The following is a 71,794-nucleotide window of genomic DNA, read 5'->3' on the forward strand; positions in this document are numbered from 1 at the left end:
CGATGTGAACTAGATTATTGACTCTAGTGCAAGTGGGAGACTGTTGGAAATATGCCCTAGAGGCAATAATAAATTGATTATTATTATATTTCCTTGTTCATGATAATCGTTTATTATCCATGCTAGAATTGTATTGATAGGAAACTCAGATACATGTGTGGATACATAGACAACACCATGTCCCTAGTAAGCCTCTAGTTGACTAGCTCGTTAATCAATAGATGGTTACGGTTTCCTGACCATGGACATTGGATGTCGTTGATAACGGGATCACATCATTAGGAGAATGATGTGATGGACAAGACCCAATCCTAAGCCTAGCACAAGATCATGTAGTTCGTATGCTAAAGCTTTTCTAATGTCAAGTATCATTTCCTTAGACCATGAGATTGTGCAACTCCCGGATACCGTAGGAGTGCTTTGGGTGTGCCAAACGTCACAACGTAACTGGGTGGCTATAAAGGTACACTACGGGTATCTCTGAAAGTGTCTGTTGGGTTGGCACGAATCGAGATTGGGATTTTGTCACTCCGTGTAAACGGAGAGGTATCTCTGGGCCCACTCGGTAGGACATCATCATAATGTGCACAATGTGACCAAGGGGTTGATCACGGGATGATGTGTTACGGAACGAGTAAAGAGACTTGCCGGTAACGAGATTGAACAAGGTATCGGTATACCGACGATCGAATCTCGGGCAAGTACCATACCGCTAGACAAAGGGAATTGTATACGGGATCGATTGAGTCCTTGACATCGTGGTTCATCCGATGAGATCATCGTGGAACATGTGGGAGCCAACATGGGTATCCAGATCCCGCTGTTGGTTATTGACCGGAGAACATCTCGGTCATGACTACATGTCTCCCGAACCCGTAGGGTCTACACACTTAAGGTTCGATGACGCTAGGGTTATAAAGGAAGTTTGTATGTGGTTACCGAATGTTGTTCGGAGTCCCGGATGAGATCCCGGACGTCACGAGGAGTTCCGGAATGGTCCGGAGGTAAAGATTTATATATAGGAAGTCCTGTTTCGGCCATCGGGACAAGTTTCGGGGTCATCGGTATTGTACCGGGACCACCGGAAGGGTCCCGGGGGCCCACCGGGTGGGGCCACCTGCCCCGGGGGGCCACATGGGCTGTAGGGGGTGCGCCTTGGCCTACATGGGCCAAGGGCACCAGCCCCTAGAGGCCCATGCGCCAAGATATAGGAAAAAGGGGAGAGTCCTAAAGGGGGAAGGCACCTCCGAGGTGCCTTGGGGAGGATGGACTCCTCCCCCCCTCTTAGCCGCACCCCTTCCTTGGAGGAGGGGGCAAGGCTGCGCCTCCCCCCTCTCCCCTGCCCCTATATATAGTGGAGGGGAGGGAGGGCATCCATACCTGAGCCCTTGGCGCCTCCCTCCCTCCCGTGACACCTCCTCCTCTCCCGTAGGTGCTTGGCGAAGCCCTGCAGGATTGCCATGCTCCTCCATCACCACCACGCCGTTGTGCTGCTGCTGGATGGAGTCTTCCTCAACCTCTCCCTCTCTCCTTGCTGGATCAAGGCGTGGGAGACATCGTCGAGCTGTACGTGTGTTGAACGTGGAGGTGCCGTCCGTTCGGCACTAGGATCATCGGTGATCTGAATCACGACGAGTACGACTCCATCAACCTCGTTCACTTGAACGCTTCCGCTTAGCAATCTACAAGGGTATGTAGATGCACTCTCCTTTCTACTCGTTGCTGGTCTCTCCATAGATAGATCTTGGTGATACGTAGGAAAATTTTTGAATTTCTGCTACGTTCCCCAACAGGGGCACCCCTTGTGGGATGGCCTGCCTCCCTCCTATGGCCCATATCTTCCCTCGGGGGGTTCCGGTAACCCCTCGGGGTTCCAGTAACCCCCCGGTACTCCGATATGTACCTGATACATTCCGAAACACTTCCAGTGTCCGAATACCATCGTCCAATATATCAATCTTTACCTCTCGACCATTTCGAGACTCCTCGTCATGTCCGTGATCTCATCCGGGACTCCGAACAATCTTCGGTCACCAAAAGACATAACTCATAATACAAATCATCATCGAACGTTAAGCGTGCGGACCCTACGGGTTTGAGAACTATGTAGACATGATCGATACATCTCTTTGGTCAATAACCAATAGCAGAACCTGGATGCTTATATTGGTCCCACATATTCTACGAAGATCTTTATCGGTCAAACCACAATGACAACATACGTCATTCCCTTTGTCATCGGTATGTTACTTGCCTGACATTCGATCGTCGGTATCTCCATACCTAGTTCAATATCATTACTGGCAAGTCTCTTTATTCGTTCCGTAATGCATCATCCCGCAACTAACTCATTAGTCACATTGCTTGCAAGGCATATTATGATGTGCATTACCGAGAGGGCCCAGAGATACCTCTTCGACACTCGAAGTGACAAATCCTAATCTCGATCTATGCCAACCCAACAAACACCTTTGGAGATACCTGTAGAGCATATTTATAATCACCCAGTTATGTTGTGACGTTTGATAACACACAAGGTATTCCTCCGATATTCGGGAGTTGCATAATCTCATAGTCAGAGGAATATGTATAAGTCATGAAGAAGCAATAACATTAGAACATAGCGATCACTGTGCTAAGCTAACGGATGGGTCTTGTCCATCACATCATTCTCCTAATGATGTGATCCCGTTCATCAAATGACAACACACGTCTATGGTTAGGAAACTTAATCATCTTTGATTAACGAGCTAGTCTAGTAGAGGCATACTAGGGACACTGTGTATTGTCTATGTATCCACACATGTATTAAGTTTCCGGTTAATACAATTCTAGTATGAATAATAAACATTTATCATGATATAAGGAAATATAAATAACAATTTTATTATTGCCTCTAGGGCATATTTCCTTCAAGTGGGGACAATGCTCCCAACCCCTTAACCGTTTCCTCCTGTTGTGCATTCCTCACTAGGGCTGGAAAAGCTTCAACACAAAAATGAAACAAGTATGGCGATAGTGGTCCCCCTGTTGGAGCCCCCTCGAAGGCAAGATACTGTTACAGCATCCTCATTCAGCTTCACTAAAACTCGCTGTCGTTACACACCTCATAATCATTGATATCCAAGCGTGAGAAAAACCAAAGTGAACTAACAATTGCTCAAGAAAATTTCATTCCGCTCTATCCTAGGCTTTTGTCATGTCAAGCTTTACTGTACACAATGGCTTATGAATCTCCGTGTAAGTCGTAGCCATTGTTAAAATTGCATTCATTTCGTCTTGAAACAAAATTCTCAACCTGGTGCAACAACTGATCCGCAACAGCCCATCCCACTGAAGCGAAAAGGTCTGCATATAAGTTGCAGCTAGTTGTCGCATATTCTCATCACCCCATCCTCGCTTGGCAAGGCGTGTACAGTATATTATGCGATGCTCAGTTCTTAAAGTACTTAGTATTCTGATCTTCTGATTTAAGTCAGTCGATGCGCGATCGTCGCCTGTACATAACTTCTTCTCGTTCGAAAATCTCGGAAAAAACTTACACTTTTGTTGGTGCGGGTAATAGCACTAACTATCTGTAGTCAGAACCACGTAAAAAAAACTATTTGTAATCACAAAGGAAAAATGCAGTCCATTCACACGTTTACGTGTGCCTCGACATTAAAAAAAAGCATATTCGGTGATGAATCTGATGATATCAACTGATCGAATCAGAAATGATGTACACCTAGTACTCCCAATCTCCCATACGAGACCGTCTCGCTGAAACTTGTGAAATGAATCCGTCGTCCCCGTACTGATCACAAGTCGGGGTGCCAAAGACCCATATGGATGAGGTCTAACATGAGGAGGATGAGCCGGAGTCCTCTTACCCGCCCGTCCAGCCGGCACCCGGCACCGTCGTCGTGGACATCTTCGACAACGAAGAGTAGCTAGGGTAGTATGTAGGATTACTTTTGCATGTTTTGTATGAATCTAGGGGATGAAATATGAGAGGCAGATGCAAAATGGCTAATTTAAGGCGTACCCGATCAATGCCTGCAGACGCGTCAGGGCACGTCCATGGACGTTTGAGGGGCGGATTTGCAAAGTCTGGCTATAGATGCTCTTACCAATCACGCTTGTTTTTGTGGTCGTTGAGCCCATCGATGCAGATGCACCTCAAACCATCCACATTTGTTGGGACCACCCTGTTTGAACCAAGGAAGCTATCCAATGTATCGGTCCGTGGTGAGGGATCCATATACTTTCTTTCGCTAATCAAAGACAAACATGAGGCTTTGCGTGCGTTCGGACAGCACACAAGTTCTGTTCTGACCGCCTGGTCTATCCAAACCCCCAGCCTCGCCCGCACGTGCTTCCAGCCCAAAACAATCGGCACCGCTTCAGAGCGTCAGTGCCCGCATTCATGCCTGGTCAAAGCGGACGTGACCACTCACTAGCGCCGGCACTAAAGCGGTGCGCCGGCCGAGAGAGCGCCGCCCGCATCGCTTCCCTGTGCAGGCGACTGCCACGCGTTGAAATGACACGATAGTCGTGCGTCTGTCTGTCTGCCGCCCACATTAATGTCACCTGGTTGCCGAGGCGGCTACTCTGGCGCCACCCGTCCGCCCCTCCGTCGACTACCATTGTTATATAAACTGTTGCACCGACCATAGTGAAAGTGCAACTAATCCCCGGATGGGTTTTGGTAATTATATGTCACCGAACTAATGCTTATTCAAAGATAAATTTCTTTCTTTTTGAAGTCCAGCAGGAGAACTGCTCCCTGGGTGTGGTATCGGGGCTGCCCTTCAACGTGGCCGCGCGTCCATGACTTCGAGCCTGAGGTGACGTTCGGCACGATAAAGATAAATTTCCGAAAAGTTTGATGTTGGCATGGTAATGACATGTGATTGTGGACCCTCAAAATGCTAAGGAAACACACTCAGAAAAGCTTGAAGGCTCTAAGTTTTGGTTAAGTGATGAAAGATCACAATGAGCCCATAGAAAAGGTAATACTATCAAAAGGGGATGAGATTTTGATCATGAGTCATTTGTTCAAGTGCTCGAGAATATTGCTCCAAAATATTAGAATAATGTCCTCTTTCCATTGGTGCGCTTAGGGTCGCTGGAGGGCGTGTGGAGGTGTGTCTTCTATGGATCTTCTTGGATCCGGTCAGTTTTGGTCTTCGGTGAATGTGTCTGGATTCGATCGGTCTTCGTGATATTTGAAGTATCTACATGCTCTTTTCAACATTTTCTTATTCGGTCGGCGTTTTCTGATCTACTGCAGCGGCTTTCCAGATGTTGTTTCTACAAGCTTCTGCGTTTAAACAAGTTTGCTCTATCGAGACGGAGGCTAGAGGTGGCATCGAGCTTTGCTCACGACGTGTCGTCGATGAATGCAGGAGGAAGAAGATTTCAGCCCCCCTAAGAAAGTGGATGTACTTTTTTCTATAAAGACTGTATTTGTACAGACTTCTGACGTTTAATATGGGGTTAATTGGATTCATGTCACTGCAACTTTCACGGGTTGACGACGCGAGTTGGTTCATCAAACTTTTATCCTACCAGATGCCCAGGCTATTCTCAATATTTCGTTACGGCAATGTGGTGATGAGCATTTTCTAGCATGGACACACGAGAAATCAGGCATATACACCGTTAAATCGGCGTACCGAGCTCTAGTGAATCAAAAAGAGCGTTTAGCTCGAGATAAAGGGCAGGTTACAGGATCTTCAGCGGGTCAAGAACAGTTATGGAAAGCTATTTGGTCTCTCAAAGTGGTTTCCAAAGTCAGAGTATTTTGGTGGCGAGTTATACGTGGTATTCTCCCCGACGAATGCACACTGAAATACAGACACATACGTGATGTGAGCTTGTGCAAAATAGGTCATGCCATGGATGAGGATCTGTACCATGCACTAATCAAGTGCTCGCATGCAAAGCGTTCTTGGAGAGAAGCAAGATCCCTGCTAGATATAAAACTCCCACGGATGCATCCTAGTACATGGGCGAAGGACATTTTATGTGAAGCAATGTTCACTGCTAGTGAGCGAGCATCCATAATTACTGTAATGTGGACTATATGGCATTCTCGTAACAGAATGACCCATGATAGAGATCCGATTGATCCAGCCACTTCGGTTCGGTTAACTAAAGAAGCCCTCGCGCTCCTGGATGTCCCTCGGCAACAACGTTCAGTTTTGCCGGGGTTTGGCTGGCGCCCTCCGGACATCGAGCAAGTGAAGATCAATACAGACGCAGCTATTGCCATGGATGATGATTCCGCCGGCGCCGGGGACGTCGCACGTTCTGCCAATGCACTCCTAGGTGTATGGTGTAAACCATATCCGGGAGTAACAGACCCAATGATCGCAGAAGCTTTGGCTCTTCGCGACGGTGCTATTTTCGCAAATCTACGGGGCTATACGCATGTGGTGATGGAGACCGATTGCTTGGAGGTAGTGAACCTCTGGAAAACTCGCCTCAACTCTCGCTCTGTTGTGGCACCTATCTTATCAGAAATAGAAGAGCTAGCTTTTAGTTTTACACTTTTTGTAATTCAGCATGTAAACAGGTCAACCAACAGTCCAGCGCATTTGTGTGCCAAACGAGCTTGCACATTAGCTGTGACTGAGAGTTGGCTTACTGAGACTCTCAGCTTCCTGATAAGCAGCCTCCTGGCTGATTGTTCAGAGAACGCTTTTGCGTAACAAACTCTCTAAATTCCTTGCAAAAAAAACTTTCACGGGTTGAAAAAATGCCATCACAAAAACCAAAGTTGGAAATATGCCACTATAATTTTCACATACATGTACATATGCTATTTTCAACAGTACCGAGCCATATACTACCTTTATTTGCTTGTAAATACCTTTATACGGCAACGGCCGGAGGCGCGTGCGACATGGCTGGAGGGTGGCATCGCGGATGGTGGCGCGCGCAACGTAGCTGCTGATTCCAGAGCTCCGGGCACTTGTCCATGGAGCCGCTGATCCCGGAGACGCCTTGACCTCGAGTTGATTCCGCCAGCCATCAACAACGTGCTGCCCGTCCGCAGGGCCGGCCCTGAGGGGGGGGCAGGGGGGGCGGCCGCCCCGGGCCCCCCAAATCCAGGGGGCCCCTCTGACCAGGTATGCGTATATACACAGCAAAAGGTCAGATCGCATCGTACGTTGCCATGTTTTCATCGTTGCGATCACACAAAGAAGGTAGCCGACGATCACACAAGCACGTTGTCATGTTTTCATCCTAGCGATCCATCCATCCCTCTAGCTGAGATACTGGGCTTGGCCCAATGCGTGGGCGGCATGACCAATGCTGTCGAGGCCCTAGGTAGCGCACAACGCCCTCTCCTTTTTCCGTCGTGGATGCCCATCGCCCGCCGCCGACGCCAAACTTCAGGACCAAATCTCGGCAAGCCATCGCAGCCGATGCTACGATGGCGGCGAGGGAGGAGGAGCACACAGGTACGCTGGTCTCCTAGCCCGATGGCTTCGCTCTTTGTTGATCGAATCTCAATCTCGTGGGATTGTATGGAGTTTCAGATTTCTCTCCTTCCTTGCTCTCGATGGAAAGAAATAGTCACCACGAGCAGGATTTAACTTTGGAGTTCAGAAATTAGGGTCATTGATGTTACTGTTCGATTTAGAGAAGTTATGAGTAGGGGATGATGTCTACTGATGCAGGATTAACCACTAAGTTACGTCAAATTCTGTATGAGACTTGCCTGTTCAATTAACTTGCTTATCAATTTTATGGTTTTGTAGTGGTTCTGCAAAATCACTTTTCTCAAAAACATTCAGATAGTTCTCTTTTAGAGAATTTCAACATATATCTCCAGGACAAAAGTTGATTATAGAAAATAATGCCTTTTGGATCTGGAGATGATATCTAGTAATATACTGAATCTTCTGCTCATCAGTCTTCTCATACAGTTTTTGACATTCAACTCATTATCCATGTTATTTCTAGAGCATAGAAGATGGTCCGAATGCTTCAAGAACAATTTCTTTTATCAAGGACATGTATAAGGAGGCACTGGATGTGTGTGAATGATGGCCGAGGTATGCTGCCTTATATCATAGTTATTGTCATACTGTAAGAAGCATGAATATCTTTTAAATGGTTATATAGTGAGTAGAAACGATGTGAGGTTTGTAAATTTCCTAGGGAGCTTAAATAGTTTAGTAACTTCAAAAATTATTGAATGAGATTTATATTGGTACCATAGTAAACATAATTGCATCTAGCAATGTTAGAGGTAAATTTTAAGGTAAAATACAAATTATTTGATTTTGGATGCATTTTACCGTATTTTTTATTTATAATATTGCACATATTCATATATTGAATATTATTATGATGTTTAAATCGAGGGCCCCTGATTCTAGTCTCGCCCCGGGCCCCAGAAAACTCAGGACCGGCCCTGCCCGTCCGCGCCCCATCATTGGCCTCGCGCTCCCCGACCGTGTCACTCATCGCCCGACCTGCCAGAGTTCCAGCCGCATCTCCGCCCCATCGAAGCTCCGGCCACACGACGAACTCGCCGCCTCTGCCCGTCAAGTTCACAATCCCCGACAAGCTCACCACCACGCCGGTCTCCGTCGCCCGGGACGAGCTCGCTCAGCTGCATTTGCCTCTGGACTGCGCCCAAGTCCCCGGCGCCGTCGTGTTCTTTGCACCACTACGAGTCTACGACCTCCGCCCGTCGAAGCTCGGGTGCGTGCGTTGCGTTTCCGGCCGGCGGCAGAATCGTTGTGTACGTGCGTGAGAGCCAATGAAGGCCAAGATCAATCTGTGTATGTGCGCAGCGCATCTCGCGGGTGGTAGCTGCGTGCAGGTTCGATCTGGAGTGGAAGTCAGCTTGCTAGTTGAAGTACTCGGCGGCTGGGCCAACAGAAATCCGGTTTTTCAATGTAACAGTTCGGTGGGCACATGGGTAGTATGGTCAGTACTGAAATACACATTGAAATACAAGTCTTTATCGATCCGTTATTCTATTATAAGTCAAGATAATGGCATATGTAAAAAAGAATGAGAACAGAGGGAAAGAAGCCCCCTGTCTTATTCTAATAGGAGAATGAGGAGACTCGAACCCAGGCCGGCGACAGCAACTTTTGTGCTGTCCGCCACTCCACCTAGGAGGGCTCCTCTATAATGGCATATGTAGACATATGGGAAAGTCGTAGTGGCATATTTCCAAATTTGATTTTTGTAATGGCATTTTTCCAACTTGCGAAAGTTAAAGTGGCATGAATCCAATTAACCCTTTAATATGTGGCCTTAGGGCATCTCCAACGGTGAACCACAAATTTCCTCATGCATTTATCCGCTGATAGGGGGGGCCAGTCCACGAACACGGATACGGAAGACTGACATCCAACGCTAGCCGCATATATTGCAAACTCTTTTTCAACAAACCGGATAAAATTCATGCAAAACTCGGCTGGATTTCATATAAACATGACGGACTTTGTACAAACCGGACGAAAACAATTACATTTTGGACGTATTTTCAACTAAAAACGAAACCAGACTAGTCTACGGCCGGTGCCGGTGGATATCCATTCCGGCGACTTGATACCCCCAACTAGCCTACTACCGACAATGGCAGGTCTCCAACGTCGTCCCCATGACTGGCAGCGGAGGTATATGCTTCAGTGCGAAGAACGGGTCGCTTCCTCACCGCTCATCGGAGTGGAACCGCCACCAGATGCTTCAGTCGGAGGGGAAGGATCCCTATGCAGCACAGACCAAGGTTGGTTCTTGGGTAAGGGGACGACGGTGGTCCGCGAGAGGGTAAGACACCGACTGTGTATGCCGGCGGTGCCTCGGTGGTGGCCTACATGGGATCCAAGCGGCGACGGCCTCCCGTGTTCTACTTTTCTCCGATGATGGCGACGGGGCGCGGACGTGCGGGCCGCCACCTGGTCGACATCTGCGCAGCCGACTTCTTTCTCTGCCTGCATGGCGTGGCTACGCACGCGTCGATGACGGATGACACGGTTGCAGGCACTGGAGGCGCGGTACGACGCGGTGTTGTCCACGGCAGCGATGATGCCCGTGCCGCCATGCTCCCGTCGTGCCAGCACGGAGCAACTTGCCACTCCTCCGCGAGCTGGCTTGGAGCGGTGAGTTGTTGAATCATGCGCCGGCTTGGGGCGGCAACTTATTCCATCGGGCTAGGTGAGAGAAGTGGAGCAATGAGCTGCCTCGCTCGTAACCGTCGGGCTTGACGGGCCACCCAGTCGGCTTTTATGCCGGAGGACTGTTCTTCCGACTCGTCAGATGTCATTGAAAAAGTGGACAAAATGGTGGAATGAGGAGATGGGGAGCAACGGAGTGGTGCGATTATTGCCCAGCGTTTGGCCTCGTTTAAATAGAGGGTGGATGGGAGTAGCTTGCCCAACATTGAGTTTAATGTTATCCCGCTCGTGAACGGACGTGTGTCTGGAGTAGGTTTTTCGGCTTCCACGCGGGTTTATTGGAGGCGTTTGAATGCGGCGAGGAGGCGTGTTCCGCCATACGTGCAGCGGGCGATGCCCTCGGCCGGCGCGCTGCTTCAATGGCAGAGGCAGTGAAAGATCGCGTTTGTCCTGAGCCGTCTTCAATGTGAAGCAACGTGATCTACAGCGGCATGATTGCGGGCAGTTAGTAACGGGCGGGAACAACGCACGGAAGGGGATGGTTTTTGGTGGGTCGAGGCGGTTCGGACTCTCGCAAATCTTTATCATGTTTGTTTTCGGTTTACGGAAGAAAATGCGTTAGAACCGCGCGATAAAGCGATATAGGACCCTGTTGATGTTAACATGAAATTGTGTTGTATGTAAAGGCTGTCACGTTTCCTTGTATAGTTCCTAGATTGTAGGATCTCAACAATCACGCCCGGGCCTGCGTGCCTATTCTTCTGGGCTTGCCATGTATGTATACTCCCTGTAACAGACGCTGTAACACGAGATCATCAATTCCATCGTTCAGCTTGGTATATCAGGAACGCCATGGCCAACGACCTGAGCTTTTCCTCCTCCGCCGCCACTCGTGCTGCCTCCTCGCCGAGCTCCCTCTCAGCCACCTCTTCCGGCACCTCCTCCGCCACTGCTCCGGCCACCTCTCCACCGTTCGTCTTCGGCACAACCCCCGCGGCCTTCAGCGGCTCCTCCGCCGCTTCTGGATCCACCTTTGCACCCCTCTTCTCCTCCACCACGCCGCTACCCCCAACATCACCGGCGCCCCCCTGCTCGCCACCCCATCTTCAACGACCACATCTCCAACCATATCAAATTCCTCTTGAACCCTGCTGAGCACAACTACCATAAGTGGAAATCATTCTTTCTCATGGTCCTCCTCCGCTACAGCGTCAGCTACCTCATCGAACACCCACCACCACCCAATGCCGACTCCCAGTATCTTGAGCTTGATACTCACGTCGCCCTGTGGATGTACTCTACCCTTGCCGACTCCATCGTCGATCAAGTGATCGGTGCCACCACCACCCACGCCCTCTGGACTCGCATTCAGAACTACTTTCTCGCCAACTGTGCTGTGCGCTACATGATCCTCAATCGCCAGTACCGGAACCTCAAACAGGGTGATCTCTCCGTCGATGAGTATTCCCGCCGCATGAAGCTGCTCACCGCCGGTCTCGCCGACATCGACCATGCCGTCACCGAGGTTGACCTCACCACCCAGTTCCTTCACGGTCTCGATCAGCGCCTCGACACCATCCGCGTCGTCCTGGGTGACACTGTCCCCTTGCCGCCGTTTGAGACGGTCTTCTCGCGGGTGAAGCTTGCCGAGGAGAACCTCGCCCAGCGCGCCTCCGAGGCCCCCGCCACGGTCCTCGCCGTTCACGGCATCGGCGGCCCCTCCGGTCCCTCCGGCTCCACCACCGGCGGCCCCGGGTCCCGTTCGGACGACAGGACGGATCTCCCCCAAGCGCGCGCCCCCGAGTGCGGCCAAGGACAGTCAAATGGACGCAGCAACAACCCTCGCCAGGGCGATGGCGGTGACCGCGGTCGCGGCCGCGGCCGCGGACGTGGACGTGGGCGTGGTGACCAGGGTGGCCGCGGCTCCGTCCCGCCCTACAACCCTTACCTCGGCTTCTTCGCTCCATACGGTATGGCCATCCCGCCTCCCCGCCCTGGCTAGACTCCTTCGAACTCTGCCTGCGTCCTTGGTCCACGTCCAGGCTCGCATGCACACGCCTACTCCATGCAGCACTCGGCCTACCCTGCACCGGCGCCATACCAGCAACCATCGTGGGATCATCTTGCCATGCTCCATGCCGCCTACAGTGCGCAAGGGTTCCCCGCCAATGGTTCCTCCCCCAACGACTGGTACCTCGACAGCAGCGCCTCCCATCACGTGACCGGCAACCCTGGTAACCTCAACCTCTCGAATTCTTCATTAAAGCATAATTTATCTAGCATTGTTGTAGGCAATGGTAGCCATATGCCCATTCATGCCACTGGATCCACCACTCTTGCCCCGTCTAATTTTTACTTACGTGATGTTCTTTTCTCCCCACATATCACTACTAGTCTCATATCTGTTCGTCAATTCACCAAAGAAAATTCTTGTTCAATTTAATTTTACCCTTTTGGCTTTCTTGTGAAGGATCTTCGCACTCGGAAGGTCATCCTGATCTCCGCTAGCTCCGGCGACCTCTACCCCTTTTTCGGCAATAACAAGGCTTGGCGCGCTGCCTTCACCACTACTGTCTCCGATGGCGATGTATGGCACCGGAGGCTTGGCCACCCTAGTGCTCAATCTTTTACTTCCATAGCACATGATTTTATTCTACCTTGCAATAAACCTCATATGCCGTGTGATGCGTGTCAACTTGGACGCCAACCCCGTCTCCCTTTTACTTCTTCTACTAGTCGCACATTTGCTCCCTTTGATTTAATTCATTGTGATTTATGGACCTCTCCGGTTGTGAGCTTCTCCGGTTACCAATACTACTTAGTTGTACTTGATGACTACTCACATTTTTCATGGACTTTTCCCTTGCGCCACAAATCAGACACATCCACCATTCTTCAACGTTTCTTTTCCTACGTTAAAACCCAATACAATGTAGTCATTAAGGCCCTACAATGCGATAATGGCAAAGAGTTCATCAATCATGACCTACGCTCCTTCTTCTCCACCAACGGCATCGTTTACCGTTTCTCTTGTCCCCACACTTCACCCCAGAACGGGAAGGCCGAGCGTCTTCTCCGTACCACCAACGACATCGTTCATACTTTACTTCTCCAAGCCAAGCTTACCCCTCCGTTTTGGGTTGAAGCGCTTCACACAGCCACCTACCTTCTCAATCGACGCCCCTCTCGAGCCATTCATGGTAACACACCTTACTTCCAATTGTATGGGCTCCACCCCACATATGATCATCTCCGCGTGTTTGGTTGCTTATGCTATCCCAACACTTATGCCACAACCCCACACAAGCTTGCACCACGATCTTCCCGTTGCATTTTTTTTGGGTTATCCCCTTGAGCACAAAGGCTACCGCTGTTACGGCCTCTCATCTCGTCGGGTCATAGTTTCACGACACGTTGTGTTTGATGAAATTGTTTCCCATACGAACCGACCACACCGTCCCTATCCACTCCACCTTCCGCAGAAAATCCAGGCCGCCTCTCAGATCCCCGCACGCCACCTACCTCGGCTGGACCCGCCCCCCACTCCCGCCCGCGTCGCCCGCCGCGCCACCAATCCAGTCGCGCGGCCCAACCGACCCCTCCACCCACCCCGCCGCGCGGCCCTCGCCTGCTGGCTCCGAGACTCCAGGGGGATCAGCCTCGGCCAATGCGCGGTCGCCCGCTAGCCCCGCCCGGGCGCAGTCCTCTCGGGATTCCGCGCCCACCGCCGCTGACACCGATCCTTCCTTGGATCCCGCGACATCCCCTTCGCATCGCGCGCCCACCTCCTCCAATCCCGTAACCAGCTCCACCGAAGCTTCCTCACAGTCTGTTTCACCAAATACACCTCCCCCACCTCTTCCACGCCATGCAGTCCAAATTGCACCACCAATTAATTCACATAAAATGCGGACTCGTGCCAAATCTGGATATTGCCTGCCTAAACGCTTGTTTCTTGCCAACGCCACACCTTCCGCCATTTCACCCATTCCACCCACTTATCGCTCCGCTCTCAAAGACCCAAATTGGCTACATGCAACACGTGATGAATTGAATGCTTTAATCCATAATTCGACTTGGTCTTTGGTTCCCAAACCTGCAGGTGTCAACGTGGTTATGGGCAAGTGGATCTTTCGGCACAAATTCAACACCGACGGTTCATTGGCACGGTACAAAGCTCGGTGGGTCGTTCGTGGTTTCACTCAAAAGGAGGGTGTGGACTATGATGAAACGTTTAGCCCCGTGGTCAAACCGGCAACCATTCGCATTGTCTTGAGCATTGCCACATCGAGCTCTTGGCCCATCCATCAACTTGACTCAAGAATGCCTTTCTTCGTGGGGACCTCAAGGAGACGGTCTATTGTGCTCAACCGTCTGGCTTCATTGATTCCTCTCACCCGGACCATGTTTGCCTCCTCCGTAAGTCTCTTTATGGCTTGAAACAGGCTCCTCGCACATGGTTTCATCGGTTTCAGTCTTTCTTATTGGCACTTGGCTTTCATGCATCCAAGAGTGATTCCTCACTCTTCATCTTGCACTGTGGCTCACCCATTGCATACTTACTAGTATTGTAGATGACATCATCCTCATTGCCAGCTCGCCCCAAACACTACACTTTGTCATCCACTCACTCAAAACCGAGTTCTCCATGACCGACTTAGGTGACCTTCACCACTTTCTTGGCATTAATGTTACGCCCAATGCTTCCGGTTTATTTTTGAGCCAACAACAGTACACTCTAGAGCTCTTAGACCGCGCCCACATGCTCAATTGTAAACCGATCTCCACTCCCATTGATACTTCTGCCAAACTATCTGCTAGCGCTGGCTCTCCACTAGCCAACCCTACCACATAACGTAGTCTCGCGGGTGCACTCCAATACCTCACATTGACCCGTCCAGACATTTCTTATGCGGTCCAGCAGATATGTCTCTTCATGCATGAGCCACGGGACTCCCACATGCAATTGATCAAACGAGTTCTTCAGTACTTACGAGGCACTTCTCATTTCGGGCTACAATTTTATAAGTCCTCCTCGCTTGATCTTATTGCCTATACGGATGCTGATTGGGCCGGTTGTCCTGACACGAGGAAGTCCACCTCCGGTTTTTGTGTCTTCCTTGGTCAAAACTTGATTTCATGGTCTTCCAAACGGCAGCCTACCGTGTCTCGATCTAGTGCGGAAGCCGAATATAGAGGAGTTGCCAATTGTGTGGCTGAGTCATGTTGGGTCCGCCAACTCCTCCATGAGCTACAACGCCCATCGTCTCGTGCCACGGTTGTGTACTGTGATAACATCAGCACGTCATACATCGCATCTAATCCGGTTCAGCATCAGCGCACCAAACATGTTGAGATTGATCTTCACTTCGTCCGAGATCGAGTAGCCCTTGGCGAAGCCCGTGTTCTTCATGTACCATCGAGCTCGCAGTTTGCAGATTTATTCACCAAGGGCCTACCCTCACATGTATTTCATGAGTTTCGTAGCAGTTTGAACGTCCTATCACATGGCGTACCAGCTGAGGGGGGGTGTTAACATGAAATTGTGTTGTATGTAAAGGCTGTCACGTTTCCTTGTATAGTTCCTAGATTGTAGGATCCCAACAATCACGCCCGGGCCTGCGTGCCTATTCTTCTGGGCTTGCCATGTATGTATACTCCCTGTAACAGACGCTGTAACACGAGATCATCAATTCCATAGTTCAGCTGTTGAATGGCTTCCGCGGCCCGGGCTGATGCGGAATGTTTTTGGGTCGGCGTTCGAGTTGACCTTAGGCCTTTTGGTGTTATTTTTAGAATTTCAGACTCATAGTTTTGAAAATGTTTCAAATCAGGCAAGATAGACGTGTGCATCCCTTCGAGAAGGAAATAATTGTTGTTGTTTTTCGGGGTGGAAATGACCATTCCTCGACGATGCACATTTTGGCAGTACGTCGTATCCCATGGAGCCCCCCTTCAATACGCAGCAGTGCGCATCAGCTGCCAGAATACTGTGTACCCAACCCACCCACCTGCTCGATCATTTCCTTCCTACTACGCGCTCCAGCTTTTGGAGTGCCGTTAGCTCGACCGGCGCCGGGGAGGGAGGGGTATGTACTACTACAACGTATGTGCGCTGTAGCGCAATGCAATGCAGGCATGCAGCGCAGTGCGGTTCATGGGGGACACCATGATCCCCGGGTGGAAACTCGGCGCCGCGTTTCTTTCTCCCATCGGACGCGAGTGATCCGACGGAGGGCGGAGGGCGCGCGGCCGGCACAGGGCAGGGGCGGAGGCGGTGGCCACGTGAGCGGAGTACGGCCAAACCACCTGCGTCTGCGTGCGTCCTACTATGGCAGAGGCAGGGAAGAAGAGGGCAGGTGGAGTGAATGCCGTGGCATCGATGGATCGGTCGCCCGTTGCCCTCTGCCGGTCGCCATCGGTCGTCGACGCCGGAAGCCAGCCGTAGGCGTGTGCCATTAATGGCAGTGGGGTGGGATCCTGCGAGGCGACGCGTGCGCCAGCGGGAAATGCTTTTGAAGCTCCGTTGCCATGTTTGGTGCGAATTTGGTTTCTTTACCTCCGTGTCAGATCAGAATGTTGGTTGATCTGAGATGAGTGAGAACCATCGATTGATTGTTGAGGTGGGCGAGCCAACTTCTTCGAATGTTTGTGATGTTCAGGTTATCTATATTGTATACTCTGCTATGGTAAATACAGCCCATTTACACGTCGCAAGCTTATTCAGTGATGAATCTAAAAGGGACTGTCTTGCTTGTGAGATCAATCCGTTGTTCCAGTAGCGATCAATGCGCGTTCTGAATGCAAGTTAATGACGCCCGGTGCATTGAGCCAGGGTTAATGGTGCACTGAGCGTAAAGTTAATGCCGCAGCGCTGCTGTTTCTCGTAATTTTCTCGTAATTTTGCATAATCAACGAAGGGGTGTCATGTCCTTAAAGACTCACCGCACGGCCCCTACATAAGTGCGCAGGGAGACACCGAATCAAGTCCGCAGGCCGCACCCCAGTACGATGTAGTTAAGCCCTGTAGTATCCTGCTGCATAAAGCTATCATTACCGCGACTGATTCCCTGTTAACGTCTGTGCACAGAGTGGCAGTTAGTATTAATTAAGCTCGCTGCTGCCAATGCCTTTTTGAGGATTCCGACACTGGTCGGCCGGCCGGCGGCGGTTAATTACCTCTGCACACAAAGCAAAATAAATGCTGCGGTAAGGCTGGTCATAGTGGGGAGTAACTTATACTAGTGTCATGCATATGACACTAATCTAAGTTACTACTTTCATAGTGCAAAGTAACATAGTAGCTTGTAGACTCATCTTGTCTTGAAAAACGCTATGTTACAGTAACATATTATGTTACCACTTCTCATTAACTACTAGGGTTTAGGGTTTAGGCAAAAATTTCTCGAAGTGCGTTATGTTACTTGCTAAGTTACTCCCACTATGACCAGATCGCTCGCGTGCTCGCAAAGGAATCGGAATTCAAAACGAGCAGTGAATGCTCTTCTCGTTTTGTCGTGCTGGAGTACAACCTAGGCCAGGGGATGCATCGCGGATCAGGGCACATTGGGCACGTGGGTGGAGCACGGCTGTTTCTTTCTTCCAGCGGAGAGTGGACGCACCCCGACTGGTGGTCACGCTGAAGAAAAGTTAACCTCAATTAGTGGCCAATACTACCGCTCTGCCAAAGGCCCATACTATTATTACTATGATGATTGACGCTGAAAGGCTGCTAGTAGGACACTGATGAGATCAACGTCTCGTGCGTGCAAATGCCGTGCTTATCTATCTGGACACATTCCTCGGCCGAGCAAAGATTTTACAGAAACGGGCAAGCTCACGTTTCACCTCGGCTCGCGCGATTCTGACGGGCTAGGCCGGGCAGTGCCGTCGGGCTAGCCCTACTAGAGTGAGTTAATGTGGTCAGGGCGCAGGTGAATGCAGGTCAAAGCTAGCCGTAGAGCCCGTGGCCGAGCCGCGATCCGTGGCCGGGTGATTTTGACCGTGATCGCGCTTGTTTTGGCGGTCGTTGTGCACATGGATGCGGATGCAATGAAGGGTGTGCCCGTGCCACTCCGGGCTACAAGGCCCGTCACATCGTTTCGTGCTGCTTACTTGTTGCGTGGTACTGCAGATTCCTCGGAAATTCCAGCCATCATTCTGGAGCATTTCAGCTAGCAGTGTCATGTCAAGAGCAGTAGCACAGTAACACCTCGAAAGTCCTATTCTGATCTCTCAAGCTCAAATACACCCTAATAAAGTAATAAACACTAAAATAGAAAAAATAGTAAAACAATTCAAAATTTTCTGAACTTTTTGGTAAGGGTTGACAAATGTTTTGTATGCTTGCTAAATTTCACCAATGACATTCGTGGAAGCGTGACAAAAAAAAGCAAAATCAACAGTCCAAAATATTTTCAAAAGTAGAATTTTTGGAACATCAATTTTGTTCTTTTCGCCACGAGTTCACGAATGTCATTTCGCGCTGAAATTTTGCAAGCATACAGAATATTTGTGAAAGTTTATAAAAAAAATCAGAATTTTGTAAATGTTTTTACCATTTATTCCGATTTTTCTATTCATCAGGGAGCATTTGAGCTCGGGAGCAGATACTCCACGTCCAGTGACACCTGAGTATCAGATGTTTCGAATAAACTTTTGAATGGAAAGAGAGAAAATTCTAACCACTTTTTTTTTCTTTTCTAACATGAAGTTTTGATAAGTTTCACCTTAGTTAACGGAAACTCTCTTTCATTCCTTATACGGTTATACCCCTTTTAATATTTGTCCATGTTCTGTGAGGTGGGCCCACCAACGAGCAGTGGCGATGCCAAATCAGGTGCAACTTTTCTCCCCATGCGCCAAAGCTGATCCACACCACACCCCGTCCAGATCTCTCTCTCTCTCTCTCTCTCTCTCTCTCTCTCTCTCTCTCTCTCTCTCTCTCTCTCTCTCTCCATGAGTTCAGAATTTGGAAACGAAAGACAACAGTGACAAATCGCTATCTCTCAGTCCTCCTTGTTGGCCCCATCCATAACAAAGGTCTGGATAGAAAATCAAACTTTCAAAAATCATTTATATTTATTGGTACACATTTGCGACGAACAAATATAGGAAAGAGTGAAATGGGAAATTGGAGCCCAGGATGACACATTACAAGCTACTTATCTCGACATGCCAACCTAGGTGGGACATTCACAAACTAGTTGCTTCAGTTTTCTCACTAGTCGAACATGGAAAAGACTTGATGGTTATAGTGGTATACGCCATTATCAAGAGCCGGGAAAGAAGTTCTGTTAAAAAAAGTCGCACATGAAATCCCAACATATGTAATGAGTTGGTTTCTGCTTCCCATTGGTGTTTGTGAAAAGATAAGAAGATACAATTTTCAAAATTCTGGTGGGGCATAGAAGATGGGAGAAGAAAACTACATTGGAGACCATGGAAGTGGCTATCCTCATCAGAGTTTCTAGGAGGCATGAGTTTCAGGAACATCTCAATTTTTAATCAAGCCATGCTGGGGAAGCAATGTTAGTGCCTTTTAACTGAAGCCAACTCTTTGTGTGCGTGTGTTAGTGTTGGCTGTGTGCATCTTTGTTATGCAGAGGCTGGGTGTGTACTCACTATAATTGTATCCCTCGATGCTATATCTTGAGTCAATAAAGAACACCCTTTGTCGAAAAAACTGAAGCCAACTCTTTGTGTGCTTGACTTTAAAAGGGTATATGCTATCCTGATGGTTTTTTTGGACTGCGAAGTGCCCGACATCATCTTCTTACACATAATGTAGTCTAATGTATGGGAAACAACTGACGCAAAACAGCCTACAGTGGGGTGTAGGAGACGGCAAACTATACATATATATGGGGACAATTGAATTCCATATGTGATTCTCGAAACTCTGCAACCAATGAGTGAAAATCAATTAGTGTGTTCCTTGATTACCGTGGGGGAACAACAATGGAACGAGTTAGACCTCCCCTAATGCAAAGGTGCTTAGATGAGGTGCTAAGTATATTAAATGCCTTAGCAACTCAAGTCCTCAATGCAAAGGTGCTAAGCGTCATGCATTTAATTCGTTGTAGACTCAGAATTATGCTTCCATCTAGGTACACGTGCTTAGCACCGTTTCTTCCTGGGGCATCATACTACTCTCTCTCTTCTTAACTAGTATGCCACATCATGTTTTTTGCTTAGTTGGCAACCTTAGCACCTGTACAACGTGGAGCATTGGGAAGGGCCTTAGTCATCAGAAATAAATTCCCAAAGGACACAATGGTGAAAATCCTGAGCATTCCTTTAAGCATAGAAGCTTCTAGATATTTTGCCTCATGGCCCCACACAAAGAATGGCATCTACCTTGTCAAATCTATAATCAGGTAGACCGATGAATTTCTAGAGAGAGCAAAGCGAAGATGGCAAAGGCTCGACATCCAAACAGAAACCATTGGAGGAAATTTTGGGCAATCTTGTTTCCTAATAAAATGAAAATAATATTATGGAGGCTGGCTTATGATTGTCTCCCCAGAGGCTATCAACTTCTGGTAAGATCGATACCTACTAGGTATAGTTGTTACTTTTGCAATAGGGAGGAAACTGTTGAACATTATTTTTTTGGCATTGTCACCATGTTAAAGAAATATTGGAAAGACTTTAAAAGGATTATGGAATTTGCGTGAAGCTGAAAAGCTTTACCCATATTAGGCAATGAATATTTTCGTGTATGATAAATGCTACTCCCTCCATTCCACAATGTAGTGCTTCCTCTATCCTCGTGCTTCAAGTTTGACCGTAAATTTAACTATCAAGACCGATCGCGGCGGGAGCAAAAATTATATCAGTGAATTCGTATTTGAAAGAAGTTTTCAATTATATATTTTTTTCTCCCGCCGCAGTTGGTCTCGTTGGTTAAATTTATGGTCAAAGTTGGACCTCGGAAAGCATGGGCGCACTATATTTTGAAATGGAGGGAGTACTGATTTTCATGCCATGATTTTTGTCGTGATAATTTAGCATATCTGGGAGCATGGAAATGCCTATCATAACGGTAAGGTCTTATTCATCCACTTCGTGTTGTGGGAAAGATCCAAGCCTGCATTGAGTTCATCAACTTGCATTTTTGCAGTTCGGCCAATTCCATCACACGCGAGTCTGTGAAGTCAAACTAAAATTGGTCTCCGTTGCCTGAAGGGTGGATGCTTGTCAACGTGGATGCAACAATCTTTTGGCAATCTAAAAGAGCGTGATTTGGCATGGTGATTCGTGGTCATTGGGGGATGGTGCAAGCGGCAAGCAGGGGCTACTTTGCTCGAATTCAAAATACTGAAGCTGCAGAAGCCGCGGCGCTACTTCAAGCCTTATTTCTTGCTGGAGACATGGTCATGCAAAGAATCATGGTGGCTTCTGACCACTTGTCACCGATCAACAAGATCAAAGAATCCAAATTGGACATGTCCCCCCCCCCCCTACAGGAGCAATAGTCCATGATATCAAGAACTAGACTGCGAAGTTTATATCTTGTGATTTTATCCATGTTAATCGTTCATGTAATGTGGCAGCTCACACTCTTGGTAAGTCGACAGGGTATGATGTTAGACCATGTTGATGTAAGGAGACTCATGATGTTACCTGTACCATTAGCTGTAATGAACAAGCTTATGTATGAATAAAAGGTTGCTGCCAATTACCTAAAAAACCAAAGGAACGACAGAACCAACACATATACCTACTTCAACAGCCATGCCGTTGCCAAAGCTTCCTCCAATGCCTACAACCGTCGCTTGGGCTCCCCCTTTCAAATTCCTAATTTTGGGGAAGAGGCGGAGGCGGGAGGACAAGTGTTGTGTGGTTCGATCACAGTCGCATAACCGGCTCGGGCTTCAGCACCCTGCCCTGTCGATTTGCTGACTATGAGCATCTCCAAGACATGATGTACAATGGGGCAAGTGCCCAAAAAACTGCGTTTTAGAGCATTTGCACCCCAAAACAGTGCTCCAACAGATGTTTTGTCTCCAAATCTTGATGCAATCTTTTTATGGCAGCCCAAGAAATTGCCCCCAAGTGCTCCAACAATACTGCAGCCACATGGCTGCCGCAAATTTAGGGCAGCGGGAACCACACGGGACTACAAGAAAAACAGCTATTTTACATCACTTTGTGCCAAAAACGTTGCTCCAACCGGTGATGTATATGCAAAAACACAGCTTGAAGTATTTTAGGGCACCACTTCTACATCATCTGCTGCAACAGGAAAATGTATGGGGTCTAAAATCTTCTTTTTCCTGCCTAATTTTTATTGGGTTCTCTATTTTGCATCATCTGTTGGACATGCCATAAGACATGTCGAGGAGAAATCCCTGACCATTTTGACATCATCATGTCAGCCTCACAAGAGAGCCCACCTTGCAGAACAAGGTTAAATGTAACAAATGCAAAGAGCAGGAGAAACTTTGCTAAATAAGGTAGTTCTGAAGAGTTTTGGATCCCCGGTGTACACCTAGATGAACTGTGATTTGTTAAAAAAATAGCAACAAAATACAAAAGAATGGGATGTTTCTGACAAACATAGATGAATGTTTCACCGGCATGCGATGGTCAAGGAGCTGGCGTAGCACTTTCTCATGGTCACTTATCCTCCTTGAGTGTATCTTTTAATTTTCGGGCGTGTTGTGCTGTTGCCCGCAGCTGGAACCTTTTTCTCCTCTCTTATGTACCTCTACAATTCTGGTGTGTGGACCTTCGGTTTCGGTTGTCTTTGTACCGTGGTTGCGGCTTTATCTATAAAGCAGGGCGTGAAGCCTTTTGCAATAATGTTTCACCTGCATGCGATGTTTCGTGAAGAAAAACATCTGTAATGTTCTGAGGAAAAAAAAAGCTTCAAGAAGACTATTCTTTGAAGCTTGAATTTTTTTTGCCCAGATGTCTACGAATGTCATTTCATCATGAAAATATACACGCTGGTAGAAAATTAAGCAATGTTTGTTGTAAAAAATAAAAAGGTTTTCAATGTTTTGCTACATTTTTGGATTTGTTTTTCATATCAGGAGTATTTGAGCTCTGTTAGGATGATACTTTCGAGTTTTGAATATTTTTCTTAAAATGGGATATAACTTTATCTTACGGGGGAGTTTATTCTAGAATAGAACTGACATAGTTAGATCAAGTCACGTTTGAGAGAAGAGAAAATCTTACCATCTTTATTGTTCTCTGAATCGAACTTGCAAAATGATCACACGTTTATTTCAGAACTAAAGCAGCACGCTTTGCTTAATGCGTCGGTATACCGTATACATACTGTTGGGTCGTCTAAAAAATGTTCGTGGTATCTACAAGAAAAGGCAATAAACATATACTCGTACTTCTGTAAAGCTAGCATGGAATCATCGGTCACAGATTTCACGGTGCTGCGTGCGCGGTGCGCCGCGCCATGGATCATTTGCCGAAGCTCATGTCGTAGGGCCTGTCGACCTCGAGCATGGGCGAGGGCGTCATCATCCAGTAGCCCGCCGGCGACCTCATCATCTCCATGGTGGCGGTGTCCGAGGAGGCGGCGTCCCTGTCCCCGTTGAGGTTCTTCCGGTCGAGGAACGCCGGCTTGGCGGGCGCCGGGATGGACTGGTCGGTCTTCATGGTGAGCATGCGCACCACCTCCGACATGGCCGGCCTCGAGTTCGGGTACGGCTGCACGCAGAGCAGCGCGATCTGGCACACCTGCATCACCTCCTTCTCCTCGAACCCCTCGCCGCCCTGCACCCTGCCGTCCACCAGCTCCAGGATCTTGGACTGCTCGTACAGCCTCCATGCCTGAATGTAAAAAACATAAAAAGTTCAGAGCAGAGTAGGAGGAGTGCGATTCTTCAGTCCGGTTCTTCAGAGAGTGGCAGTTCAGTGTACGTGTTCGGGCAGGTACTGCATTTCGTTGGGGAGGTTGAGGTCGGTGTTCTTCCGGCTGCTGATGATCTCCAGCACCAGCACGCCGAAGCTGTACGTGTCGGCCTTCACCGTGAGCTCCCCTCTGATGGCGTACTCCGGCGCCGTGTACCCCCTGACAAGTGACAACACCGTAGGAGCAGCGCGTCAAGAACCGTTTCGTCGTCAGGCGATCAGAGGTAGGTGACTCGACGGTGATGTTGATCACCGGTTGGCTAAGCTTACAGCGTGCCGGCGAAGGCGGTGCTGAGGTAGGTCTGGTCCTCGGGGAAGAAGCGGGCGAGGCCGAAGTCGCTGATCTTGGGCTGGAACTTGTCGTCGAGGAGGATGTTGCTGGCCTTGATGTCGCGGTGGACGATGCGCAGGTTGGACTCCTCGTGCAGGTACTGCAGGCCGCGGCCGATGCCGATGATGATCTGGTGCCGGGTGCGCCAGTCCAGGGACGGCGGCGTCGGCGCCGGCGCGTCGGCCGCCGCGAAGAGGATCTTGTCGAGGCTCTTGTTCTTCATGTACTCGTAGACGAGCAGGCGCTCCGTGCCCTCGGAGCAGCAGCCGACGAGGCGGACCAGGTTCTTGTGCTGGATGCTGGTGATCATGTTCACCTCCATGAAGAACTCCGACTCGCCCTGCCCCGACTTGCCCACGCTCAGCTGCTTCACCGCCACTTTCCGGCCGTCGTCCAGCTTCCCCTGCACAACATCAAAATTCAGAACACCTCTGTTCAGTTGTGCTACTACAAATTGAACTGAACACTATCTTGCTAAGATTGCTGGGATTGAAATGGAATTGTACCAGATAAACAGGGCCGAATCCTCCCCTCCCCAGCTGGTTTTTCTGGTGGAAATCCTTGGTGGCCTTCTTGAGCGTCACGTAGTCGAAGTAGGTGATGGTACGCAGGTTGCCGCTCATGTTGCCGCTGAAGTACTCCGGCACCTCTGTTGATTACGGGCACAAACATAATTGCATGGCTTAGCACACCATTTCTTATGAGACTTCTGGTTTCGTATTAATCTGCTGCATGATCAATTGAGAAATGGCAACACGTTCACCTGAAGGACATCTCCTGGGCCTGAGCAGTCTCCTCATGATGCCCGGTCCGAGGAACCTCCAGCAGATGCCGAGCAGGATGACGATGACTATGACGAGGGAGATGATCAGGATGAGGAAGATTGAACTGGTGTCTCGGGCTGCCATTGCTGCCGTCTGCCCGTCCCTGCATATTCGTATGCAGGCATATGCATCAACAATGTCAGAATCTGAAGTCTGAACATTGGTTTTCTTGAAGTAATTTTGCCAATTGTTGAACAGCAATCACAAATCAACTCGGCCCAGCCACGCTAACATAATGCTGGGGTGTAATTCGGAGTTGCAAAGGATGAACAAATACAGGCAAATCACAAGCTGACTTGTATCATACGAGTTTGGGCTTTCTAAAATTCAGAAAATGTTACTACTACTCTGCACAGTATATCCTAGCAAAGCTAGATCTTGCAGAGGAGCGAGGAGAGAATACGTCGTGCGTACCTCGGAGCTCAGATCCTTCGCGAACGACGACGAGCAGTCACCCTTGCCGGTCGCCTCCTCCGGAGCACTAGCAGCATGGACGCGCGCGCCTCTCTGTTCCGCACAACCAGTGAGCGCTCGGAAACGACGAGTGAGCGGGCGAGAGGGTGGAGGCTTCCGATGCGGAGGTGAAGGCGCGGTCCATCGGTGCCCCCGAGGAGCGGCTCGTGTCCCGTCCGATCCGCCCACGCGGGGCGCTGGCTGGCGCTGCCGGCCGTGCTAGCTAGCTGCTAACGGGCTGACGAAAGCGATCAGGGGCTGGAATAGACTATAGTTGATCGGCGACAGGAGGCGATGCGCGCCTGGGCGAAAGCGACCGGCGTTGTTAATTGCCGGGTTTTTGGCGTCCGGCCGGGATTGACTGGTTAAGTTAATCGCCCGAGGAATGTTTGGGGCGGGCGGCGAAGGCGACGAGGAGCTGTCGTTGGAAACGGACGGCCGGTGCCACTGACCGGAGAGGTTTCGTACAGTACGACGATACGACCGTGGCGCCGGCGGTGGCGGGGGAGCGTGCGTGCAGGGGCGACGGCGAATCCGCCAGTTAGCTTCGTTCCAGGCTGAAATATCCCCAACTCCCCGTCGTGGTTGCTTACTTCTTTCCCAATCAGCTATGGCTCCATTGGCCCGTTGGAGCTTTTCCTTTTGGCGGGATGGCGCCATTGGAGGTGACTTCTGTGAGCTTCTGTTTGTCGGCTGAAAGGAAAAAAATGGGAGCACCTATGCGTTTCAGCCGATAATAGTTGCTGATGATTGATAAATGCAAGAACTATATATGATCCTTAAAGTAGATGGACAACTTAAATTATATGCAGGAAATTGGGTCACAGACAACAAATGCATAGCCTGCCGCATATCAGGTATGTACAAAAAAAAAACTAAATATCAGTTTCAATTAAATAGCCGAGTGAAATAAGAATTTTCATACATGTGGAATGACGATTTGCACATGACAAGCTAGAAATGAGATAATCACACACTAAATTGATGCAACAGATATGCACAACAACTAATCTACAAAACAACTACTTAGATACAAGCATACCTTTGTATATGGAGCTACTGCAAAGCACAATGCTATCACAAGTACTTTCACAAATATATGCTAAATAAATATCAAAATATAGATAAACAAAACTAAAAAAATAATTCTACTATTGTTGTTTTGCAGGAACTATCAAAGGAACATTCAACTAAAACTAAAAAATGCATCTACGAAATCAGTGCAAATCAAATCAGAGAAATGAAGAGGCAGCAGACAATTTGAATTTTGAGTTCACAGAGAAACATCAGGAAGACAACACATATTCCTTAGCAGATACAACAGATTCCGGTAACTATAGTGCAACTGAAGATGACGAGGAGTTCCTTGAAGATATAACAGTTGAGTTAAATGGAACTACATCAGCAGAAACATCTTCACACCGAGAAAAATCAAAGCTCAACTGGGAATAACAGTAAAGCAAAGTCATCAAAAGCAGTAGAGAATGCAACATTTCCATTGCAAAAAATTGAAAGTGAAGAATGTAAAGAGATGAAGAAGAATTAGATGAAGATGACATTGCTAGTATATTGAGAATGAAAGTATACATAAAGCTCTTAGATGAAGTCAAGAAGCATATAGCAATCATGTGCAAATGTTGGGAATGACTTTTCAAAGTGAGAATGAAGCACACGGATTCTACAAGCATTTGCAAGTATAACGTGTTTTTCAGTCATTAAGCAAGCAAATTACCAATCGAGGGCCATAGGAAGTGACCACTCAGTCGCAAGAATAACTCTGAGGTACAACAAATCAGGCAAACAAAGAGAGCAAAAGAATAAAAAAAGCAGTGAGAACAAACCAACATATGTTGGGATTAAAAGCAGGGAATACAACAAAGACGGAAAAGTACCTGAAAACAAAGAAATGGAAAAAGGAAGAAGAAACTTAATAACAAGGACAGACTTCAGAGCTAAGATGATTGCTAGAAAATAGGGTCTAGACTATAACAGGAATCAGGTTAGACCACAACCTTGAGTTGAGTCCACCTTATGAAATGAGACTTGTAAGGTCGCACAAGTTCATGACATGAGATGAAAAATTAATGATAAGGACATGCAACTCAGTAAATATCCAAAACAGTAAGATTATGGCCATACTGTCATTCATGAGGGGACAACTTAAAGACCTAGCATACACATATAAACATGTCGGCAATGAAAGGACAAAGATAAGAAGAGAATTGGGCCTGAGTGACATGATGCATGTACAATAGTAATTTGAACATATAGAAGACCCCATGTTCTATTACAAAATTGATATGGATGAAAGTGGCAAGGTAAGAAACATATTTTGGGCAGACGGAACTGGAATTGGATATTACCAGCAATATGGAGATTGTGTGAGCTTTGATAGAACTTACAAGACAAACAAATATGAGTTGAACTTTGCTGCATTTGTATGCACTAATGGACATGGGGCAACTGCCTATTTGTGTACGCTATGATGTAGAATGAAAACATAGGAACATTCAAAGTGGTTGTTTGAGAATTTTTTGTTGTGCATGTCAGAAAAAATACCAAATTTAGTAATCACAGATTAGGATAAAGCGATGAAAGAAGTGGTTAAACAGATTTTCCCACTTGCAAATCACGGAAACTGTCTATTCCACATTGTAAGAAAGGCACAAGACAAAGTAAGCAAAGCATTTGCAACAAGATTATGCCTACATGCTGAATTTCATGACATCATAATAAATTATCAAATAGTTGCTGAAATTGAAACTAAATTGCCACAAATGATAGAGAAATATGAAGTGCAAGAAGTGAAGTATTTCAAAGCAATGTGGAAAATGAGGAGAAGAGTTGTACATGTGTACTACAAGATACAATTTTATCCATTAGTTCAAACAACTTGAAGAAGTGAAGGAACAAAATCAATGTTCAAAGCCAATGTAGGATCAACATTCAGTGCCATAAGATTCGTGACAAAATTCACCATAGTATCTAAAGCAATAGAGGAAATAAAAGGAAAAATGAGTCAATTACCAGAAACACAAACCCTACATGGTGGTCAGATTGGGCATTATAGAACGACAAGCAAGCAGACTATACAACTAAAGCATATTCTACAAGATTTGAGACGAACTGATGAAAACGACCAAATTCCACATGATTGAAATTGGAAGGTTCGGGGCATACAATTTATACAAGGCACCACTACATCCGCAATATGATTGCGATCCTAGAACCTTCCTAGTGTTGTTTGAGCCTGAAGAACAGAACATATGATGCATTTGTTGTAAACGTATGAAAGATGGCATGCTATGCTGCCATGTACTAATGGTACGACATGTTCTCAATATTGATAAATTACCTAACAAGTACTTCATTGACAAATGGAGACCTAAAGAGAAAAGAGTAAATCAATGCAAATATGAATCTACAAAAGCGGGATAATCAAGTACACAAACTAGGTTCTTACTGTTATCAAGAAGGTTGATAGAACTAGCATTAGAAGCTGCAAAGAATACATGGAGATATGATGTACTTGATGTAGAGATTGACATGATAGAAAAGTTTGTGTTGGCTATATCTTAAGATGAAGCTTCTGGAAAAATAAATAGCTCAATCTCAAGGTAAATATGAGGTACAATATGAAAGAACACAAATCCTTGATCCTGATTATATAAAACGTAAGAGAAGAACAAAGAAAACATAGATACAAAAAAGGATTAGTAGAACAAATAATATAAAAAACAATAGTTACTTGCTCAAGGTGTGGGCTAAAGGACACGATATACAGACACACACAAATATCAAGGAAGGGATTTAAACAGGTACAAGGAAAACAAGGAAAAACATACACTGAATTACTGTTGTTTACAAAATATTCATAATTTTTCATTCATGGGAGAAATTGCAAAAAAGGGGGTGAACAAGGACCTGAAGCAACCAACCAAACAAGAAAAGCCTAGGCAAAATAAGAATAAAGACAATCGATTGACACCTAAACCTTGAAGACAACTTCAGCAACATTACTAGGAAGTGAATACCAACAGTGAAAAGTATAACATAAGTAAAATGTTTTATCATTTCTTAATGATACTACAGTGTGATACTCATGCTTGTAACTAAGTTAAAGTACGATGCACTACTTTATTTTAAATGCACCAACATATTGTTTACATTAAGTTGAATAACACACCATGACCTGTTCAAGTCCAGTTTGCTGAGGCAATCTGTATGTTTTGTTCATGCACCGCTCAGCATAAAGGTCACCCAGGTTTGCCATGATTGCAGTCTACTTCCCAAGTTCAACTAGAAGTTTCATTTCCTCATGTCCCTTTTTGGCCGCTTCTTCCATCCTTTAATCCATCTACACAAGAATGTGAATATGTTTGGTTCAATGGTAAATTCTAGAACATATGGGATGCAAAAGTGCAAACATGGTACATTAATGTTTCTTGGGTACATGAAGTTGCATAAAAAAATAAAGTTTTCCGACCAGACAAATCAACAAGTGTGCAACAAGCTCAATACAATAAAGTGTTGTTTATTCACTTCACGTGAATTTTGGTCCCTAGAAACAGAGCTAAAAGACTATACATGGTACATGAAGGGGGAAGGGGGGTAAGGGAAGAGGCAGGAATGAGGGAGGATAGGGTAGGAAGGAGGGAGTAGTAAGGAGGGAGGAGGTCATGGCTCGGCGGTTGGGCGTCGCACCTTGCTGGTCCTATGCATGAGCTCGCGGCGCTTAGTTGCAAGAGGGAGGAATTCGAGGAGGGCAGTGAGGGAGGGAGGAGGTCGAGGCGGGGTGGCGAACGCGGGATGCGGCATGCTGCATGGCGATGGAGGGGCGCCAGCGACGCTGGGACGGCTAGGAAACCTAGCCGCCCGCTCGGGATGATGGGGATAGAACAGAGATTTTTACGGGTATGAGGCTCTCTCTCGTGGTGGACTACTTTGGCGTTTGATACATCTCCGTCGTATCTACTTTTTCAAACGCTTTTGCCCTTGTTTTGGACTCTAACTTGCATGATTTGAATGGAACTAACCCGGACTGACGCTGTTTTCAGCAGAATTGCCATGGTGTTATTTTTGTGCAGAAATAAAAGTTCTCCGAATGACCTGAAAATCAACGGAGATTATTTTTGGAATATATAAAAAATACTGGAAGAAAGATCCACGTCAGGGGGCCCACACCCTGTCCACGAGGGTGGGGGCGCGCCCTACCCCCTAGGCGCGCCCTCTGCCTCGTGGGCCCCCTAACGCTCCACCAACCTTAACTCCAACTCCATATATTAGTGTTCGGGGAGAAAAAAATCAGGGAGAAGAATTCATCGCGTTTTACGAACAGAGCCGCCACCAAGCCCTAAACTCTCTCGGGAGGGCTGATCTGGAGTCCGTTCGGGGCTCCGAAGAGGGGAATCCGTCGCCATCATCATCATCAACCTTCCTCCATCACCAATTTCCTGATGCTCACCGCCGTGCGTGAGTAATTCCATCGCAGGCTTGTTGGACGGTGATGGGTTGGATGAGATTTATCATGTAATTGAGTTAGTTTTGTTAGGATTTGATCCCTAGTATCTACTATGTTCTGGGATTGATGTTGCTATGACTTTGCTATGCCTAATGCTTGTCATTAGGGCCCGAGTGCCATGATTTCAGATCTGAACCTATTATGTTTTCATCAATATATGAGAGTTCTTGATCCTATCTTGCCTATAGTCACCTATTATGTGTTATGATCCGTTAACCCCGAAGTGACAATAATCGGGATACTTACCGGTGATGACCGTAGTTTGAGAAGTTCATGTATTCACTAAGTGTTAATGTTTTGGTCTGGTACTATATTAAAAGGAGGCCTTAATACCCCTTAGTTTCCAATAGGACCCCACTGCCACGGGAGGGTAGGACAAAAGATGGCATGCAAGTTCTTTTCCATAAGCACGTATGACTATATTCGGAATACATGCCTACATTACATTGATGAACTAGAGCTAGTTCTGTGTCACCCTATGTTATGACTGTTACATGATCGATCGCATTCGGCATAATTCTCCATCACCGATCCATTGCCTATGAGCTTTTCATATATGGTTCTTCGCTTATTTACTTTTCCGTTGCTGTTGTCACAATCACTACAAACCCAAAAATATTACTTTTGCTATCGTTACCACTACTATCATGTTACTTTGCTACTAAATACTTTGTTGTAGATATTAAGTTTCCAGGTGTGGTTGAATTGACAACTCAGCTGCTAATACTTGAGAATATTCTTTGGCTCCCCTTGTGTCGAATCAATAAATTTGGGTTGAATACTCTATCCTCGAAAACTGTTGCGATCCCCTATACTTGTGGGTTATCAGTGTTCGCTCAGGAGTAACAGTTTTCCACTTACAAGTGCAGAGGTGGGTCAATACCACACAACTTAGCTAAAACCGCCTTGCTGAAGCTGAGGGGGGTGTTCAGTTGCTCCGAAAATTGCACTACATAGAAGCTACAACTTTTGTAAATTCTCCTTCTTGTTTTCTCCCTTTGGCTAGCTTATAGCTTTTCAAAAAAGCAGAAGTTGGCTGCAAAATATCAACCAAATAGATCCTTAATTGCGGAGTATATTCTCTTTCTAGTTTCGTCAAAGCTGGTTTATACTCACAGATCCCCATGTCAAATTATACTATTGCGATAAAAATTAAGCCTATTTTTGAAAGGGTATTCCATTAATGGATGAGATCATCTACTATCTTGCTCACCATTTTTGGATGAGGTTTCGTATGATTCCACACAAAGTTTTCTATGCTAAACTTTTGTACTTATCGAAATTAATTGTATCATATTGTAGTTTCTAACAAAAAGTATAAAATAGTTGGAATAAGTATAAAATTATATTACTATCTATTATAGTTAAACATGTGAAAATATTGTTAAATAGTAGTTATAGTGTGGATTGTATACAATTGTAATGTATGTAATGAAACATTGTTTATGCTAAATTTTAAACTGCTCTCTGTAAGAAATTTTTCTTTAAATGTTACATAAATTACATATTGGTAAAAATTATATATTTATATGAATGTGCGTGTGTTCGTATATATTTCTAGCATCATTAAATATCATGGTAGATACTTCCAAATCTTACACCCTAGAAACTATCTTAATAATAGTTTACAATTTACTACCAGGTAAAAATGCAATCATACCATTAACCATGTTGCAATATTGATGTCACATACTTATAGGTTATGTAGGATCGAAAGTAGGTCTAGAGGGGGGTGATTAGACTACTTGACTAAATAAAAATCTAGCCTTTTCCCAATTTTAAGTCTTGGCAGATTATAGCCACTTAGCACAAGTCAAGCAATCAACCTACACATGCAATTCTAAGAGTGTAGCGGCAGAATGTAAAACATTGCATATGAAGGTAAAGGGAAGGGTTTGGAGAGAGCAAACACAATGAGACACGGAGATTTTTGGCGTGGTTCCGATAGGTGGTGCTATGGTACGTCCATATTGATGGAGACTTCAACCCACGAAGGATAACGGTTGCGCGAGTCCACAGAGGGCTCCACACACAAAGGGTCCACGAAGAAGCAACCTTGTTTATCCCACCATGGCCATCGCCCACGAAGGACTTGCCTCACATGGGTAGATCTTCACAAAGTAGGCAATCTCCTTGCCCTTAAAAACTCCTTGGTTCAACTCCACAATCTTGTCGGAGGCTCCCAAGCGACACCTAACCAGTCTAGGAGACACCACTCTCCAAAAGGTAATAGATGGTGTGCTGATGATGAATTCCTTGCTTTTGTCCTTCAAATGATAGTCTCCGCAACACTCAATTCTCTCTCGCAGATTTGGCTATGGTGGAAAGATGATTTGAGTGAAAAGCAACTTGGGAAAGGCTAGAGATCAAGATTCTTGTGGTTGGATCGGAATGTCTTAGTCTCAACACATGAGTAGGTGGTTCACTCTCGGAAAATGAGTACTGGAAGTGTAGGCACGTTCTGATGGCTCTCTCTTGAATAGAGAAGGGGGTGGAGGGGTATATATAGCCTCCACATGAAATCTAACCATTACACACATTTGACCCAACTCGGTGAGACCGATTCAGTTCAAAATGTGAACATTGGGATTCTCGGTGGGACCGACATGATCAACTTGGTGGGACCGATGTGCTAGGGTTAGGGCAAAACCTCATCTCGGTTTGACCAATTACATGAACTCGATGAGACCGATTCCAGTAATAAGTAAACACAGAGTTGGTCAGGCAAACTCGGTGGGACTGATCGCTCATTTCGGTGAGACCAAAATGTTACGAAGGGAAACAGAGAGTTTGCAATCCCATCTCGGTGAGACCGAACTGATTAGGGTTTCTGGCTATGTCTATGGCTATGTCAAAGGAACTCAGTGGCGCCGGATGGATCAAATCGGTGGGGCCGAGTTTGACTTTAGGTTTAGGACATATTGAGATTTGCGAAAGTGGTTGACGGCTTTGGAGCATATCACTAAGTCATTCCCTATGCCTCAGTCATAGATTCTATAAAGTATGCTATGCTGTGTACCAGACCTACTGTATATCTTAGCATGATTTTGGCAAGGGAGTACAATACTGATCTAGGAGTAGATCACTGGACATTGGTCAAAATTATCCTTAGAGGACTAAGGAAATATTTCTCGATTATGGAGGTGATAAAAGAGTTCGTCGTAAATAGTTATGTCGATGCAAGCTTTTTACACCGATCTAGATGACTCTAAGACTCGTTCTAGATACATATTGAAAGTGTGAGCAATTAGCTAGAGTAGCTCCGTGAAGAGTATTCACTACAAGAAATATGTCAACTTATGACCTTCTGTCAGTGACCCTCGAAGAATTGGTCATAAATTTATGACCATTTCAGACCAATTGGTCAAAAGCTGTTCGGGGGGCTCCAAACCCTAAACCATTGCGACCATTTTGGTCAGAAAGGTCGTAATTTCCTTACACGAAATGGTCATAAAGCAAACAGTGCTAGTCCGCTGCCTTATTTCTAGTTGTTAATGACCAATATAGATGGTCATAGCCTTGTAGATTGTGGTGGGTTGTGATGACTAGGCGCCATCTCATCAGTTTTGCCTATGTGTCATGTCCATGTGGCAGTTTTTGCCCTAGGTTGTGAAGCAACCTATATTTCTATCATTCCCAAAATTTCCAAAAAAATTGCATAAATTCTTTGGGGCATATCTTCATCAAATATGTAAAAATCCTTCCTTGCCTAGTTCAAAACTAATTCAACAATATTCATTTTCCTATTCTGTTCACAACAACACTTTATGAAGGAAGTGCTATTTATATATTCTTGATTGCCCTCGGAATTTTTGGGCACTCTTTCCTATCCAAATCATTACCGCATGACAAAATTCAGCTCCATTTGCCTAGCAAATCTTCCTCGGGAAATTTCCAAAGTTTTTGTCCACCTAGAAGCATTGTGAAGGAAGTACCTTTTTTATATCTCTAAATGACATGAAATTTATACAGTTCCTTCATATGCCCAAATTATCACCCTCCTCCAAATTGCAGCTCAGTCAAATCATCTATGTGAGCCCAGGTTCAATTTATATTTTATGGCCAAATTGGCACGTTGCAAAGCAAGTGTTATATAGACCCCTCCTATTACCCTCAAACTTTTCGGGCACTCTTCCATACCCAAATCATTGCCACATGGTAATATTCAGCTCAATTTTCCTAGTAAATCTTTCTCGGGAAATTTCCAAAGTTTCTACCTCGAGAGAAGCTTTGTGAAGTAAGTACTAGCTAGGCTTACCCAAATGATCTGAAAATTTACCAGCGCATGACCATACCTAAGTAACTTACCTACACCAATTTTGAGCTCATTTCATTCATCCAATCTCTCTCACTAGTTTTCCCAAGTTTCTGTCCATAGAAGAGCATTGTGAAGGAAGTACTACTTTGGCATGTCCAAATGGTATCAATTTTCTACAATGCTTTCCTATGCCCAAATAACCATCCTCCACAAAATTTCAGCTCACTCCATTCATTATTTTGAGCCCAGCTTCAACATTCATATTTTTGTCCAGCGTGGTACTTTGCAAAGCAAGTACCACCTAGGATCCTCCTTTTGAGCTAAAAATTTGTGAAGACATTCTCCTTAGTAGATGATCATCCTCAGCCAAAACTCACTCCCATTGGCCATGTGCATTTCCCGTACCGCTAATCAAACACTTGGCTGCTAATTCATGTTTGAGCATCGATCGGTCTCCTCGTGAGAATCTTATGTTGTAATTTTCTTCCTAGCACCAACCTGGGGAGTGCCCAACCCACTAGACATGCCTAGGCCGCCCAGAACACATGGCAACATTACGGTCACGCGGTGACCACGCGACGGGCATGCGAGTTTACGCGCTCTAGAGTTGGGGCCCTCGGCCACCGCCCAAACCTCGACGTATCGCCACCAAACCATGTATTTATGATTAAATAGGTCCTTATGTAACTAGAAATGATTTTTGGAAAAAATAAATAGCAAACTATGAGGCAGCTGCAGTTCAAATTTGACCCGCTTCCAACTGAATTGGCGGAAATTTGTCTTTTTCACGAGAGGTGGATCAAAAAATTTACACCCAACCATTTTGTCAATTGTGCATTAAATATGGCCTAGTATTTTATAAAAATGATTTGGTCCAATTTTGCAACAATTATTTGGTAGTTCCTTCACAAAAAAACCTCCTTTCGGGCACTCGAAAAATGGAAAATGGTTTTTTCGTCCAACGAAAATGAAAACTTCCTTAGACAACATTGTTTGCCATTCCAATATGCACTCTTGTGCACAATATGAGATCATTTGAACAAACTATGCCATGAATGTGGCCATAAGATTGATCATTTGGCTTGAAAGCCATTGATCTCCACACATGATAGCTCGTTTCTGAGAACACTTTTTTATAATAATTATCGTATTACAAGTTTGTTATTTTTCCTAGGAACTTGGCCACATATGATGACACAATGCGAAGGTTTCCCAATTTTTTGATTTTTTTGAATTTTTTATGCCCGTTTCAAAATGCGGTCAAAACGGCGGGAATGACCGTTCCTAGCTAGTGGTTGAATCTTGGAATTTTGTTGGTGTTTCTCTGATTAAATAGATACTTATGTACCTAGAAATGATTTTTGGAAAAAATAAATAGCAAACTATGAGGCAGCTGCAGTTCAAATTTGACCCGCTTCCAACTGAATCGGCGGAAATTTGTCTTTTTCACGAGAGGTGGATCAAAACTTTTTACACCCAACAATTTTCTCAATTGTGCATTAAATATGGCCTAGTATTTTATAAAATGATTTGGTCCAATTTTGCAACAATTATTTGGGAGTTCCTTCACAAAAAAACCTCCTTTCGGGCACTCGAAAAATGGAAAATGGTTTTTTCGTCCAACGAAAATGAAAACTTCCTTAGACAACATTGTTTGCCATTCCAATATGCACCCTTGTGCACAATATGAGATCATTTGAACAAACTATGCCATGAATGTGGCCATAAGATTGATCATTTGGCTTGAAAGCCATTGATCTCCACACATGATAGCTCGTTTCTGAGAACACTTTTTTAAAATAATTGCCGTATTACAAGTTTGTATTTTTCCTAGGAACTTGGCCACATATTATGGCACAATGCGAAGGTTTCCTAATTTTTTGATTTTTTTGAATTTTTTATGCCCGTTTCAAAATGCGGTCAAAACGGCGGGAATGGCCATTCCTAGCTAGTGGTTGAATCTTGGAATTTTTTTGGTGTTTCTCTGATTAAATAGATACTTATGTACCTAGAAATGATTTTTGGAAAAAATAAATAGCAAACTATGAGGCAGCTGCAGTTCAAATTTGACCCGCTTCCAACTGAATCGGCGGAAATTTGTCATTTTCATGAGAGGTGGATCAAAACTTTTTGCACCCAACCATTTGGTCAATTTTGCATTAAATATGGCCTAGTATTGTATAAAAATGATTTGGTCCAATTTTGCAACAATTATTTGGGAGGTCCTTCACAAAAAACCTCCTTTTGGGCACTCGAAAAATGGAAAATGGTTTTTTCGTACAAAGAAAATGAAAACTTCCTTAGGCAACATTGTTTGCCATTCCAATATGCACCCTTGTGCACAATATGAGATCATTTGAACAAACTATGCCATGAATGTGGCCATAAGATTGATCATTTGGCTTGAAAGCCATTGATCTCCATACATGATAGCTCGTTTCTGAGAACACTTTTTTAAAATAATTGCCGTATTACAAGTTTGTTATTTTTCCTGGGAACTTGGCCACATATAATGACACAATGCGAAGGTTTCCCAATTTTTTGATTTTTTTTAAAATTTTATGCCCGTTTCAAAATGCGGTCAAAACGGTGGGAATGACCGTTCCTAGCTAGTGGTTGAATCTTGGAATTTTGTTGGTGTTTCTCTGATTAAATAGATACTTATGTACCTAGAAATGATTTTTGGAAAAAATAAAGAGCAAACTATAAGGCAGCTGCAGTTCAAATTTGACCCGCTTCCAACTGAATCGGCGGAAATTTGTCTTTTTCACGAGAGGTGGATCAAAACTTTTTGCACCCAACCATTTGGTCAATTTTGCATTAAATATGGCCTAGTATTTTATAAAAATGATTTGGTCCAATTTTGCAACAATTATTTGGGAGGTCCTTCACAAAAAACCTCCTTTTGGGCACTCGAAAAATGAAAAATGGTTTTTTCGTACAAAGAAAATGAAAACTTTCTTAGGCAACATTGTTTGCCATTCCAATATGCACCCTTGTGCACAATATGAGATCATTTGAACAAACTATGCCATGAATGTGGCCATAAGATTGATCATTTGGCTTGAAAGCCATTGATCTCCATACATGATAGCTCGTTTCTGAGAACACTTTTTTAAAATAATTGCCGTATTACAAGTTTGTTATTTTTCCTGGGAACTTGGCCACATATCATGACACAATGCGAAGGTTTCCCAATTTTTTGATTTTTTTTAAAAATTTTATGCCCGTTTCAAAATGCAGTCAAAACGGCGGGAATGACTGTTCCTAGCTAGTGGTTGAATCTTGGAATTTTTTGGTGTTTCTCCGATTAAATAGATACTTATGTACCTAGAAATGATTTTTGGAAAAAATAAAGAGCAAACTACAAGGCAGCTACAGTTCAAATTTGACCCACTTCCGGCTGAATCGGCGGAAATTTGTCTTTTTCACGAGAGGTGGATCAAATCTTTTTACACCCAACCATTTGGTTAATTGTGAATTAAATATGTACTAGTATTTTATAAAATTTATTTGGTACAATTTTGCAACAAATATATGGTAGGTCCTTCACAAAAAATCTCATTTTGGGCACTCAAAAAATGGAAATTGTTTTTTCACGAGAGGTGGATCAAAAGCTTTTGTCATGCAACTATTTGGTCAATTTTATATAAAATGTGGTCTACTATTTTAGAAAAAAATGGAGTGGTGCTATTTTGGAACAAACATTTGGTAGGTTCTTCACAAAAAAATCATTTATGCACTCGGAAAATAGAAAAAGATTTTTTTGTGCAATAAAAATTAAAGCTCTATTTGGCAACATTGTTTGCCATTTCAAGATGCACACTAATGCAAATACGAGATCATTTTGACAAACTATGCCATTGTTATGTTTTAAAAAAATCAGAGATTTGAGTCCAATTTTTTGAGATTCAAAAGCGAGACAACCGGCCAATGAGACGCGAGGAACCACCTTCACGCGGATCATCAAATTGGACGCAATATGAGCCGTCTATCGTGCATCCATCCAACGGTGGAGCCTCTCCCGAGTAACAAAAACCCTAACCCACCCACCCACCCTCCTCGATCCCCGCCGCCGCCACCCACCCACCCACTCCCGACCCACCCTCTCGGCCTCTCCCCCTCCCCTCGATCCCCTAGATCCGATCGAGGCATGCCCCGCCGCCACCCCCACCCACCCGCCGCCGATCCACCCTCGCGCTCGGTAGCGCCGCCCTCCTCCTTCTCTCTAGAGTCCATGGCCGGCACCGCAGCCTCGTCTCCATGGCTGCTCTGCAGCGCCTCCGACGACCGCGGCCGGAGCGCGACGGCGGCTCCGTTTCGAGCACTTGACGCCACGCTCCGCCGCGGCTCCTTCATCGTCCGACGCTCCTCCGGGCTCTGCATCTCGCCGACTTCCCCCTTCGTCACGGCCTCTCGTCCATGCTAGAGATAGCCACATCCTCGATGGTTGCTGCTGGACTCTACCCCTCCAAGTTGCCCGGACGCCTCCCCAACTCTCCCTCGTCCCCGACAAGGCCACGATGGCGGACCAGCACGGGTAGGTGCCCCTCGTCCCCGCTTGTTTTTCCCCTCCGATCTGATCGATCCGCACGGGTAGGATGTAGCTGACCCCCTCTCTCACTTCGCCTTGTGGATGCAGATCCGTCGAGGGATACACCATCGCCGGCCGCCGGTCCTTCGTGCCTTCCTGTTACTGAGTTTCCTCCGTGTGCTGTGCAGATGGCAGTGCCTTTGCTGAAGAAGGCGATCGTGAAGAAGGGGGTGAAGCACTTCAAGAGGGTGCACAACGACCGCTACATCGGCCTCAAGGTGAGACCCCTAGCTTGCTCGCTCTCGCTCTCGCCGTCGCTCGCCGGGCTTCTGTTCCAGAAACGCGCCAATTTCTAGATGGATTACCCTTGCGTTGTTCATGTGGGGTTCTGGCAGCTGTCCCGACCTCCTCTGCTAGCTCTCGATGCGTGGATCTGGTTTACATGTCGCGTTAGTTTAGCAGTGCATCTATGTAATCATCGCTACAAAGTTGGGCCTGGGTGCTGGTGTTTAGTGAGCACAGTAGGGGTTGGTTTAGTTTTTGTATGAACCTGTATATATTTTGTGTACACACCACTGATTCGTATGGTGCACTGTGAGGCTAGAAATTTCCTTTTAAGCTATGGTGTGTTTGTTCTTGAGAGCTAGTTGTGGAAAATCCCCCTTGCTGTATGGAATCCACTGAAAAAAATTCGAAATGGTTCGATATCCCACCACACACTAGTTGGGCCTAGTGATATTGATGAACTATAGTGTTTCATTGTTGATTCATATGGTGCACTGTGATGCTTGAAATTTTGTTTTTAAAGCTGTGGTGTGTTTGTTCATGAGAGTTCACTGTGTATGTTGCGTGCAGCCTTGTGAATCAAGTTATGCATGCCTACTGCATTTAGCATGACATAAAATAAAATTCCATGAAAGCTTATTACTACATCAGTGCTTGCTCCCAGTGTTTCCGTCTTGCAATTTATCCTGGTGTGCACTACACTCATGCGATATTTCTGGATAACAAAGTCAGATACCCTGGAATATTTGTATGATCGGATCTTGTTGGTTTCATCCATCTAATGATAATCTATGTATTTGGACAACCCATTTAGCTATAATTAGTTGCTGCACCACATGTCATCTTGCAGTTGGTGCTAATTCTAGTTACTTTGTTACAAAGGTTTATTCTTTTAGTCCTTCTTTATGTTTGTTTGCTTAACTAGTACTCGCCAAACTCGCCATAAAAGATTCAGTATGTCGATCATCTTACCACCACATATGCTTTTCTGTTTGTTATGAAAGTTTCGTCATTCTGATAATACACTGGATGCTTGGAGAATGGATGTGCCCTGTTTTTTTTCCTTTCTGTAGTTGCTGAAGTTGCAATGTATAGTGTTAACTAATTCTCCTGTTTTGCTACCTGATGAGTGCTTTCTTTGTAATATTTCACCTTCGTATGCATATTTGTTTTGTATTTTTTATAAATGATGATAGTTTGTGCAAGATGTTCACATGTTATTTTATTTTTTGAATAAATTCTCTTATGCCCTTGACTTAGATTGACCCAAAACAGCAGCATCCTTGATGCGTACTGACCTTCACCTTGTTCTTTCTCTCGCAGACTCGAAGGAGACTATACGCAAGGCACCTCCTCTTCGGTTGTGAGAGTGTCCAGGGGTTGTGGGTGCGACTAATGCCTATGTCTGTGGCCGCACTTGACACTGCCCTCTCTTTAAGGGCACATATCATTTTTTATAACTCTGCTATCTTTTCCCAAGTCTTTATTATCTTGCCTAGCCTTGTACTGATATGTATTGTTTGATGCTAATTACCCAAGTTAATGCATGATGTTAAGGATAACCTGAGAACACTTGCCCAAGTTTATAAGATATGCATGTGACAGTTCAAACCTGCTTTGCTGCTCTTTCAATGCTTTTGTTGTTGTATTGTGCTTCTCTAGTTGTCTAAATGCTTCTGCTGCTAGCCTGCTAGACTGCTACTAGCTTGAATAGGTGTGCACTTGTGCTGGTGGTGGTGATGCTTGTGTTGTTGCTGCTAATTAAATGCTTATACTCGCGCTGCTGTTGATTAAATTCTTATGTTGTTGTCGCATGCTTATGCTACTGATTCAATGCTTTAGAAATTGATTGAATTGAACCTGTTGTAATCCTTCATGTTATACTCGTATTTAATTTTTTAGGTTTCTATTTGATTTTTTAGTCTGTTATATACTGTTCATCTTCAATTTCTTCTGTAACCTGCTTGGAGCTTAGAATACAGAGCCCAACTAGTCTCATATACAACTAAGACAAATGATTCATGCTCAATTCTGTATATGTATGTATGACCAGTAAAGTTGGAAGGCCCAAATCTTAACGTTAATATGCTCAATTTTGTACCATATTCATGCTCATGCATCACCAGTTACTGCTTTTTTTGCTTGATCTATTTTGGCTCATAACCTAAGTATACCAAAACTGATTAAACGATTTCTCCAACTTGCCAAAATTGTCATAATTGTCTCCTGCCTTGTGATGTTAGTCTTTGTGCACTTACTAGTATTGTTAGTTGAATGGATGGTCGTGGTAGTAGAATAGGAATTTTTTTAGGTTAGTGTTATAGTGATGTTCATTTCATTACCTAAACTTTGTACCAATGTACCATGCAGGTATGTATAGATTACTATTGTAGAACAACATCAGGTTAATCTGTTGCATTCAAGTTGTTGGAAGTTTTGTTATGCCATGCTTAGTGTTTACTAAATTGGGGCATTTGGGCATGTATGTATAAATTTTAGCCTCTTGAAAGAATATTATTTACTTCCAGTGTATTACCCATATTGAGACTGAACATGTGGCTTTTCTTCTCATCTACAGGAGAGTTATGTGCTGATTTTTTTTGAAGAAGCTGGAAGTCCAAGTCAATGACTTGCTTTATGTGTTTGTTGTAATGATGTATTTTCTGGGAATTTGGATGTATTGTTGATCTGGCTGAGAATTTGGTGTATATTTGCTTGCTGAACTTACAAATTCTAGGATATATGTACAAATCCTTGGAATATTATTCTATGTTTACTTGAAATGTATTCTTGGATTGAAAGTGGTCAAAAAGAGAATATATTGTTGTAAATTGTATTTGAAATAAAGAGGTGTGGCCCAAATTAAAAACTGGCCGAAATGTCTACTGGACCAAATGAAAAACTGGTCGAAATGGCTACAGCCCAAAAAAATTGGATCGCAAAGAGGCCAGGGCCCAAAAAATGGATCGCAAAAAGGCCAAGGCCCCAAAATTAAATGCACTATAAAAATCGTGAGGCCCAAATTTAAAATGGACCGCAAAATGCCCAAAGCAATTGACCAAAATTGGCAGGAAAAAAAATCATAAATGGGCTGAATTAATGTGCTCGGCCCATGTAGAAAACCGAATTGGACCAGGCTGAATCTTGTGCCACATCAGCTTGCCACGCTGGATGCCTACGTGGCCTGGGGAGGTTGCTAGTGACCAAAACAGAACAATAGGCTTATTTTGGTCATAAATGTTTGCGACCATTCCAGAAGAAAGGTCGCTATAGTCAGTTTACGACGCCCAGCTTTTGACCTTATGTTTTTGGTCACAAAAAGGTCATAAATGGAAATTTGTGACCATTCAGTGACCAGTAGTGGTGGTCATAAGTTGACATATTTCTTGTAGTGATTGTAGACATAGAAATTTGCAAAATACATACGGATCTGTATGTTGCAGACCCGTAGACTAAACTTCTCTCACAAGCAAAACATGATCACTTTTTGGGTGTTAATCACACAACGATGTGAACTAGATTATTGACTCTAGTAAACCCTTTGGGTATTAGTCACATGGAGATGTGAATTAATCACATAAAGATGTGAACTATTGGTGTTAAATCACATGACGATGTGAACTAGATTATTGACTCTAGTGCAAGTGGGAGACTGAAGGAAATATGCCCTAGAGGCAATAATAAAGTTGTTGTTTATATTTCATTATATCATGATAAATGTTTATTATTCATGCTAGAATTGTATTAACCGGAACTTAGTACATGTGTGAATACATAGACAAACAGAGTGTCCCTAGTATGCCTCTACTTGACTAGCTCGTTGAATCAAAGATGGTTAAGATTCCTAGCCATGGACATGTGTTGTCATTTGATGAACAGATCACATCATTAGAGAATGATGTGATGGACAAGACCCATCCGTTAGCTTAGCATAATGATCGTTTAGTTTATTGCTATTGCTTTCTTCATGACTTATACATGTTCCTATGACTATGAGATTATGCAACTCCCGAATACCGGAGGAACACTTAGTGTAGTGTGCTATCAAATGTCACAACGTAACTAGGTGATTATAAAGATGCTCTACAGGTGTCTCCGATGGTGTTTGTTGGGTTGGCATAGATCGATATTACGATTTGTCACTCCGTGTATCGGAGATGTATCTCTGGGCCCTCTCAGTAATGCACATCACTATAAGCCTTGCAAGCATTGTAACTAATGAGTTAGTTGCGGGATGATGTATTACGAAACGAGTAAAGAGAGTTGCCGGTAACAAGATTGAACTAGGTATTGAGATACCGATGATCGAATCTCGGGCAAGTAACATACCGATGACAAAGGGAACAACGTATGTTGTTATGCGGTTTGACCGATAAAGATCTTCGTAGAATATGTAGGAGCCAATATGAGCATCTAGGTTCCGCTATTGGTTATTGACCAGAGATGAGTCTCGGTCATGTCTACATAGTTCTCGAACCCGTAGGGTCCGCACGCTTAACGTTCGATGACAATTGGTATTATGAGTTATGTGATTTGATGTACTTAAGGTTTTTCGGAGTCCCAGATGAGATCACGGACATGACAAGGAGTCTCAAAATGGCTGAGACGTAAAGATGGCTGAGACATAAAGATCGATATATTGGAAGGCTATATACGGACATCAGAAAGGTTCCGAGTGATTCGGGTATTTTTCAGAGTACCGGGGAGTTACGGGAATTCACTGGGAGAAGTAATGGGCCTTATTAAACTTTAGTGGAGAGAGGGGAGAAGGGCCAAGAGGTGGCGCGCACCTCCCCCCTGCCCAAACAGAATTGGACAAGGGGTGGGGGCGCGGCCCCCCTTTCCTTCTCCCTCTCCCTCTCTTTCCTTCTCTCCTACTCCGAGTAGGAAAGAGGAGGGGAATCCTACTTGGACTGGGGAGTCCTAGTAGGATTCCTCACACCTGGCGCACCTCCTTAGGGTCGGCCACCTCTTCCCTCCCCTCTTTTATATACATGGCCAGGGGGCACCCCATAGACACACAAGTTGATTGTTTAGCCGTGTGCGGTGCCCCCCTCCACAGATTTCCACCTCGGTCATATCGTTGTAGTGCTTAGGCAAAGCGCTACGTCGGTAACTTCATCATCATCGTCATTGCGCCGGCATGCTGATGTAACTCTCCCTCGACCTCAGCTGGATCTAGAGTTTGTGGGACATCACCGAGATGAACGTGTGCATATCGCGGAAGTGATGTACCTTCGGTGCTAGGATCGGTCAGATCGTGAAGACGTACGACTACATCAACCACGTTGTCATAACGCTTCCGCTTACAGTCTACGAGGGTACGTGGACAACACTCTTCCCTCTCGTTGATATGCATCACCTAGATGGATCTTGCGTGTGCGTAGGAATTTTTTTGAAATTATTGCGTTCCCCAACACTTGGTACTGCATAAGACTAGAAATGAAGCCACATAGTTAGCGGCTTTGTTCAAACACAAGTCTGACCGATCGAGCAATTCATCCGGACCGTCCGACTTGAGGCATCTTGGTTATAGTAGGGTGGCAAATGAAGCCGGAATGTTCGGGTTGTTCGGGCTAAGGCTCAACACGCATGTTGTGCTTTGTTAGTGGACCGCCTCAAATGGGGTCCAAAAATGTGTGAAGCCGTCAACCCCGTTTTTATTTTCGTAATTTATAAGTATTACTTATAATAACCCGTATGATAGTGCTTGCTCACTACGGTTGCTCTTGGTGGGCCGTCCCATTAGTAGGAGTGGAGCCCTCCTGGAGTGGTTTTGGAAAGCTTTTGACTAATTTTTATTTTTGAGTTAAATGCACCGGAGGTCCTAAATCTTTTTGTTGGGGAATGTAGTAATTTCAAAAGAATTCCTACGCACACGCAAGATCATGGTGATGCATAGCAACAAGAGGGGAGAGTGTGTCCACGTACCCTCGTAGACCGAAAGCGAAAGCGTTAGCACAACGCGGTTGATGTAGTCGTACGTCTTCACGATCCAACCGATTAAGTACTGGACGCACGGCACCTTCGAGTTATGCACACGTTCAACCCAATGACGTCCCTCGAACTCCGATCCAGCCGAGCTTTGAGGGAGAGTTCTGTCAGCACGACGGCGTGGTGATGATGTTGATGTTCTACCGTCGCAGGGCTTCGCCTAAGCACCGCTACGATATTATCGAGGTGGACTATGGTGGAGAGGGGCACTGCACACGGCTAAAAGATCTAAGAGATCAATTGCTATGTCTATGGGGTGCCCCTCTCCGCCGTATATAAAGGGGGGAGGAGACGGCCGGCCAAGGGGAGGAGCCGCGCCCAACTCCTCCTTTTCCTATTTGGAGAGGGAGAGGGAAGGAAGAGGATGGATGGAGGAAGGAAAGGGGGGCCTCCCAATTCGGATTGGGATTGGGGGGGGGGCGCCCCCTCCCTTGATCCTTTCCCCTCCTTTCCATTAAAGCCCATTAAGGCCCATATACCTCCCGGGGGTTCCGATAACCTCCCGGTGCTCCGGTATTATCCCGATCTTATCAGGAACCATTCCGGTATCCAAATATAGTCGTCCAATATATCGATCTTTACGTCTCAACCATTTCGAGACTCCTCGTCATGTCCGTGATCACATCCGCGACTCTGAACTACCTTCGGTACATCAAAACACATAAACTCGTAATATAATCGTCATCGAACTTTAAGCGTGCGGACCCTACGGGTTCGAGAACTATGTAGACATGACCGAGACACGTCTCCGGTCAATAACCAATAGCGGAACCTGGATGCTCATATTGGCTCCTACATATTCTATGAATATCTTTATCGGTCAAACCGCATAACAACATACGTTGTTCCCTTTGTCATCGGTATGTTACTTGCCCGAGATTGATCATCGGTATCTCAATACCTAGTTCAATCTTGTTACCGGCAACTCTCTTTACTTGTTCTGTAATACATCATCCCGCAACTAACTCATTAGTTACAATGCTTGCAAGGCTTATAGTGATGTGCATTACTGAGAGGGCCCAGAGATACCTCTCCGACAATCGGAGTGACAAATCCTAATCTCGAAATACGCCAACTCAACAAGTACCTTCAGAGACACCTATAGAGCACCTTTATAATCACCCAGTTACGTTGTGACGTTTGGTAACACACAAAGTGTTCCTCCGGTAAACGGGAGTTGCATAATCTCATAGTCATAGGAACATGTATAAGTCATGAAGAAAGCAATAGCAACATACTAAACGATCAAGTGCTAAGCTAACGAAATGGGTCAAGTCAATCACATCATTCTCCTAATGATGTGATCCCGTTATTCAAATGACAATTCATGTCTATGGCTAGGAAACTTAACCATCTTTGATTCAATGAGCTAGTCAAGTAGAGGCATACTAGTGACACTCTGTTTGTCTATGCATTCACACATGTATCAAGTTTTTGGTTAATACAATTCTAGCATGAATAATAAACATTTATCATGAAATAAGGAAATAAATAATAACTTTATTATTGCCTCTAGGGCATATTTCCTTCAGTCTCCCACCTGCACTAGAGTCAATAATCTAGATCACATCACCATGTGATTAACATCCATAGTTCACATCACTATGTGATTAACACCCATAGTTCACATCGCCATGTGACCAACACCCAAAGGGTTTACTAGATTCAGTAATCTAGTTTCACATCGCTATGTGATTAACACCCAAAGTGATCATGTTTTGCTTGTGAGAGAATCTTAGTCAACGGGTCTTTCACATTCAGATCCCTTGTGTATTTTGCAAATTTCTATGTCTACAATGCTCTGCACGGAGCTACTTTAGCTAATTGTTCCCACTTTCAATATGTATCCAGATTGAGATTTAGAGTCATCTGGATCAGTGTCAAAACTTGCATCGACGTAACCCTTTACGACGAACATTTTGTCACCTCCATAATCAAGAAACATATCCCTGTTCCACTAAGGATAAGTTTGACCGCTGTCCAGTGATCTACTCCTAGATCATTATTGTACTCCCTTGCCAAACTCAATGTAGGGTATACAATAGATCTGGTACACAGCATGGCATACTTTATAGAACCTATGGCTGAGGCATAGGGAATGACTTTCATTCTCTTTCTATCTTCTGCCGTGGTCGGGCTTTGAGTCTTACTCAACTTCACACCTTGCAACACAGGCAAGAACTCTTTCTTTGACTGTTCCATTTTGAACTAATTCAAAATCTTGTCAAGGTACATACTCATTGAAAATCTTTATCAAGCGTCTTGATCTATCTCTATAGATCTTGATGCTCAACATGTAAGCAGCTTCACCGAGGTCTTTCCTTGAAGAACTCCTTTATGCTTTCCAGAAAATTCTACATCATTTCTGATCAACAATATGTCATTTACATATATTTATCAGAAAGGTTGTAGTGCTCCCACTCACTTTCTTGTAAATACAGGCTTCACCGTAAGTCTGTATAAAACTATATGCTTTAATCAACTCATCAAAGTGTATATTCCAACTCCGAGATGCTTGCACCAGTCCACAGATGGATCGCTGGAGCTTGCACATTTTGCTAGCACCTTTAGGATTGACACAAAACCTTCTAGTTGCATCATATACAACTATTTTTTAATAAATCCATTAAGGATTGCAGTTTTATTATCCATTTGCCAGATTTCATAAAATGCGGCAATTGCTAACATGATTCGGACAGACTTTAAGCATCGATACGAGTGAGAAAATCTCATCGTAGTCAACACCTTGAACTTTGTCAAAATCTTTTTTCGATAAGTCTAGCTTTGTAGATAGTAACACTACTATCAGCGTCCATCTTCCTCTTAAAGATCCATTTATTTTCTATGGCTTGTCGATCATCGGGCAAGTCAACCAAAGTCCACACTTTGTGCTCATACGTGAATCCCATCTCAGATTTCATGGCATCAAACCATTTCGCAGAATCTGGGCTCATCATCACTTCCTCATAGTTCGTAGGTTCGTCATGGTCAAGTAACATGACCTCCAGAACAGGATTACCACTATGGTGTGGATCTTACTCTGCTTGACCTACAAGGTTCCGTAGTAACTTGATCTGAAGTTACATGATCATCATCATTAGCTTCCTCACTAATTGGTGTAGAAGTCACAGGAACAGATTTCTGTGATGAAATACTTCCAATAAGAGAGCAGGTACAGTTACCTCGTCAAGTTCTACTTTCCTCCCACTCACTTCTTTCGAGAGAAACTCCTTCTCTAGAAAGGATCCATTCTTAGCAAAGAATATCTTGCCTTCGGATCTGTGATAGAAGGTGTACCCAACTGTCTCCTTTGGGTATCCTATGAAGACACATTTCTTTGATTCGGGTTTGAGCTTATCAGGATGAAACTTTTTCACATAAGCATCGCAACCCCAAACTTTAATAAACGATAACTTTGGTTTCTTGCCAAACCACAGTTCATATGGTGTCGTCTCAACGAATTTAGATGGTGCCCTTTTTAACGTGAATGCAGTTGTCTCTAATGCATAACCCCAAAACGATAGTGGTAAATCGGTAAGTAACATCATAGATTGCACCATATCTAATAAAGTATGGTTATGATGTTCGGACACACCATTACGCTGTCGTGTTCCAGGTGGCGTGAGTTGTGAAACTATTCCGCATTGTTTCAAATGAAGACCAAACTCGTAACTCAAATATTCTCCTCCACGATCAGATCGTAGAAACTTTATTTTCTTGTTTCGATGATTTTCTACTTCACTATGAAATTATATGAACTTTTCAAATATTTCAGACTTATGTTTCATCAAGTAGATATACCCATATCTGCTCAATTCATCTGTGATGGTCAGAAAATAATGACACCCGCCATGAGCCTCAACACTCATCGGATTGCATACATCAGTATGTATTATTTCCAATAAGTCAGTTTCTTGCTCCATTGTTCCGGAGAACGGAGTCTTAGTCATCTTGCCCATGAGGCATGGTTCGCAAGTACCGAGTGATTAATAATCAAGTGATTCCAAAAGTCCATCAGTATGGAGTTTCTTCGTGCGCTTTACACCAATATGACCTAAAATGGCAGTGCCACAAATAAGTTGCACTATCATTATTAGCTTTGCATCTTTTGGCTTTAATATTATGAATATGTGTATCACTACGATTGAGATCCAACAAACCATTTTCATTGGGTGTATGACCATAGAAGGTTTTATTCATGTAAACATAACAACAATTATTCTCTAATTTAAATGAATAACCGTTTGCAATAAACATGATCAAATCATATTCATGCTCAACGCAAACACCAAATAACACTTATTTAGGTTCAACACTAATCCCGAAAGTATAGGGAGTGTGCGTTGATGATCATATCAATCTTGGAACTACTTCCAACACACATCGTCACTGGGTGCTGAAGTCGGGAGGACCATGCAGGTTTACTCCATTAAAGTCGCAGAAAGAGAAGGCTTCACCCTTGAGTGGCCACTGAAGGTATATGGTGTAGTTGCTGCCCGAGATTCTGTGGACTATCGTCACAATCTTCTCTTCTATCGCACTAGGGATGGCTGCCAAATCCTGACAAAACAGGTATGCATGGATATTTTCCTGTTATTTTTCTTATTGTTCGCATCTTTGTTGGCAAGTTAATGGTGAACAATGATGCTTGCAGGATCCTTTTTTGCACTTGACTGGCCCTTCTCGTGCAATTATGTCTGGGGGCATAATGGAACCCACAGTTACGACTGAAGTCCACCTAAAACTTAAGGGCACGGTGGAGTCTAAAGATAGAACATTGATCAGTAAAGCCTTTTTCTATGATGAAAAAGATCTTGATAGTGGTGACATTATTTCCACCCGTGTCCTTCAGGGCCTTTGTGAAATAGAGTTATGCTGTGAGCAGCTTGAACATTCACACCAAGCCACTATCCTCGGTGTCCGTGTTGTACGGGGCTCATTGCCTTGTGGCAATGGCATCAAGATAGTTTGCTCCGCACTACCTGAGGACAAAACCGAAGGCGGTGGTAAGCGCCCAGCTGGGTGTATTTTGCTGCTTGATTCACAAGCTGGAGATATGCGTGTGGGTGAAGAGGGTTATCTTCTGTTGAGGCAAGTTGTATCTGTAAAATCAAGAGGAAGGCTTGAAATTCTCATGAAGGCTGGAGAAATCAGTGGAAGTGTCGTCTTCCCAACCAAATTCAGCGACATAAGTCGAGAAAGTTGCGAGCTTGGTAGTTGTGAAGTGGAGATAACCGTTGCTTGGTCCTTGCTCGTTGAAAAGCAGTATGAAATCTCGGTGATGGGAGCTATACACCCTTACGCATGGGAATCAATTCCACGTAGGCCGATCATGAAGCTTGTTTACGCTTGTTGAAGAGGTTCACTTAGTGAAGATGGCATTCTAGCTAGTTGTACTTCTTAGTGTAATAGTAATCCGAAAAGGTATATATGGGCAACACAAGGCAGCGTCAGATGCTGGTTCAGTTTCTCCCTCAAAAAAAAGAAAAAAAAATATGCTGGTTCAGTTTCTGAATGTATTTTTTGGCAAAGCAGAGATGATCACCGTGCAAGCTGATAGTACAAGCAGTATAATCCTGGATGCGATTCGAGTTTGACAGGAAGAATAGGGACCATGAAAAACACCCACACGCAATTTTTGTTTGTAAACTACATGATTTTAGTACATTGGACAATATTATTGTAAAATGTCAAGAACATTTTTCTAACACGTGATGACAGTTTTTTCATGTCTGAACATTTCTTCAAATGAATGTTAAACATATTTAAAATACACGTAACATATCTTGAATGGTATGAGACCTTTTATATATTTGTCGGACTACTTTTACATATTAACATTTTCTGGGTTCCCTAGATGGTCCCAAGCCGGTTTTGGGAACTTTTCAAAAGGTTCCTAGCGGTTTTTCGGTCTTTTATTTTTGGTTTTGGTTTACATTTTTTCTGTTTTGTATTTTTCTTTCACTTTTTAATTTATTCATTTTCCTTGTTTTTTACTCAAAGTTTGTCAAAATCATTAAAGAAATTCAAAATGTCAAAAATTATTCGGTTTTGCAAAATGTTTGGGATTTAAAATTTGTTCATGTTTTCCAAAAAAAATCATGTTTTCAGATTTTGTTTGCATTTCGTAAATTAATCAAAATTTCAACAAATTTTCGCTATCGTAAATAAATGTTCATTTTTTTCAAGAAATATTCATTTTTATAAAAAAAATCGGGATTTAATTTTTTCCTCCATTTTTTACAGCATTTTAGAAATGTTCGTTATTGAATTTGCTAACATTTTCCAAATTCGTGATCTTATTCTTTTAGGTGAATTCGTGATCTTATTTTGAAATGACGACAGTGATACTGGGCTGGGCTGCCGGGAAGGTCCGTCTCGATCTACTGGGCCTGGCTACGCCTGAGAGAAAATATATGGGCGCACGCCCGTCTGCACCGTATCTTGAAAACCCTATGCTGGGGGATCTTTGCTTTCCCCCGAACAAAAAAACGAGAGCGGCGGCGGCGCACAGTGGTGAGGAGGTGAGATGGACACCGCAGGGAGTTCGACGGGAAGGAGTGGCGAGTCCATGTTTACCGAGGAGCTCTATCAGGCTGGAATCTGCATGCGAGAGAGCATCCAATGGATCGAGGCCCAGGACCAGGAGGCCAGGATCGAGGAGATTGCACATAGCGACTCTGGCTATGATAATCTTCCGGATTTCAGAGTGGATATGGCCGTCTTGACGCATGATGGGCACAATTGTGGCACAGGATGGGCGCGATGCAGAGCGCCGGTTGGATCGGCAATGAAGGGGAATCGATGGAGACCCAGAGCAAGATTGGCGACGGCGGAGAGATGGAAGCTGGAGGGAAGTCGTCGAAGGGAAGCAGGAGTTCCGCATCCCTCGAACTCGAGAATCTGCTCCACCGTGCCGGAATCCTCACCGGTGGAGAGATAGGCGGAGACACAGAAATCGAGGAGCTGTTTGATCTGTTTGCAAATGAGGCCAATGAGTGGATCGTTGGCCAGGCAGACAGTCAACTCCGATGGGAAACTGTGCAAGAATTGACAGTCCAAATCCTGTTGAAATTTGAAGAAGTGGTGGGTGCTGACATTCTTAAGGTATTTGAAGAAAAAACCATCAGGGAGGAGGCAATGGCAGTGCTTAGGTTCGGCTTCAGACTGTCGTTGTTTTCCGAGCAGATCGATGAGCTGAGGCATGAGATGTGTAACATTTTGAGATCGTTCTCCCCAGAAAACAAAGATATAAGGAGCACCATGAAGAAGTTTATTTCTGAGCCATATCTATCTCGTATCTCCAAATTGCAATTGATCTCTGAACGTATTAGCATGCTCCAGCAAATGGACCCAGCCTTCGACTTCAAAGTGAAATCAACAATTATCAAGTTGAAATCAGAATCTTTCTTGTCAGCAATGAAGGAGTTGGAGAACGACAGCCCCAGGGAAGGCCAAGAACACTCCATGGAGATGGAGGAGAAGAAATTCGCTGCATACTGTCTGTACTGGGAACGCATATGGGGCAAGGATGGCCACAGCTTCGAAAACCAGAGTGAGTAAACATGCATGCATGCTAGTTACCCGATGGTAGTTATTTGACATACTGCATGTCTCAAGGAAGCTGATTCCTTCCAAATTGGAATTTAGTCCACTTTATTATGTAACCAGATTGATTCGGATATACTCTTCTTGAATAGACTAGTTACTTCATGTTAGATCTCTAACTCGTACTTAACTTGCATGCAGCGTTATTGAGCCCCATGCAATTTACGCATTGCACACCAGGCCACATTCCAACTGAAGCTGTCGCTGGGAGTACCTTACAAATCTACTCCATCAAAGTATCACTAGTAAAACCCGATTTTTTGCCACTGCCGGTGTATGGAGTGGTTGCAGTCCGTGATGCTGTGGACCGTCGTCGCAACCCTCTATTCCTCTGTTCAAGAGAGCACTGCCAAATCCTCGAAGAAAATGTATGTATGGTATTTTTGTGTTCTTGATCTTTTGCTTGTTGCCTGCATCCTTGTTGAACAGTCAATGGCAAATGATGATGCCTGCAGGATTCTTTCTTGCACTTGACGGGCCCGGTTCGTGCAATTGTCTCGATGGATACTGTTTACATCGAAATCCAATTAATAGTAAAGGGCACAAAAAAATCGGAAGATACACCATTGATCAGTACATTTGGCTTTTACAATGCTGACAATTCCGGTACCTATCTTGCCAAAAATGACTTTTGCAAAGTGGAGTTGTGCTGTGAGCAACTTAAACAGTCGGTCCAGGCTACTATCTTGAGTGTGGCTGTTACACCAAAACAGGAATCGTTGCCTTTTCTACATGGTGGTGGAGTTGTTTGCTATTCATTGCCTCAGGAGGGTAGTGAAGATATCCCTGAGCAAGCATCATGTAGGCAAGTTTGGCTGCTTGATTCAAAATGTGGAAGAATGCCTATGACTGAAAATGGCTACCTTGAACTGGCAAGGAATGTAGTTTCTGTGGAATTAAATGGAAAGCTGCAGGTCCTCATAATGGACGATTCACAGACTGAGTTTGCTGCTAAATTCGTCCTTGAATCTGAAAAATACAACACAAGTGAATGTGAATGCTCCCTTGCTGATGGCTCTAAGGTTGAGATTACTGTTGCTTGGTCCCTCGTTCACTCAAAGATGCTACAGTCAGATGACAGTGGGATCGCGACCACAGGGAATTTGAAGGGAAGGAGTGGCGAGCCCATTTTAAGCGAGGAGCTCTGCCAGGCTGCAATCTTCATGCAGAAGAGTATCTGCTGGATCCAGGCCCAGGAGAAGAAGATGGTGGAGATTGGATATTACGGCTCTGCGGAATACAAGAATCTTCAGGTGTTGAAATTGGATATGTATGAGCTGTCGAATAAGATCTTTGGTCTTTTCAATTATGAGACCCAGAAGAGGATCCGCGCGATGCAGAATGCCTGTTGGATCAGCAATAAAGGGAAATTGACAGATACCCAGAGCAAAATTGGCGATGGCATTGAGATGGATACTGGAGGGAAGTAGTCGAAGGGAAGCAGTGGCGAGTTTAAATTGGCGAGCATTGGCAATGAAGGCATAATGGTACAGACACAGAGCAAGATTGGTGACGGTGGCAAATCAGTCTCCAAGCAGTTCAATGAGCTGCCGGTCAATAACTCAATCCCCATAGCTGAATCTGTCAGAAACAAGATTGAGGAGGCAGAGGCAGAGACTGTTAGGGCTGAGGTGGTGCCGAGGGTCAGCTTCAAATTAGCTCTGCTCTCCCGGCAGTTTGATGATCTGTGGGACAACATGTGCCAGCTAGTCTCAACAGAACCAAAATTTCTAGCGATATGCATGCTTATTCGGGAGCCCTTCGCACACTATTGCTCCACATTGAAGTTTATCTCTGCAGTTTTTGACCGGCTTGGTCAATGGGTGCCAGATTTCAGAGAGGGATTGGAATTGATAAAGTTAAACCTGGACAGGGATAAGGATGTGGAAGTTGAGGATGTGTATGAGGCGACGAAGGTGGCTGAGGAGTATTATTTCAATGCTTACCGTAGAGATTGGGAATGTAGGCGCAGCAACTTTGGCAGCTTCGAAGACCCAAGTGAGTAAATGTGCTAGTGATATGGTTTTTGTTAGTTCCTTTTCTTCTTCCATTTACTGCATGTCTCAAGCAAGCTAATTCATTCTGTTAGCATAGTGATTTACTTTAATCATTGATTCTTCTTTATTCATAATGGACAGCAAAAGCAATCTTTAGGTAGTTCACGTTAGATTTCTAACACATACTTAACTTGGTTGCATGCAGCATTATTGAGCCCTATGTACTTTACCCAAATCATACCAGGCCACACTGAAGTGGGTGCTGAACTCGGGAGGACCATGCAGGTCTACTCTATTAAAGTTGCAGAAAGAGAAGGCTTCACCCTTGAGTGGCCACTGAAGGTATACGGTGTAGTCGCTGCCCGAGATGTTGTGGACTATCGTCGCAACCTTCTCTTCCTTCGCACTAGGGATGACTGCCAAATCCTCACGACAGAGGTATGCATGGGTATTTTTCCTGTTCTTTCTCTTATTGTTTGCATCTTTGTTTACATGCTAATGGTGAATAATGATGCTTGCAGTATCCTTTCTTGCACTTGACTGGCCCGTCTCGTGCAATTATGTCCAAGGACACTGTTACAATTGAAGTTCATCTAAAGTTAAAGGGCACAGTGGAATCTAAAGATACCACATTGATCAGTAAAGCCTTCGATGATTATGACGGTGTTTCTACGTGTCTCCTCCGTGGCCTTTGTGACATTGATTTATGCTATGATCATCTTGAACAATCACACCAAGCCACTATCCTCGGTGTCCGTGTTGTTAAGGGCTCATTGCCTTGTGACAATGGCATCAAAGTCATTTGCTCCACGCTACCTGGGGACAAAACTGAAGGCAGTGGCTCTGGGCATGTTTTGCTGCTTGATTCACAAGCTGGAAAAATGCCTATGAGTAAAGAGCGTTATCTAGATCTGTCGAGACAGGTTGTATCTGTAAAATCAAGAGGGAGCCTGGAAATTCTCATGCAGGCTGGAGGAATCAGTCAAAGTGTCGTCTTTCCAACCAAATTCAGCAACGTAAGTCGAAAAAGTTGTAAGCTTGGTGATTGTGAAGTGCAGATAACTGTTGCTTGGTCCTTACTCATTGAAAGCCAGCATGATATCTCGGTGAATGGATCTGTACACCCTTACGCATGGGAATCAATTCCACGTATGCCCATCATGAAGCTTGCTGACGCTTGTTGATATCATGTGAACTGTTGCCTGGTGAAGTTGTCTGCTACTTCTAGCTTATTGTGTGTGCTAATTGTTCCTACCACTATGATACAAGGCATTCTTCTTTGATAACTTTGGTCTTGTGTCTATGCTAATTGTTCCTGTACTATTATGATGTAGTATAAGACAAGGTCTATATTTCATCTTCCTGTTATGCATATTTATGTTGTTGTGCTTGGTAAGCCAACTTTGTCATTTCTAGCTTATTGGTGGAGATATACGTAGATCTTATTTCTAGCTTATTGGTGGAGCTGCTTATTGTTTTTGGCGGTGAAATTGCGGTACACTTTGTGCATGCTCGTCGAGCCAGATGGGAAGTCATTCTTACCCCGTTGTGGGCAATGACCACTTTTCCTATTAGGCTATGTTTGGTTGCTCGGGAGAGAAATTCCAGGGTAAAAATAAGCACGGGTGTGATTTTCTCCACACTTCCATGGGGGATTATCGTTCCCAGGTGAATACAGCCCTGGCCACCAATCCCCCAGCGTGGATTTTCCTTGTGCATCCCCGATCCCTCTCACCATGGGGAAGATAACCCCACTGTCCCTGTTGCCCAAATGGTAACGGCAGGGAAGGAGAACCCCCACACATGCTAATGCAAATATAACAAAGAATTTACATGAAATAGACACAGGTCATAGGTAAATATTCCATAAATAATTCTGAAAGAATTCTATAAAATACAAACACAAGAGAATTCAGAATCCATCTAAAGTAGAAGTTTGAAAAATATTAGAACTGAAATCCATCATTTCAAAAAGGTTTAATATTGATCGGTTCACATTTCACGGCGATCAATTGTGGACCAAAATTGTTTTCGTGTGCCGACACGAAAGCAATAATTACAGCCGGCATTGATACATCATTGCTCAAGTTTGGTCACTACAAACAGTTCTAAATTATCAAGTTGTGATGTCCAAGGAGTTGTGATGTCCGAGGCAAAGACACTTTTAAATAAGATGAGCTGCAAGGTGATAAAGCAAGGCGATCTTCTCCCCACTCGGCTTCGACATCAGGTAACACAGCTTGATGTTGCCTGAACTATGAAAAAAGTAAGAAAGTTAGAATCATGTATCCAATTGACAAGTGTATGACTAGAGCTTGGATTTCTAGTAATGAGCAACATGAATTGTTGATAAAAAGAATAAAAACACAAAACAAACTACTATTTGCGATTACTGTGGCATAAATTTCAGTAATAATTACTGGGAAGAGAATTGTATAATTGGAAAACTAAGGATAAAACAAACATAGATTTATGAAAAGTGAAGTCTTATTATCTAAAAAAAAGAGGGAAGGCAGCCTAAGAACCAGTTCACAAACCAATACATGGCACTTTGTTTAGATGCCCAGGCGAAAACCAACTAGGACTGTAGCTGATGACCACCAAAAAAAAGAACAAGCAGAAAAAATTGTATAGAAGATGGCACCTTGTTTCTAACAAAACTAACCATTCCAATGGAATCATGCAGTGATGATAACCCACAAGTATAGGGGATCGCAACAGTTTTCGAGGGTAGAGTATTCAACCCAAATTTATTGATTCGACACAAGGGGAGCCAAAGAATATTCTCAAGTATTAGCAGCTGAGTTGTCAATTCAACCACACCTGAAAGACTTAATATCTGCAGCAAAATAGTATGAAAGTAACGGTAACGGCAGCAAAAGTAACAGTAGCAGTTTCATAGCAATTGTAACAGTGGCAACGGAAAAATAACTAAGCAAAGATTAATATGTGAAAAGCTCGTAGGCAATGGATCAGTGATGGATAATTATGTCGGATGGCATTCATCATGCAACAGTTATAACCTAGGGTGACACAAAACTAGCTCCAATTCATCAATATAATGTAGGCATGTATTCTGAATATAGTCATACGCGTTTATAAAAAAGAACTTGCATGACATCTTTTGTCCTACCCTCCCGTGGCAGCGGGGTCCTAATGGAAACTAAGGAATATTAAGTCCTCCTTTTAATAGAGAGCCGGACCAAAGCATTAGCATTTAATGAATACATGAACTCCTCAAACTACGGTCATCACCGGGAAGTGTCCCGACTATTGTCACTCCGGGGTTGCCGGATCATAACACGTAGTAGGTGACTATAACTTGCAAGATAGGATCAAGAACTCATATATATTCATGAAAACATAATAGGTGTTGGAAATATGCCCTAGAGGCAATAATAAATAAGTTATTATTATATTTCTTTGTTCATGATAATAGTCTTTTATTCATGCTATAACTGTATTATCCGGAAATCGTAATACACGTGTGAATACATAGACCACAATATGTCCCTAGTGAGCCTCTAGTTGACTAGCTCGTTGTGATCAACAGATAGTCATGGTTTCCTGGCTATGGACATTGGATGTCGTTGATAACGGGATCACATCATTAGGAGAATGATGTGATGGACAAGACCCAATCCTAAGACTAGCACAAAAGATCGTGTAGTTCATTTGCTAGAGCTTTGCCAATGTCAAGTATCTTTTCCTTAGACCATGAGATTGTGCAACTCCCGGATACCGTAGGAATGCTTTGGGTGTACCAAACGTCACAACGTAACTGGGTGGCTATAAAGGTGCATTACAGGTATCTCCGAAAGTGTCTGTTGGTTTGGCGGATCGAGACTGGGATTTGTCACTCCGTGTAAACGGAGAGGTATCTCTGGGCCCACTCGGTAGGACATCATCATATGCGCAATGTGACCAAGGAGTTGATCACGGGATGATGTGTTACGGAACGAGTAAAGTGACTTGCCGGTAACGAGATTGAACAAGGTATCGGTATACCGACGATCGAATCTCGGGCAAGTAAAATACCGCTAGACAAAGGGAATTGAATACGGGATTGATTAAGTCCTTGACATCGTGGTTCATCCGATGAGATCATCGTGGAACATGTGGGAGCCAACATGGGTATCCAGATCCCGCTGTTGGTTATTGACCGGAGAACGTCTCGGTCATGTCTGCATGTCTCCCGAACCCGTAGGGTCTACACACTTAAGGTTCGATGACGCTAGGGTTATAAAGGAAGCTTGTATGTGGTTACCGAATGTTGTTCGGAGTCCCGGATGAGATCCCGGACGTCACGAGGAGTTCCGGAATGGTCCGGAGGTAAAGATTTATATATAGGAAGTCCTGTTTCGGCCATCGGGACAAGTTTCGGGGTCATCGGTATTGTACCGGGACCACCGGAAGGGTCCCGGGGGCCCACCGGGTGGGGCCACCTGCCCCGGGGGGGCCACATGGGCTGTAGGGGGTGCGCCTTGGCCTACATGGGCCAAGGGCACCAGCCCCTAGAGGCCCATGCGCCAAGATAAAGGAAAAAGGGGAGAGTCCTAAAGGGGGAAGGCACCTCCGAGGTGCCTTGGGGAGGATGGACTCCTCCCCCCTCCTTAGCCGCACCCCTTTCTTGGAGTAGGGGGCAAGGCTGCGCCTCCCCCTTCTCCCCTGCCCCTATATATAGTGGAGGGGAGGGAGGGCATCCATACCTGAGCCCTTGGCGCCTCCCTCCCTCCCGTGACACCTCCTCCTCTCCCGTAGGTGCTTGGCGAAGCCCTGCAGGATTGCCACGCTCCTCCATCACCACCACGCCGTTGTGCTGCTGCTGGATGGAGTCTTCCTCAACCTCTCCCTCTCTCCTTGCTGGATCAAGGCGTGGGAGACGTCATCGGGCTGTACGTGTGTTGAACGCGGAGGTGCCGTCCGTTCGGCACTTGATCATCGGTGATCTGAATCACGACGAGTACGACTCCATCAACCCCGTTCACTTGAACGCTTCCGCTTAGCGATCTACAAGGGTATGTAGATGCACTCTCTTTCTACTCGTTGCTGGTCTCTCCATAGATAGATCTTGGTGTTACGTAGGAAAATTTTGAATTTCTGCTACGTTCCCCAACAGTGGCATCATGAGCTAGGTCTATTGCGTAGATTCTTTGCACGAGTAGAACACAAAGTAGTTGTGGGCGTTGATGTTGTTCAATATGCTTACCGTTACTAGTCCAATCTTGTTTCGACGGTATTGTGGGATGAAGCGGCCCGGACCGACCTTACACGTACTCTTACGTGAGACAGGTTCCACCGATTGACATGCACTTGGTGCATAAGGTGGCTAGCGGGTGCCAGTCTCTCCCACTTTAGTCGGAACGGATTCGATGAAAAGGGTCCTTATGAAGGGTAAATAGCAATTGGCATATCACGTTGTGGTCTTGCGTAGGTAAGAAACGTTCTTGCTAGAAACCCATAGCAGCCACGTAAAACATGCAACAACAATTAGAGGACGTCTAACTTGTTTTTGCAGGGTATGCTATGTGATGTGATATGGCCAAGAAGAATGTGATGAATGATATGTGATGTATGAGATTGATCATGTTCTTGTAATAGGATTCACGACTTGCATGTCGATGAGTATGACAACCGGCAGGAGCCATAGGAGTTGTCTTTATTTTTGTATGACCTGCGTGTCATTGAAGAACGCCATGTAACTTACTTTACTTTATTGCTAAACGCGTTAGCCATAGAAGTAGAAGTAGTCGTTGGCGTGACAACTTCATGAAGACACGATGATGGAGATCATGATGATGGAGATCATGGTGTCATGCCGGTGACGATGATGATCATGGAGCCCCGAAGATGAAGATCAAAAGGAGCAAAATGATATTGGCCATATCATGTCACTATTTGATTGCATGTGATGTTTATCATGTTTATGCATCTTGTTTACTTAGGACGACGGTAGTAAATAAGATGATCCCTTACAAAATTTCAAGAAGTGTTCTCCCCTAACTGTGCACCGTTGCTACAGTTCGTCGCTTCTAAGCACCACGTGATGATCGGGTGTGATGGATTCTTACGTTCACATACAACGGGTGTAAGACAGTTTTACACAGCGAAAACACTTAGGGTTAACTTGACGAGCCTAGCATGTGCAGACATGGCCTCGGAACACGGAGACCGAAAGGTCGAGCATGAGTCGTATAGTAGATACGATCAACATGAAGATGTTCACCGATGATGACTAGTCCGTCTCACGTGATGATCGGACACGGCCTAGTTGACTCGGATCATGTAATCACTTAGATGACCAGAGGGATGTCTATCTGAGTGGGAGTTCATAAGATGAACTTAATTATCCTGAACATAGTCAAAAGACCTTTTGCAAATTATGTCGTAGCTCGCGCTATAGTTCTACTGTTTAGATATGTTCCTAGAGAAAATATAGTTGAAAGTTGATAGTAGCGATTATGCGATCAGTAGAAAGCTTATGTCCTTAATGCACCGCTTAGTGTGCTGAACCCCAAACGTCGTTTGTGGATGTTGCGAACATCGGACATACACGTTTTGATAACTACGTGATAGTTCAGTTAAATGGTTTAAGTAGAGGCACCAAAGACGTTTTCGAAACGTCGCGGAACATATGAGATGTTTCGAGGGCTGAAATTGGGATTTCAGGCTCGTGCCCACGTCAAGAGGTATAAGACCTCCGACGATTTTCTTAGCCTGCAAACTAAGGGAGAAAAGCTCAATCGTTGAGCTTGTGCTCAGATTGTCTGAGTGCAACAATCACTTGAATCAAGTGGGAGTTGATCTTCCAGATGAAATAGTGATAGTTTCTCCGAAGTCATTACCACCAAGCTGCTAGAGCTTCGTGATGAACTATAACATATCAGGGATAATATGATGATCCTTGAGGTATTCGCGATGTTTGACACCGCGAAAGTAGAAATCAAGAAGGAGCATCAATTGTTGATGGTTGGTGAAACCACTAGTTTCAAGAAGGGCAAGGGAACAAAGGGATACTTCATGAAACGGCAATTCAGCTGCTGCTCTAGTGAAGAAACCCAAGGTTGAACCCAAACCCGAGACTAAGTGCTTCTGTAATAAGGGGAACAGCCACTGGAGCAGGAATTACCCTAGATACTTGGTAGATGAGAAGGCTGGCAAGGTCGATAGAAGTATATTGGATATACATTATGTTAATGTGTACTTTACTAGTACTCCTAGTAGCACCAGGGTATTAGATACCGGTTCGATTGCTAAGTGTTAGTAACTCAAAATAAAAGCTACGGAATAAAATGGAGACTGGCTAAAGGTGAGCTGACGATATGTGTTGGAAGTGTTTCCAAGTTTGATGTGATCAAACATCGCACGCTCCCTCTACCATCAAGATTAGTATTAAACCTGAATGGTTTATTGAATCTTGATCGTAGTGATACACATTTTCATGCCAAAAGATATAAGATAGTAATGATAGTACCACTTGCTTGTGGCACTGCCATGTAAGTCATATTGGTATAAAATGCATGAAGAAGCTCCATGTTGATGGATCTTAGGACTCACTCATTTTTGAAAAGTTTGAGACATGCGAACCATGTCTATTGGTATATATGCATGAAGAAACTCCATGCAAATGGACCGTTTGAACTCACTTGATTTTGAATCACTTGAGATATGCAAATCATACCACATGGGCAAGATGACTGAAAAGCCTCGTTTTCAGTAAGATGGAACAAGATAGCAACTTGTTGGAAGTAACACATTTTGATGTGTGCAGTCCAATGAGTGCTGAGGCATGCAGTGAATATCGTTATGTTCTTACTTCACAGATGATTCGAGTAGATGTTGAGAATATTTACTTGATGAAACACAAGTCTGAATTATTGAATGGTTCAAGTAATTTCAGAGTGAAGTAGAAGATCATTGTGACAAGAGGATAAAATGTCTATGATATGATCATAGAGATGAATATCTGAGTTACGAGTTTTGGCACACAATTAAGACATTGTGGAAATTGTTTCATAATTAATACCGCCTGGAACACCATAGTGTGATGGTGTGTCCGAACATCATAACTGCACCCTATTGGATATGATGCATACCATGATGTCTCTTATCGAATTACCACTATCGTTCATGGGTTAGGCATTAGAGACAACCACATTCACTTTAAATAGGGCACCACGTAATTCCGTTGAGATGACACCGTATGAATTATGGTTTAGAGAAACCTAAGTTGTCGTTTCTTAAAGTTTGGGGCTGCGACGCTTATATGAAAAAGTTTCAGGTTGATAAGCTCGAACCCAAAGCGGATAAAATGCATCTTCATAGGAAACCCAAAACAGTTGGGTATACCTCCTAATTCAGATCCGAAAGCAATATGGATTGTTTCTAGAATCGGGTCCTTTCTCGAGGAAAAGTTTCTCTCGAAAGAATTGAGTGGGAGGATGGTGGAGACTTGATGAGGTTATTGAACCGTCTCTTCAACTAGTGTGTGACAGGGCACAGGAAGTTGTTCCTGTGGCACCTACACCAATTGAAGTGGAAGCTTATGATATTGATCATGAAACTTCGGATCAAGTCACTACCAAACCTCGTAGGACGACAAGGACACGTACTACTTCGGAGTGGTAAGGTGATCCTGTCTTGAAGGTCATGTTGCTAGACAACAATGAACCTACGAGCTATGGAGAAGCGATGGTGGGCCCGAATTCCGACAAATGGTTAGAAGCCATGAAATCCGAGATAGTATCCATATATCAGAACAAAGCATGGACTTTGATGGACTTGCCCGATGATCGGCAATCCATTGAGATAAATGGATCTTTTAAGAAGAAGACGGACGTGGATGGTAATGTCACCATCTATGAAGCTCGACTTGTGGCGAAGTGTTTTCCGACAAGTTCAAGGAGTTGACTACGATGAGATTTTCTCACTCGTAGCGATGCTTAAAGTCCGTCGGAATCATGTTAGCATTAGCTGCATTTATGAAATCTGGCAGATGGATGTCAAGACAAGTTTCCTTACTAGTTTTCGTAAGGAAAGGTTGTATGCAATACAATCAGAAAAGTTTTGTCGATCCTAAGGATGCTAAAAGGTATGCTAGCTCCAGCGATCCTTTTAAGGACTGGAGTAAGCATCTCGGAGTTGGAATGTACGCTTTGATGAGATGATCAAAGATTTTGGATTTATACAAAGTTTATAAGAAACTTGTATTTCCAAAGAAGTGAGTGGGAGCACTATAGAATTTCTGATGAGTATATGTTGTTGACATATTGATGATCAGAAATGATGTAGAATTTCTAGAAAGCATATAGGGTTATTTGAAAGGTGTTTTTCAATAGAAAACCTGGATTAAGCTACTTGAACATTGAGCATCAAGATCTATAAGGATAGATCAAAATGCTTAATAGTACTTTCAAATGAGCACATACCTTGACATGATCTTGAAGGTGTTCAAGATGGACCAGTCAAAGAAGAGTTCTTGCCTGAGTTGTAAGGTACGAAGTTAAGACTTAAAGCTCGACCACGGCAGAATAGAGAGAAAGGACGAAGGTCGTCCCCTATGCTTAAGACGTAGGCTCTTCAGTATGCTATGCTGTGTACCGCACCTGAAGTGTGCCTTGCCATGAGTCAGTCAAGGGGTACAAGAGTGATCCAAGAATGGATCACAGGACAGCGGTCAAAGTTATCCTTAGTAACTAATGGACTAAGGAATTTTCTCGATTATGGAGGTGGTAAAAGAGTTCGTCGTAAAGGGTTACGTCGATGCAAGCTTGACACCTATCCGGATAGCTCTGAGTAGAGATACCGGATACATATAATGGAGCAACAATTTAGAATAGCTCCAAGTAGAACAGTTATTTGGAATAGCTCCAAATAGAGCGTGGTAGCTGCATCTAGGAGATGACATAGAGATTTGTAAAGCACACACGGATCTGAAAGGTTCAGACCCGTTGACTAAAACCTCTCTCACAAGCAACATGATCAAACATAAAACTCATTGAGTGTTAATCACATAGTGATGTGAACTAGACTACTGACTCTAGTAAACTCTTGGGTATTAGTCACATGGCGATGTGACCTGTGAGTGTTAATCACATGGCGATGTGAACTAGATTATTGACTCTAGTGCAAGTGGGAGACTGTTGGAAATATGCCCTAGAGGCAATAATAAATAAGTTATTATTATATTTCTTTGTTCATGATAATAGTCTTTTATTCATGCTATAACTGTATTATCCGGAAATCGTAATACACGTGTGAATACATAGACCACAATATGTCCCTAGTGAGCCTCTAGTTGACTAGCTCGTTGTGATCAACAGATAGTCATGGTTTCCTGGCTATGGACATTGGATGTCGTTGATAACGGGATCACATCATTAGGAGAATGATGTGATGGACAAGACCCAATCCTAAGACTAGCACAAAAGATCGTGTAGTTCATTTGCTAGAGCTTTGCCAATGTCAAGTATCTCTTCCTTTGACCATGAGATCGTGTAACTCCTGGATACCGTAGGAATGCTTTGGGTGTATCAAACGTCACAACGTAACTGGGTGACTATAAAGGTGCACTACAGGTATCTCCGAAAGTATCTATTGGTTTTGGCGGATCGAGACTGGGATTTGTCACTCCGTGTAAACGGAGAGGTATCTCTGGGCCCACTCGGTAGGACATCATCATATGCGCAATGTGACCAAGGAGTTGATCACGGGATGATGTGTTACGGAACGAGTAAAGTGACTTGCCGGTAACGAGATTGAACAAGGTATCAGTATACCGACGATCGAATCTCGGGCAAGTAAAATACCGCTAGACAAAGGGAATTGAATACGGGATTGATTAAGTCCTTGACATCCTGGTTCATCCGATGAGATCATCGTGGAACATGTGGGAGCCAACATGGGTATCCAGATCCCGCTGTTGGTTATTGACCGGAGAACGTCTCGGTCATGTCTGCATGTCTCCCGAACCCGTAGGGTCTACACACTTAAGGTTCGATGACGCTAGGGTTATAAAGGAAGCTTGTATGTGGTTACCGAATGTTGTTCGGAGTCCCGGATGAGATCCCGGACGTCACGAGGAGTTCCGGAATGGTCCGGAGGTAAAGATTTATATATAGGAAGTCCTGTTTCGGCCATCGGGACAAGTTTCGGGGTCATCGGTATTGTACCGGGACCACCGGAAGGGTCCCGGGGGCCCACCGGGTGGGGCCACCTGCCCCGGGGGCCACATGGGCTGTAGGGGGTGCGCCTTGGCCTACATGGGCCAAGGGCACCAGCCCCTAGAGGCCCATGCGCCAAGATAAAGGAAAAAGGGGAGAGTCCTAAAGGGGGAAGGCACCTCCGAGGTGCCTTGGGGAGGATGGACTCCTCCCCCCTCCTTAGCCGCACCCCTTTCTTGGAGTAGGGGGCAAGGCTGCGCCTCCCCCTTCTCCCCTTCCCCTATATATAGTGGAGGGGAGGGAGGGCATCCACACCTGAGCCCTTGGCGCCTCCCTCCCTCCCGTGACACCTCCTCCTCTCCCGTAGGTGCTTGGCGAAGCCCTGCAGGATTGCCACACTCCTCCATCACCACCACGCCGTTGTGCTGCTGCTGGATGGAGTCTTCCTCAACCTCTCCCTCTCTCCTTGCTGGATCAAGGCGTGGGAGACATCGTCGAGCTGTACGTGTGTTGAACGCGGAGGTGCCGTCCGTTCGGCACTAGGATCATCGGTGATCTGAATCACGACGAGTACGACTCCATCAACCCCGTTCACTTGAACGCTTCCGCTTAGCGATCTACAAGGGTATGTAGATGCACTCTCCTTTCTACTCGTTGCTGGTCTCTCCATAGATAGATCTTGGTGTTACGTAGGAAAATTTTTGAATTTCTGCTACGTTCCCCAACAGTGGCATCATGAGCTAGGTCTATTGCGTAGATTCTTTGCACGAGTAGAACACAAAGTAGTTGTGGGCGTTGATGTTGTTCAATATGCTTACCGTTACTAGTCCAATCTTGTTTCGACGGTATTGTGGGATGAAGCGGCCCGGACCGACCTTACACGTACTCTTACGTGAGACAGGTTCCACCGATTGACATGCACTTGGTGCATAAGGTGGCTAGCGGGTGCCAGTCTCTCCCACTTTAGTCGGAACGGATTCGATGAAAAGGGTCCTTATGAAGGGTAAATAGCAATTGGCATATCACGTTGTGGTCTTGCGTAGGTAAGAAACGTTCTTGCTAGAAACCCATAGCAGCCACGTAAAACATGCAACAACAATTAGAGGACGTCTAACTTGTTTTTGCAGGGTATGCTATGTGATGTGATATGGCCAAGAAGAATGTGATGAATGATATGTGATGTATGAGATTGATCATGTTCTTGTAATAGGATTCACGACTTGCATGTCGATGAGTATGACAACCGGCAGGAGCCATAGGAGTTGTCTTTATTTTTGTATGACCTGCGTGTCATTGAAGAACGCCATGTAACTTACTTTACTTTATTGCTAAACGCGTTAGCCATAGAAGTAGAAGTAGTCGTTGGCGTGACAACTTCATGAAGACACGATGATGGAGATCATGATGATGGAGATCATGGTGTCATGCCGGTGACGATGATGATCATGGAGCCCCGAAGATGAAGATCAAAAGGAGCAAAATGATATTGGCCATATCATGTCACTATTTGATTGCATGTGATGTTTATCATGTTTATGCATCTTGTTTACTTAGGACGACGGTAGTAAATAAGATGATCCCTTACAAAATTTCAAGAAGTGTTCTCCCCTAACTGTGCACCGTTGCTACAGTTCGTCGCTTCTAAGCACCACGTGATGATCGGGTGTGATGGATTCTTACGTTCACATACAACGGGTGTAAGACAGTTTTACACAGCGAAAACACTTAGGGTTAACTTGACGAGCCTAGCATGTGCAGACATGGCCTCGGAACACGGAGACCGAAAGGTCGAGCATGAGTCGTATAGTAGATACGATCAACATGAAGATGTTCACCGATGATGACTAGTCCGTCTCACGTGATGATCGGACACGGCCTAGTTGACTCGGATCATGTAATCACTTAGATGACTAGAGGGATGTCTATCTGAGTGGGAGTTCATAAGATGAACTTAATTATCCTGAACATAGTCAAAAGACCTTTTGCAAATTATGTCGTAGCTCGCGCTATAGTTCTACTGTTTAGATATGTTCCTAGAGAAAATATAGTTGAAAGTTGATAGTAGCGATTATGCGATCAGTAGAAAGCTTATGTCCTTAATGCACCGCTTAGTGTGCTGAACCCCAAACGTCGTTTGTGGATGTTGCGAACATCGGACATACACGTTTTGATAACTACATGATAGTTCAGTTAAATGGTTTAAGTAGAGGCACCAAAGACGTTTTCGAAACGTCGCGGAACATATGAGATGTTTCGAGGGCTGAAATTGGGATTTCAGGCTCGTGCTCACGTCAAGAGGTATAAGACCTCCGACGATTTTCTTAGCCTGCAAACTAAGGGAGAAAAGCTCAATCGTTGAGCTTGTGCTCAGATTGTCTGAGTGCAACAATCACTTGAATCAAGTAGGAGTTGATCTTCCAGATGAAATAGTGATAGTTCCTCCGAAGTCATTACCACCAAGCTGCTAGAGCTTCGTGATGAACTATAATATATCAAGGACATATATGATGATCCTTGAGGTATTCGCGATGTTTGACACCGCGAAAGTAGAAATCAAGAAGGAGCATCAATTGTTAATGGTTGGTGAAACCACTAGTTTCAAGAAGGGCAAGGGAACAAAGGGATACTTCATGAAACGGCAATTCAGCTGCTGCTCTAGTGAAGAAACCCAAGGTTGAACCCAAACCCGAGACTAAGTGCTTCTGTAATAAGGGGAACAGTCACTAGAGCGGAATTACCCTAGATACTTGGTAGATGAGAAGGCTGGCAAGGTCGATAGAAGTATATTGGATATACATTATGTTAATGTGTACTTTACTAGTACTCCTAGTAGCACCAGGGTATTAGATACCGGTTCGATTGCTAAGTGTTAGTAACTCAAAATAAAAGCTACGGAATAAAATGGAGACTGGCTAAAGGTGAGCTGACGATATGTGTTGGAAGTGTTTCCAAGTTTGATGTGATCAAACATCGCACGCTCCCTCTACCATCAAGATTAGTATTAAACCTGAATGGTTTATTGAATCTTGATCGTAGTGATACACATTTTCATGCCAAAAGATATAAGATAGTAATGATAGTACCACTTGCTTGTGGCACTGCCATGTAAGTCATATTGGTATAAAATGCATGAAGAAGCTCCATGTTGATGGATCTTAGGACTCACTCATTTTTGAAAAGTTTGAGACATGCGAACCATGTCTATTGGTATATATGCATGAAGAAACTCCATGCAAATGGACCGTTTGAACTCACTTGATTTTGAATCACTTGAGATATGCAAATCATACCACATGGGCAAGATGACTGAAAAGCCTCGTTTTCAGTAAGATGGAACAAGATAGCAACTTGTAGGAAGTAACACATTTTGATGTGTGCAGTCCAATGAGTGCTGAGGCATGCAGTGAATATCGTTATGTTCTTACTTCACAGATGATTCGAGTAGATGTTGAGAATATTTACTTGATGAAACACAAGTCTGAATTATTGAATGGTTCAAGTAATTTCAGAGTGAAGTAGAAGATCATTGTGACAAGAGGATAAAATGTCTATGATATGATCATAGAGATGAATATCTGAGTTACGAGTTTTGGCACACAATTAAGACATTGTGGAAATTGTTTCATAATTAATACCGCCTGGAACACCATAGTGTGATGGTGTGTCCGAACATCATAACTGCACCCTATTGGATATGATGCATACCATGATGTCTCTTATCGAATTACCACTATCGTTCATGGGTTAGGCATTAGAGACAACCACATTCACTTTAAATAGGGCACCACGTAATTCCGTTGAGATGACACCGTATGAATTATGGTTTAGAGAAACCTAAGTTGTCGTTTCTTAAAAGTTTGGGGCTGCGACGCTTATATGAAAAAGTTTCAGGTTGATAAGCTCGAACCCAAAGCGGATAAAATGCATCTTCATAGGAAACCCAAAACAGTTGGGTATACCTCCTAATTCAGATCCGAAAGCAATATGGATTGTTTCTAGAATCGGGTCCTTTCTCGAGGAAAAGTTTCTCTCGAAAGAATTGAGTGGGAGGATGGTGGAGACTTGATGAGGTTATTGAACCGTCTCTTCAACTAGTGTGTGACAGGGCACAGGGAGTTGTTCCTGTGGCACCTACACCAATTGAAGTGGAAGCTTATGATATTGATCATGAAACTTCGGATCAAGTCACTACCAAACCTCGTAGGACGACAAGGACACGTACTACTTCGGAGTGGTAAGGTGATCCTGTCTTGAAGGTCATGTTGCTAGACAACAATGAACCTACGAGCTATGGAGAAGCGATGGTGGGCCCGAATTCCGACAAATGGTTAGAAGCCATGAAATCCGAGATAGTATCCATATATCAGAACAAAGCATGGACTTTGATGGACTTGCCCGATGATCGGCAATCCATTGAGATAAATGGATCTTTTAAGAAGAAGACGGACGTGGATGGTAATGTCACCATCTATGAAGATCGACTTGTGGCGAAGTGTTTTCCGACAAGTTCAAGGAGTTGACAACGATGAGATTTTCTCACTCGTATCGATGCTTAAAGTCCGTCGGAATCATGTTAGCATTAGCTGCATTTATGAAATCTGGCAGATGGATGTCAAGACAAGTTTCCTTACTAGTTTTCGTAAGGAAAGGTTGTATGCAATACAATCAGAAAAGTTTTGTCGATCCTAAGGATGCTAAAAGGTATGCTAGCTCCAGCGATCCTTTTAAGGACTGGAGTAAGCATCTCGGAGTTGGAATGTACGCTTTGATGAGATGATCAAAGATTTTGGATTTATACAAAGTTTATAAG

General features: G+C 44.5%; 4 protein-coding genes and 1 long non-coding RNA gene across 6 annotated transcripts; 4 read left to right on the forward strand and 1 right to left on the reverse strand.

Moving 5' to 3' along the window:
* Positions 1-7,071: 7,071 nt before the first annotated feature.
* Positions 7,072-21,429, forward strand: LOC123186296 (uncharacterized). 2 transcript variants are annotated; one of them, XR_006493595.1, is made up of 3 exons: positions 7,072-7,454; positions 7,960-8,051; positions 21,259-21,429. It is a non-coding gene; the product is annotated as an uncharacterized lncRNA (long non-coding RNA). The 2 variants fall into 2 exon arrangements; XR_006493596.1 differs by lacking the exon at positions 21,259-21,429 and adding an exon at positions 12,604-12,859.
* A 2,063-nt stretch (positions 21,430-23,492) lies between these two features.
* LOC123191943 (cold-responsive protein kinase 1) lies at positions 23,493-39,790 on the reverse strand. The gene is made up of 8 exons (XM_044604476.1): positions 39,583-39,790; positions 26,668-26,684; positions 25,587-25,679; positions 25,112-25,275; positions 24,855-24,978; positions 24,288-24,751; positions 24,027-24,177; positions 23,493-23,936 (listed from the first exon to the last, which is right to left on the reverse strand). The coding sequence occupies exons 1-8, from the start codon at positions 39,788-39,790 to the stop codon at positions 23,565-23,567; spliced, it is 1,593 nt and encodes a 530-aa protein (XP_044460411.1). The 3' UTR covers positions 23,493-23,564.
* Positions 39,791-50,630: 10,840 nt separating this feature from the next.
* LOC123191944 (uncharacterized) lies at positions 50,631-51,573 on the forward strand. Its single transcript, XM_044604477.1, has 2 exons — positions 50,631-50,789; positions 50,872-51,573. The coding sequence occupies exons 1-2, from the start codon at positions 50,631-50,633 to the stop codon at positions 51,571-51,573; spliced, it is 861 nt and encodes a 286-aa protein (XP_044460412.1).
* A 1,110-nt stretch (positions 51,574-52,683) lies between these two features.
* LOC123190685 (uncharacterized) lies at positions 52,684-55,255 on the forward strand. The gene is made up of 4 exons (XM_044603382.1): positions 52,684-52,963; positions 53,014-53,772; positions 53,967-54,193; positions 54,281-55,255. The coding sequence occupies exons 1-4, from the start codon at positions 52,747-52,749 to the stop codon at positions 55,253-55,255; spliced, it is 2,178 nt and encodes a 725-aa protein (XP_044459317.1). The 5' UTR covers positions 52,684-52,746.
* Positions 55,256-55,309: 54 nt separating this feature from the next.
* Positions 55,310-57,179, forward strand: LOC123190684 (uncharacterized). The gene is made up of 3 exons (XM_044603381.1): positions 55,310-55,823; positions 56,028-56,260; positions 56,344-57,179. The coding sequence occupies exons 1-3, from the start codon at positions 55,310-55,312 to the stop codon at positions 57,004-57,006; spliced, it is 1,410 nt and encodes a 469-aa protein (XP_044459316.1). The 3' UTR covers positions 57,007-57,179.
* Positions 57,180-71,794: the final 14,615 nt, after the last annotated feature.

Source organism: Triticum aestivum, chromosome 2A, assembly GCF_018294505.1.
Source record: "Triticum aestivum cultivar Chinese Spring chromosome 2A, IWGSC CS RefSeq v2.1, whole genome shotgun sequence".
Lineage (NCBI taxonomy): Eukaryota > Viridiplantae > Streptophyta > Magnoliopsida > Poales > Poaceae > Triticum > Triticum aestivum.

What these genes read in the sequence shown, in the direction of transcription:
- LOC123191943 (XM_044604476.1), bottom strand. Translation starts at nt 39,790, where the DNA reads ATGCAGAGCCCGGAGGAGCGTCGGACGATGAAGGAGCCGCGGCGGAGC. An exon ending in CGAAGGATCTGAGCTCCGAG is followed by an intron (nt 25,276 to 25,586) that starts GTACGCACGACG and finishes ACGAATATGCAG; the next exon opens with GGACGGGCAGACGGCAGCAA. An exon ending in TGCAGTACCTGCCCGAACAC is followed by an intron (nt 23,937 to 24,026) that starts GTACACTGAACT and finishes TTTTACATTCAG; the next exon opens with GCATGGAGGCTGTACGAGCA.
- LOC123191944 (XM_044604477.1), top strand. Translation starts at nt 50,631, where the DNA reads ATGCAGGTTTACTCCATTAAAGTCGCAGAAAGAGAAGGCTTCACCCTT. An exon ending in GCCAAATCCTGACAAAACAG is followed by an intron (nt 50,790 to 50,871) that starts GTATGCATGGAT and finishes TGATGCTTGCAG; the next exon opens with GATCCTTTTTTGCACTTGAC.
- LOC123190685 (XM_044603382.1), top strand. Translation starts at nt 52,747, where the DNA reads ATGGACACCGCAGGGAGTTCGACGGGAAGGAGTGGCGAGTCCATGTTT. An exon ending in GACGCATGATGGGCACAATT is followed by an intron (nt 52,964 to 53,013) that starts GTGGCACAGGAT and finishes TCGGCAATGAAG; the next exon opens with GGGAATCGATGGAGACCCAG. An exon ending in CCACAGCTTCGAAAACCAGA is followed by an intron (nt 53,773 to 53,966) that starts GTGAGTAAACAT and finishes ACTTGCATGCAG; the next exon opens with CGTTATTGAGCCCCATGCAA.
- LOC123190684 (XM_044603381.1), top strand. Translation starts at nt 55,310, where the DNA reads ATGGTACAGACACAGAGCAAGATTGGTGACGGTGGCAAATCAGTCTCC. An exon ending in TGGCAGCTTCGAAGACCCAA is followed by an intron (nt 55,824 to 56,027) that starts GTGAGTAAATGT and finishes GGTTGCATGCAG; the next exon opens with CATTATTGAGCCCTATGTAC. An exon ending in GCCAAATCCTCACGACAGAG is followed by an intron (nt 56,261 to 56,343) that starts GTATGCATGGGT and finishes TGATGCTTGCAG; the next exon opens with TATCCTTTCTTGCACTTGAC.